Consider the following 72089-nt stretch of genomic DNA (forward strand, 5'->3'; position numbering starts at 1 on the left):
TTGGTTGGGGCAGATCCACAGGGGGGCCTGGTGGCATCTGGGCCAGAAGACGGCATGGAGAACGACTGGCGTATAGTGTGCACAGAGGAGGAGAGGGCCACAATACTGGCCGACATATGGAGGAAACCCCCGACCATGGTCCCTCCCAACTGGGCCATGTTGCCACACAGCTCTTCGTGATGACGTGCGTGGTCCGCCAGGAAGCACGCACGACATCACAAATGTCACGTGTGCGCAACGTGACACCAATCAGGATGGACTCAATCCGGTCATGGGTCCCCTTGTCCGCAGGTAGAGGAGTACCAGATGACGTGGACCTCCCCCCTACCTGCGGACGGGCCTGGGACGGGGCATCCCTGCCAGTGCATGGTGATGCAGTCACAGTGTCAGGGACAGAGACATGCACAGGCATCTCCGCGGCGACCTGTACTGCCTCCTGCCCCTGGACTGCACCACTTGCACCAGTGGTACCACCCCCACCAGGCCCAATGTGCAGCTCTGTAGGGGCCTCCTCCTCCTCTATACACACCAGCAACCTGGATGGCTCTGCACCCTCTTCTGCTGTTGCAAGCCCCTCTGGGGGCTCATCCACCCCTTCCCCTGCAGCCGTAGTGGCAGACACGGCACCATTCCCTTTGCTCCCGGATGATGGATTTTCATGGGAGGGGGACTGGGCCTTGCGTCGCCGGCCGGTGGAGGTATCCCTGCCGCTTTCTCCATAGCGCAATCTCTGCCCTCTTCTTCACTCGCTGCTGTGTAAAGGGAAACATTGAACACAAGCATCAGGGTACTGACCTATAGTCCCCTAGACACAAAGAAATAGCACATGAGTGGCACTGTCAAACGTCACTTCCATTATGTCCCTCCACAACACATGGGTCAGAGCAGGCAACACACATGCAGGAACAGGCATGGCACATGCAACATACATTGGCATCCATGTCCAAGGCACCATAGTTGCATCCAATGGTGGGCTGATACTCACATGCATCATGGGACATGCTGGTCACATGCACACACATCACCGGAGGGCCATGCATTTGGCCTGGTATACCCCCAGCCACAGTGGATACCGGGATGACTAGGCTGTATCAGTAACACATCGTCACAGACATGTGTCATGCATCCATGGTGCACACGCTACTCAGACACACGCACATGTACATCATGCATGTGCATGACAGCAGTACACATCTCTCACACCCCAAACATGTCAAAGTACAGACACAGGCATGCATACATGTGTGTGTTCCACATGCTGCTCTGCATGATGCATAGTAACACAACACCATCCATGTGGGTCATGCCTGAGTGGACATGTCCCTCAACACACACATCCAAACATGACCCACGTCACACATGCAGCCAAGTAGGTAACTACCAGCACACTGCAACATGCCCTTTTTTAAACGTGAATGCATGGCCACTTACCGCTCGACTCCAATCAGGCCTGCATCCTGAGGATCTGGTGGTGAAGCACTGGGCGAATGCACTCCAGGACCCTCATCTGCTGGGTGGTAAGTTGGACCCGGCGCCCCACTGCATCCGCTGCTTCCAAGAGGCGCCAGGCCTTCTTGAGGATCCAGGACTTGTAGTCCTCCCAGCGCTTCTGGATGTGTTTGATGTCACGGGGTGCCACCCCCTCCGTGTTGATGGGACCCACTATGTCCTTCCAGATCCTCTTCCGTCCTTCCTTGTCGGCGTGCGATGGTGTGAAGAGGGCATCATAATTCCCCAGGACTTGCTCCACCAGGATACAACTTCATTTTCACTGAAGCTGGTAGCCCTCTGCCTCTATGCTGGGGGTTTCCTACGGTTGCCGGAAGGTTTTGTGTCAGACATGGCAACCCCCGCGGTAGGTGTGGGTGGGAAACTGGGTCCTGGGGCTGCGCTGTGGAGTGATGGAACTTCAGTCGGGAGTCTTCTGTTCCAGCAGGGGTGGACACAGCAACTGAAGCCCTGGAGAGGGCAGATGTGCAGGCACCAAATGGCAGGGCATGGTGGCAGCAGGCAGGCAGGCTGCAGCAGATGGCTCGTGGGAGGCTGCTCGGGGCTCTGGGGGGGCAGTAATTCGGCCTTATGGGAGGAGCGTGGTCTTCCGTGTGTTGTCTTGTGGCCAGCTTGATACAGAGTGATGTGCCACGTGAAAAACAGCACGTTTGCGTAAATTCCAAGGAAAGGCCCTTAGCGCGTAGGTGACGTAACGTGCGCATGGCCGTTTCCCTCGCCATGTGTTGAAGGTCCCAAGTGGGTTTCCATCGCTCTGTACGTGTTCTTCGTGGGATGCGGTACATGTATTCTGGGGGTGTGCGTGGACTTTTACATGCGTTTTCACTAGCGCGAGTGCGTGCGTGTATTCCGGGGTGCACGTGGACTTTTACATGCGTTTTCACTAGCACGAGCAGGATACATGTATTCCAAAGGTGCGCGTGGACTTTTATACGCGTTTTCGCTTGCGTGAGTGGGGTACCTATATTCCAAGGGGTGTGCATGGACTTTTACATGCATTTTCGCTAACATGAATGGGGTACGCGTATTCTGAGGGGTGCACGGGGTGTTTTCCATGCATTTTTGTGGTTGGGAGGCTGTATGCTGGTCCACTGGCCTTTGCGCCATGTAGGGGATTTATGCGATGTTTTTGGCACAGGGGGCGGCGTTGGGGGCATAACTGGCGCTGTGGAGGGTTGCTGCGCCCCTCTGCGCCACGGCTGCTTATGGATGTTGAATCCACAAATACGTTGTGCGCTGAAATGGGTTTTGCCGCATGCGGCTGGCGCAGACTGCCGCAAGCACACTCTGTGCACCAGCCGCGTGAGCCACTTGTGTGCCTAATTCTATTAATTACCCTCATAATATTGGCAATGTTCAACTGCAGGTTTAGATATACATATATTTACATTAATAAGACCATGATTTGTTTTCCAATGATTTGCATTTCCACGCCTGTAAGTTCGATGTGCTGCCAAGCATGAAAATACAATGTTGGTCATTGGAACAAGTCCTGATGACATGAACATGTAATTTTCTATTTCAAAACATAATTTAAAACATAATTAAATCCTCTTTGGTATCCCAAATACTTTCCTTCAGCATGAATCAAGATTACGTCTTGGATTTTGCCACTGTCATGAAGCATATCAAGATTTTCCATTTTGTCTTCAATTTTCCAACAAGATAGCTCTGCCATTCCTATTCCACATTGAAATTTGCAAACAGAGAACACAATGATCCAGCCAGAGAACCCAGGAGACTTCAATTATTAAGACCCTTTCTCATAGATTTAAAGGAAAAATAAAGCGCTCTCAAACACCATACACATGTGGAAAAATACATAGATAAATGCATGCTTAATTACAAATATGTAAAGCAAGCAAAACGTAAAGTACAAAAAGAATACACATACAAGTGCATCCATGATGAGAAAATGTGCATACAAGTATACACACAACCATGCAAAACATAAACTACAATAATTTGCACAACATGCAAAACACTATACGTGCACACATGCTGAATTTACAATACGCCTAATTTTAAATAAAAACATCTTGCGCATGTACACTGTAATAAGGCTGCACCTATATTTATATGCACGTGACTGGAAAAACGCTGCAGCACTACAATTAAGCAGGCATATGTAATGCTAAACAAACTAATATTGTGTATCTATAACATTATTGTCTGACATAACTTTAACACCAAATGTATGTTAAATTATTGAAAAGTACACATAAAACATAGACACATCTTTTCCATATACATTTACCTGGTGTTCCATCTTTAAATACACTGCAACATAAACTTCTTTGCAAACAAATCAAAATGTTTTAATTGACAAGCACAAGGTGCAAATAATTACCAGCTGTGCATGTGTAATGTGCACTAACCAATCCCCATCAGAAACACAAAGCATCACTTATTCTACAACAAATGCACATGCCGATTGTGCTTTACACCAACACTCAAATGTGGACATTTTCCAACCACACGTATTAAGAATATTAAACACTTCTATTGAAGGCAGCAAGTACCCTTTACAAACATATATAATAGTTTAATAAATAATGTTAAATGTGTAATTTTCAAAGTTCATACCTTAAAATAAATCATGTATTACAATTTTATTGCAGCACATTTCAAAATGTCAACCACTATTACATGTGAACATTGTAAACAATAAAACCTATCCTTTTAATTACTCATTTAATAATGTAATAGAACAATTAATGCAACTTTAAACAGTAGAATACTGTTTATTTTGTTTTAATAATTCATACACTTCTTATGCTGCATAGCTTCAATAAGTGTGTACACTAAATTCAGTTATGTTTGTAATGCTAGATACAAATCAATACAAATGAAGGCACTTGTGTACTATTCATAGCACTAAATACAAAAAGTCCATACATATGTATGCAGTATCATCAAATGTTCTTACAATTAAAATGCACAGGTGGTGTACAGTAAACATTACAACATATTTTATTTAACACGCGTTCTTATATGTTATATGCATCCTTACAATTATAATATACTAGTGTGTACACTAACAGTAAGAATAAAATAATACATAATGTACAGTTCGTAAACTATTCGCTTGACATAATCATATTTTTTTTAATCAATTATGGATGTAGAGGTGTGCATGGTAAATAGTACCACATCTCATATTTCACAAGTGTCCTCACAACTAAAATGTACAAGTGTGTACGCTAAAAGAAAGAATAAAATAATACACATTGTACAGGTCATGAACTATAATCTTCACTTCACAAGCAAATTCATGTATGCATAATGTTACATCAAATAATATATCTTAAATAATGATAAATGTTATACTTGTATGATGTCTAATTTCTTTCAAACTCTTGTTAAACTTGTACAATTTCTAGTAACAGATCCAACATGTGTTTATGTTAAACAGTAAACATAACAGCATCAACATGCAAGTAAAAGCATGCCTCCATTAAATTATAATGTTTTGTTTTAAATAATCATAAATCACACCACAAAAACATTATTTTACAAAACTCTTAAGAAACATATGTATGCATTTGACATACTTACTTGCATGAATGCATAATTAAAATGATCCTCCATTAGACAATCAAGAAATACATATATTAAAATATATTGAATATATTAATAACATATAACTATAAAATATACTCAAATTTGTTCTGTACATGCCTGTGTTTACTAAATGTAAAACATTCAATTATAGTAAACAAATAATACGACCAAAACAAAATGATATATTGTAATAAAAATGTAATTCAAATTTGTGTACTTTTAAATATAATTACCTACAATACATATGGACAATATGTTTCATGTACAATTTAAATGTAGTTTGTAATTTATACACAATTTTAAACATTAGTAAAAATACAACAAACAAAAGTACACTTCATGCCAGTTTAAATAAACAACATAAATATTTAAAATGCATACACCATAAAGTATAACTTTACGTTTTTATTCATCCTGTATAAAACATAGAAAAACTGAATCCTGTTTTTACTAATTATACATATTTAAAAATACCAACATCAATAAATCAAAATAAAATTTGGAATTAGATATTATTTTAATATTAATTGCATGTGGGGCTGATTTACTAAGCTAAATAAGTAGCTTAAGTAAGATGAAACGTACTGAGCGAAAAAATTAAAAGGTAGTGTAAGTATAACTTAGGCCTATTTTTGGTACAGGTGTAAATTACACTAAATCAGTCACCTTTAAGTCCACAATTTCTGTTGATTTTCGTAATGAGTGCCAGCAAAATTGAAAGTGTACATAAAATAATTTATATTATAACTTAGAGAACCCTTTTATTGGTATTTTTCAAAAAACTATTGCACATATATAAAATCTAATTGGAATTTTTCAAATTTGAAATGTTGTCTTTTTTATTTCACTGCTTTTCAAGGGTTCTTATTAATGTTGGAGGTAAGTGACAGCTTTACAGGGTGACATGGAGGCTGCAACAAACATTATAGTTACATTTTCACAAATATTAATGACGTAATTTTACACAAGTGCATAAAAACAAGTAATTAGAACAAATATTCATATACTTCAATTAAATACATACAAAAATTATAATTAATAAAATTAAATATCACTTAAAACATTTTATAATTACAAAACATTAATAAACTATAGGAAATTTCTTTTAAATATTATTTTACAATAGAGTTAAGATTAAACTAACAAACACTTAAAGCATAGAAACAGAAGACATCTTATCGTTAAAGATAACAACACAGGAATATTTTATCAAAAAAGTTTAAAATAATTACATTTAAATCGCATATCATAGTAACCTTAACTTACTGCGACAGGGCCAGCAATGCGGCCCGGTCAAGGGGTGGTTGGAGCCCGAACCCCAAAACCCTTACTTGGTGCCAGAGTGAGGGCAGATACCATTCCACACCCCCTTACCTTAAGTACGTTAGCGGTGGGGCCTGGGAGAATCCAGCCACCACTGGAGCAACATTGCAGCATGAGTTTAAGCAGCCACAGGGAATACGCCATAGACACATTGCAGCAGTCGACGCTATGATATGAGGTGTGACAAGCGTCACAACACCGTCCCGTGAAAGGACCCAACCCAGGAAAAAAAACTCAAGCTGTCTGGCAGCCTCAACAACAGCAGCTGCCGCAGCACAGTGCAGCACAGTGACCACTAGCAAACAGGGAGGCTATTTTCAATTAAATACAAGGCCCTCAGAATGGCCTTTATCATCCTCTAAAACATTATGTACCTGTATTAGTAAATGGCCCCAGGGAGGCCTACACACATACCTGACTATCTTTAATTTCTTTTTTCAAATGATTTTAAACTTTTTTCCAGGTATCTGATTGTTTTGTAGTGGTATGGTGTGAGTGTTTATACTTATAGTTGTGTAAATGTACATACTCTACGTGTCTTGCAAATGTCATATAGAAACTGTGCATTTATATTTTGCATGCGTAATGCACATACTCTGCATGTCCATGTACATTTTGCATAGAAGTGGTACATTTATTCTTAGTGTGTGTAATGCACATATTCCACATGTGTGTGTACTATTTATTTAGAAGCTGCACCTTCATTCTGAGTTTGTGTAATGTGCACACTCTACATGCCCATGAACATATTGTATAGAATGGGTATATTCATTCTGAGCATTTGTAATGTGAATATTCTATGTGTCCATGTACATTTTGTACAATGTGCATTTCCAATAGAAGCTGTACATTCATTCTGAGCATGCATAATGTGCATAATATGCTGAGTTTGCGTAATTTACATGCACTACATGTACATGTCCATTTTGTATAGAAGCATGATATTCATTCTTGATATGTGCAATATACAAACTCTACATGTCTGTGTCAATTGTGTAGATAAACTGTATATTTACGCAGAGTGTGCTTAATTTACATAATCTACATATCTGTGTACATTTTGGATAGAAGCACTACATTCATTCTGAGTGTGTGTAATGTACATACTCTATCTTTCATGTCCATTTTGTATAGAAACTGTGCATTATTTTTAGCATGTGTGGCGTACATACACTATCTGCTCATGTACATTTTGTATAGAAGTTGTACATTCATTCTTAATGTGCTTAATGTACATACTCTGTGCTTAATGTGCATACTCACATGTTGATGTACATTTTGTATAGACGATGTACATGTATTCTGTACCAGAGTAATGCACATACTCTACATGCCTGTGTACATTTTGTGTAGAAACAGTATATTCATTTTGAGTTTGCATAATGTATAAACTGCACATATCTGTGAACCTTTTGGATAGAAACAGTATATTCCTTCAAAGCATAAGTAATGTGCATACTCTACATGTCCATTTATGTTTTGGATAGAAGCTGTACATTTATTCAGAGTATGAATAATGTGCATACTCTACCTGTCCATGTACATTTTGTATAGAAGTTGTGCATCCATTTTGAATGTGTTTAATGTACATACACTACATGTCCATCTTTATTTTGTATATAATAGGTACACCTACTCTAGATGGAAAATGACATCAAAGTCAACCCTGACTTTCACATGAGTTTTCAGGAGATGTAATAGCATAATATATGAACTGTGAATGTTGTGTGCCTCGTCCCCTAGGTGCTTGTGCGATAGGAACACCTGCCATAGGAGCACGCATAGTAACAGTGTCTGTGTTTTAGAAGGGTGTGTTGTAACAATGCGAGCCATAAAAGTTTGTTGTAGGTTCACATGTTGTAGGTGCATGTGTCATAGGTGTGTGTTTTTAAGACCATGTGTTGTAGGATTATGTGTAGGATTATGTGCCATAGGAGCATGTGTAATAGAGGTTGTGTCTCATAAATTAATGTGTCATAGGGGAGTGTGTCATAGGAGAATGTGTTGTAGTAGAGCTTGTCATAGGGGAGGATGAGATAGGAGCGCCTTCATAGGAGAGCACATCTTAGTAGAGCGTGTCATAGGTGAACATGTCATAGGAGAGTGTGTCATGGGAAAGTGAGTCATAGGAGAGCATATTAAAGGAGAGTGCGTCATTGGAGAGTGACATAGGAGAGCGTGTCAGAGGAGTGAATTACGTTAAAGTGGGTGTTGTAAAGAGAGTGTGCCAAAGGAGAGCATGTTGAAGGGATGTGTGTTGGAAGAGTGTACGTCCTATGAGCTTGGGTCATAAGCACTTCTGTCATAACAGTGTATGCCATAGTAGAGCATATCGGAGTGTGTCGTATGAGGGTCTATTGCCATAGGAGCACTTGTTATAGTAGCACATGTCGTATGAGAGCATCTCGTAGGAGAACAGTTCATAAGAGAATGTATGGTAGGTGTTTATGTCATAGGTGCATATGTCATGGGAGCATGTTTTGTCAGAGCATGTATTGTAGGAGCACATACCATAGGAGTGTGCGCTGTTTTTGTATGCCTCCTATCTGTGTAAAAGCTTACATTAAAGTTAAATCTAACTTTGATGTGTGTTTTCAATATGTAAAGTATGACTATAACAGTTTGCACTTATCTATAATGTACATCTCCTGAAAACGGACATGAAAGTTATCCCTGACTTTCATGTGAGTTTTCCAGGGGTTTCAATTCTGTAATGTTTGATATGTAAAACTCATAGCCTCTTTGTACAGATCATGCACATACATTACATCTAAAAACGAACATAAAGTTCAACCTTGAAATGCATGTGAGATATGTTGTGTGTCATAGATGCACATGTCATGGGTACCGTGTTGTAGGTGCCCATGTCATAGGGGCCCATGTTGTAGGTGAATGTGTTTTCAGCCCATATGTTGTGGGGGTGCATGCATAGGAGCCTGTGTCAAAGGAGGGAATGTTGCATGAGAGTGTGTCATTGCAGAGAATGTTGTAAGGGCTGGTGTCTGTAGGAGTGCTTGTCAAATGAAAATGTGTCATAGGAGAGTGCTTCATAGTAGAACGCGTCATAGGAGAGCATGTCATCGGACCATGTGTCGTAGGAGCATATGTTCTAGGAGCTTTTCTCGTAAGAGCTTCTGTCTTAAGAGTGTATTTCATAGGAGAGCATCTCAGAGTGTGGATGTAGGAGCCTATGGAAAAGGAGCACATGTAGCAGTAGCATGTGTTGTAAGTGGACATGTTGTAGGAGAATGTATGAGAGGTGCACAAGTCCTAGGAGCTTGCGTCATATAAGCATGTGTAGTAGGATCATTTTTCATAGGAGCCTGTGTTCCATGTGCACGCCTTTTAGCTGCACATGTCGTAGGAGCATGTTTTTAGGTGAATGCATTGTAGGAGCATGTATCGTAGGAGTGTGTATTGTGGGTGCCCATGCTGTAGATGTGCATGTCAAAGGATCATCTGCCATAGGAGCACATATAGGAGTATTGCATGTCTAGGTGCATGTGTCATAGGAGCTCGTATTATAGGTGTGCATGCCATAGGAACATCGATGTGGGGCCATGTATCATAGGACCATGTGTCGTAGCACCATGTGTATTAGGTGCAGGTGTTGTAGGTGCACAAGTTGTAGGACCATGTGTCGTAGGCACGTGTGTCATAGGAGCAGGTATTGTGGGTGGGCATATTGTGGGTGCACATGCCGTAGGGGCACATGTCATAGGAGCATATATCATAGAAGTGTGTAGTGTAGGACTGTGAGTCATAGGAGTGTGTGTTTCAGGAGTTTGCACAATATTTGTATGTCTTTTATCCACAAGAAAGCATACATTAAATCTAAATTTGATGTGTGTTTTCAATATGTACAATATGACTTTTATAGTTTGTACGTATGTGCAATGTACAAATCCTGAAAACTGACATGAAAGTTGGCCCTGAGTTTCTTGTGAGTTTGCTGGAGGTTTAAATTGTGTAATGTACACTATGTAAAACTCATACTCCTCTTAGTACAGGTTGTGCATATTGAATACACCTGAAACCAACATCAAGTCAGCCTTGAGATTCATGTGAGTTTTCAGGAGATTCAATGACATAATGTCTGAACTGAGAAACTAATATGCCTGTTTGTACATTTTGTATAAAAAATGTCCATTTGTAACATGTATTGAAAACTGACATCAAAGTGAGCTATGGCTTTGATCGGAGTATTCTAATGTAAAGTGTGCAATGTATTTGCTTATGTCCCTAGACATAGTTCAGAGGCAATGTGTATATCCTGAAAAATAACATCAGTCAGCCCTTACTTTCATGTGAATTTTCAGGAGGTTTTAATTTTGTAATGTACAATTTGTAAACTCATACGCCTCTTTGTACAGATTTATGCACATTAATTACATCTGAAAACTGTAATGTCCATAGGACACCTTACATTAAAGTTAAATTTAACTTTGATGTGCAATTTCAATATGTACAATAAGATTTCTACAGTTTGTATATATGTGCAATGTAAAACCAACTATACAGCTATGTGTTGTATCTTTTGAAGTAGTTAACTAGCTGACATGTTTGTGTGTATGCAACTCCAGAGCAGAGTTTCTAGTTCACTTTCAAACAAAATATGGAAAATGTATTCAATGTTTTGATCCCGAAAGCTAAACCTCCCAGTGGAGTGGCTGAGTCTAGGGCAAAAAACACCACAGAAAAGCCAGAGTGTGTGATAGAATTAACGGGCCACCTTTACATCTTCCACCAGAATCAGAGCATTCGACCTTCACTCAAACAGCAATAAATGTTACAAAACCTACACAGGTGACTGAACTGAGGATTGACATATGGAAGTAAGCTGTTGCGCCATCTCTCAAAATTTAGACACAGCTGACTAAAGATGGTACTGGACCAGACTCACCATTCCCTATATTCCATCAAAGAAAGAAAAGGAAATTGGGAGCTCTGGCTCAGAGGACCTTGTAACGACAAAAAAATGAAGAACATAGTCAATTTGAAACACGGGAAGTCGAATGATGCTAAAAGCTTTTTTTGCAATTTATCCACCCAGACGTTTTCTGATAAAACAACTGAGCATAGGTCATCTTAAGGCCATTTGCCATCTCACCATCTGAAGAAAACTCGGCAACCTGTAGGGGGTATTTTGATGGACAAGATTCAGCCCAGACTTCTTAGTGAGATTTCTGACCTCATGAACCTCCCAATTTACTCGCTCGTTCAAGACGAGCAGGAGGATTTGGGGAGCTCTAACAAGCAGACTATCTCTCCTTTGACATCTTCTATAAAAGACTATCAAAACAGTGACATTATCTCAGAGCTTAAAACCAACTATGATTGCACTGAAAGACCTTTGTGGCCCCATGGAATGGGCATCTAAGGTGTTGAAAGTCGATATGGGAAAACAGCATCTTTTTAACAATGTTTTGGAGGTGGAGGATAACCACCGAAATGAAGCACCATTGAATCTGCCCTTCCGTTTCAAACTTTAGCTGAAAAGGTACTGATGGCAAATTTAAAATTTCACTCAGACAATCAGTGGGTCCAGAAGCAATGTGCAACCACCTTACCCGATGTGTGTGTTAGCTCTTCTGTTCGCGAAGTGACCATGGCAGGTATACTGCCCCTCACTGGGAGGGGGTTGGACAGAATATTCTGCATGGCCCACAGTTGCTGTTGGAATGGATCTCATCATCAGATGATGGTACGATCTTGAATCGGGCGAATGTCTTAAGACTGCTCTATCACATTCCTTCTCTGAGACTCATCAACACAGATGATATTAAAATCATTGAATTTCCAAATGAAAGAAAACTGGATGAGATCATTATGCACTTGACTTCAACTACAATTAAGTCTGCATTGCTTGATGCCACCCACCTTCTTCCTTCACTTGGCTTCAAATTAACAGATCTTCAAACCACACTAAGTCGAAATAGGTGTCTTGGCAGTAAGCAGATAAGTTAAGTACCCCAGTCAAGGAGACTAACTCTGAGAAACCACTTTATAAGATGAATTTGAGAGACCCTGCTAGCCGGAAGACCCAGACAGAGCATCTGACAAGGGCCCAAGATACTATCAGTAGCAAGCAAATTGGTGATTAAAAGTGAATTTTGTTTGAAACCATGATTCCTCTAAAAGGTACATTGAAGACTTAACCAATACAACAACAAAAAAATGAAATTTTGCTCTGGAACCCTCTCTGCCGTTGCGTGTCCCAGCTCAGACCAATAGCATTTAACAGCCAATTCAATCAGAAGATGAGAAATGGATCTTTGGTTCCTGGAACACTCGGGGATGCAAACATTTGCATGGCAAATATTATCTGTGCAGTGAAAAATGTGATGTTCTGTGCCTCCACAAAACTTGGATACAATCTGCCCCGCTGGCTGACGGTTTTAGATACATTTTAAACCACACCTACAGGAGTCTCAGAGGTAGGCCAGCTTCAGGCATTCTGGCACTTGTGAGAAATAGGGCTGGGCTGATAGTCATGGCAGATGAAGCTCTGAACCCCTTTGTGCAGTCACCTCTATTTCAAAGGGTTGCTACGCCATTAAGTCCTAAGCAGTTGTTTCTCATTATAAATGTCTACAGGAACACAGCAGCCATTTCTACAGACTGTTTTATTGACTCAGTACTGGAAATTATTGATGTAGGCCATACTCAACATGATGACCTTCTCATAGTGTAAGATAAGTATAGTGTTTTCAGACCATTTCAAGTGGATTAGTCTCAAAGAATCACACTCTGTACAGAATATTGATTACTGCCTGTTCTGCACCTTTTTGCTCACAGATGGGCCCTTTTTCAAGTGATACAGTTGCGTGAACATTTTAGAGAATTATATGAGTAGATTTGTTCTAGCATAGAATGATCAAGTGGGGACAGAACAATGTTCTTAATTTGTCTTTTTTACTCTATAGATGATACACCAACACAAAAAGGCATATAAGTGGGGCACAACAAAACACCCATTTAGTCCTGAGGAAGGACAGCTGAGGGCCAGAGCATCAAGGCACATACCGGTCGAAACACGTGTCAAAAACACTTGTTGTTTTAACAAAAAATACACATCTGTGGGGTGTATGTACATTGGTGAATTGTTGTTGTTAAGCCTTGGATTAATATAGGCCATTAGAGAAAAATTGCATTGAGTGAATAGTATGAATGAGGTTATTAATGAATAATTAATTAAACAGGTTGAAAGTTGGGATAAAATCTTTACATCAGGTGGTAAGTATGAAGATACATGTTTTATTGTTGATATTACCATGTCATTTTTTAATTCTGTATGAAAATAAAATATTTATTTAGTAATTTATTAGGCTATAATTATCTATAATGTGTTCTCTCCACCATTTTGGGTCTTGGTCGCTTGTTTTGTTTACATTTATGGGCCCACTAGCCAGGGCCTTCCGCTGCTGCCAGTGAGCTTACCTTTGGCTGTTTCCACTTTCCACCTACCCGCCTCCTCAATGCAGCTGCAAAAACATTTTTTTGGTATTAATCTACATTTTCTTTTAACTCTCTTTTTTGCGTATTTTTTTCCCATAACCCACAGTTATCTTGGTAATACACTCCAAATACCTGCGATAATCTGTAGGCCCCTTCAACCCATTAATAACCACAAATATTAATAAAAGCACAAAGAAGAAATTCTTCCCTGCACTCACCTCCCTTTGCATGCTCCATTGACCCCATCAACTCCTTTTCCCTACCTAGCCCTCTCCTATTCTCCCCCAACACTTGTGGTTTCATGTGATGCTCTAAAATTCCCGATCCGGTTTTCTTTCATTATCTGTTTTTTTTTTCTTGTGCTCCCACCCATTTGCAGAGAAGCATTTTCTATCGCAGTATCCCTTTCACACCAGCATTCAGAAGCCAAAGTTCCAAAACATGACATGACTAATTGGCCTTCTAGGAGCACAATGCTGAGGATGTGTCCAACAGTCTGAATAATTTTCTAGATGCAATTGTCCAGCGGGTGACTATATGGGTTTCCTGTCCCAGGTTTGGGCTTGTGTGGGCATGGTGGGCAGCAGGCTTAGTGAAGATTGACACGTAGTTGACTATGTCTAAAACATAGCAGCCTTCAGTAGGCTTGCACATTTTATGACTGACACTACTGTTGGGAAGGAGGCAGGCCTGTCCCACCCCCCTAAGTGCTTTACAGTGAGGCGAGATGTATTCAAAGTGTTATGATGGGCCAGGGGGGAAAGTGAAAGGACCACCTCCCAATTTAAAGGACCTCACTTCAATTTAATAAAATATAATTAAACCACATAGTATAGTGCAGTGCGTCAGCAACATTGCTATTTTGCTTAGATATTAGTAATCATAGGTAGAAGGTAAGGCTTGCTCAGTGAATGCAGCATTGCAAGCACTGGCCGCAAATTGCGAGACAAGGTAAAAACACCAGCCATGACCAAACTCCCAATTGGATAGCCTACATCCCCAACCACCACAATGCTTATTCATTGTTCTAATAGTGTTGCAAGATGTGTTTCTTCCTCAAGAGGAATTTGCCCTACAAGGCTGTGATCACAGACCGGCGTCTGGTGTGCATGTTATCTCACATAGGTCAAAGAATGACCCAGCCCCTCAACCCACAAGCAATAATTCCTGAAATGTTCAAAGAGGACAGACAGGGCACATTGTTGAGTGACAATCGTATGATTTGTATTGCGAGGTGCTGGGAGGGATATATTATAGTTCAAAATGACTGTGGAGACCTTGAAGCGAGATGGCGCGGAAGGGACTGAGTGAAATGTGTGTGTGAAAGTTAGAGTTCCCCAGAAACTCCTTTGTGCCTATCTAAAGGCCTGTCAGGTGCACAATATAGTGATAGAGTAGCATGAGGTTAGGACTGTAATTAATGTGTTCTTTGACCTTCGACGCGAGAACAAAATGATCACTGCAGCACCAACGTAATGGAAGATGGACAGAATAGGCTGGAACTAATGACCTGGCATCTCTTATGAAGCAGGCGGAGTATGTATAGGTGCACACCAACCAGCTGTGCAGGTTTTTACTGTATCGCTTCATCTATGATGATGTTTTCGTTTATAAGATTCTGCTTGTACTACTTTTTGGCAGAACGTTCTTAGCGGCAGAGTTATTTGCTGTTGTTCTCATATGTGTGCGAGATTAAAACTTAGTATCCTTACAAGATTAACTTGGGCCTTTCTCCCCTGGAAGGTTGTATTCTCTCTGCTGTGAGTGTTCAGGGACCTGCCTTCACTACCCATTCCTTCATGCCTCTCTGAGGTTTCATTAAGATCCACTAGCCATCGTCTTGGGCACAGAGATCCATTACCCTTTGCCTAAGAGATGTGATCACAGCAGTTGTAAAATTATTTATTTTTGTTCACTCTCTCCCCATTTCCCAGATATTCTTCCGATAATTCTTGAAGATCCACCTGGCCCTCCCCTGGACATTACCCCCTATCACTGTTTGGTTAGTGTGATGCATTTTTGATCTCCAAGGTGGATCTTATTGAAATGCAAGTGCTGAATTACCTTAACTCTCTCTTAACAAATGTTTTTTAAAACTTTATTTCAAGGGTTTTGCTATACCTTAGTTTCTGGGGGCCCACTAGCCATGGCCTTTGGCCGTGGCCACTACACATGTTCTACCAATAGTTTTGTTTTGGGCCCACTAACCATGGCCTTCAGCTGGGCCAGTGAACATGGGCAAACATGTTGCATAGTTTCTTGTGGTCTCACTTGCTATGGTCTTCGGCGTGGTGTGTGGTGCACGAATATCTTTCATTTGTGCCCACTAGCCATGGGCAGGGGCCATGTCAAACCATTACTTTGTTACCAAACAGCATTGCCCCTGTCCAGTACACCGTTTATTCTAACTCCTTATTCCCGCAATAATTTCACAGTAATAATTTCCAATAACAGATACCTGCAGTAGAGTAGCTGTTCACTGATTCCCGTAATAACGAGAAAAATAGCTCAGAATTAAAAAGTATTCTATACTTTCAGAAGCACTCAACTTGTGCCCCCCTTCTTTTTTCCAGCTCTCCTCACTCCGCTCAATTCATTTTTCCATCCCTAACCCCCTCCCGTTATTCTCTATCACGCATTGCTTTGTGTGATGCATATTTCTTTCTGAGTGTGTCTTGCAGAGCTTTTGCTGTAATCTCGTGAGATCCCGTGGGCTTCCCCATTTAAATAAAAAATGTTCTACTAATAACTGGCTCCCCAACCCACCAAAAATCCTATATTTCACTGTCTTCTTTCCCACTCCCAACCTCTAACCTGATGTGATTGCTAAGTGCTGTGGTTCAAAGCTATCAGTGTTCCAATGGAAGTGACAACAGAAACAGAAGTGTTTTGAGTCTCTTTCTGAAGTCGAGAACATTACTAGACTCTGTAAGGTCTTAGGGGAGTTCATTCCAAAGTTTGATGGCATCATTCTTCCTCTTCCAAATAGTATTTTCACTTCTTTAATTTGTGGCTTTTCCCGGTAATATTGCAGGGAATTACTTGTATCGAACAAAAAAAAGGTTGCTTTTAATTTCTTAAAAGCCTCCAAGCCTCACTGCTGCAAAGCACCAAAGGCGATATAAATAAAGGACTCAAGGAACAGGGGGGCACCCCCATGTCTCTGTTGAATATTTTAAAAACTACTGGATGGATTTACCCCGAAGGTAAGTAAACCCTTTCTGCCAAAATAGTTTCTTACTGGTCTAAATCTCACAAGTGGGAAAACAGTGGGAAAACCAATAGGAGTAGTCTGAAAACAGCGTCTTCTTAATAACCTTTTCATTTTTTTTGATGAATTGTTCCCAACATGCCCAGTTTTGGGGAGCCCTTGACAAACCCTTGGATTTGAAAATGTCCTCCAAATCCATCCAGCAAGTCAAAAGTTATTAGCCTCTCCCAACCACTCTGCTGCAAAGCACCAAGACCAATATAAAGGTTTTAATGCACAAGGGGGCACCTTCTTGTCTCTGTCAAATATTTTAAAAGCTACTGGATCGATTCACTCCAAACCAGTCAAGAAAATAAGGTCAAGGCTTTGTACCCAAATTGTTTCTTATTTGGTCCAAATCTGCTAAGCGGTCTGTGCATTGCGGCTGTTCAAAAACTGCATTTAATAAAGAGAATATTTGTTTAAACTACACCTTTACCAATTGAGTGCCCGACTGTCCTGCTTTGTTCATGTAAGTATTGAATTGCTTATGAGATAGGGACCCAAATGTTTCTGTTAGTATTTACATTACAGGGCCTACGGCAGCAGGTCTTTAGTTATGGTTAAGTTGCTCAACCCATAAGAAGAACAGTTTTTGGTGGCTTATTACTTTGACACTGTTTGATGAATCTCACCAATCATTGCAAAACAAGTACATGCCCACCTCTGAATGATTTTGCGATGTGGTTTCGTCAAGGGGGGCAACTTATATGGTGGGTCCCAAAACTTTTGAAATTCTCATAGACATAACGGAAACAAAAATGTGCTCATGCCTTCAGCCCAAACCAGTGGATGGATTTGTATGAGGAGCAGCTTCTTGGACCCGAAACCGTGGGTTTGCAAATTTTGTGTAAACCCGTGTAGTAGATATTTTTAAAAATGACCAAAAAGTAGGCCAAAAAAGATTTGTGATATCTGCATCCGGTCCATGGACTCACTTCCTGATTTGGTGTCCGTGGATGCCTCTGGGCCAATCACAGCGTTGTGTAACATTAGCAGAAAACACACGCACACACTGATTGGACAATTAAAAACATGAAGTGCATCAATTCTTTTGAAACAAACGTCATGTTGGATTCTCGAATTGCACCCAAAGTCTGTGAACATTGCGGTAAAAACATTTTAAAAAGAGAACACAGTTTTCAAACTAATCAATCAATCTCTGGGTAGATGAAGGGTGATGAGGATGGCATGGGATATGGCAATAAAAAGCGAAAAATGAAGGAGTTTTCTTCTCCGAAGTCCACAAACATCTCAGATGTTCAGGGGCATTGCTGGGATGGGAAAAATGTTTGACGACATCTATGCATTTTTCTGCATTATAGGGAAGCATTCCCTGAAAAGCAATTTTTGGATGGCTTATAACTTTGGCACCATTCAATGAAACTATATGAACATTTTCAATATCATTGTAGACACAGATTTGAATGCTTCTGCAAAGGATTGTGCTGTTTTACCAAGAGGGATCAAAATTAAAATGGGGTTTTCAAAATGTTTTAATGGCTTATACATTTGGTGATTTTTGATGAATCTGCGTACAAGTTTGCAAAATGATTTTAGACCCAGCTCTGAATATTTTTCCAATGTTTGGTGGGATTCTGTGAAGAGGGGGCAAAATTAGAGGGTCATCTCAACATTTTTAGATGGCGTATAACTTTTGGTTACGTATGACGAAACTGCACACAAGTTTGCAAAAGGTTATGAACCCAACAGTGAATGTCTGTGCAAATGGATTCTGTCATGTTATATGACTATTTGTTGTATGTACATTATGACACTTTAAAAAAAATAAAACATGAATGGATTTGCAGAAAACTTGTGCGAGTTGCATTGGCAAGGACAGAAAGCATGGTTTTGCAAATGTGTCAGTGTATCATGTTTTGAAAAGTGTCATAATGTAGTTACAAAAAATAGTGATATATTGTTGGTGACTGAGGTATAGCCTTTGGCCATGGTCAGTGGCCATATTGTCTGGGCCATGGACAAAGACCATGACATGGACAATCTGGAAATGGGTCATGGCCATGAGGGACCGGCAATGAGGTTAAAGTGGACATAGGCACCAGGGACTGGCTATGTGGTAACGTTTTTCGACATCGGGATAGGTTTGAATGGGAAAAATAATTCTGCTTGTGGCTGAAGCCCAAAGTGGTGGGTGGGATTGCAGCAAACTTGGACGACGAGCATTAACAAGGACTTCAAAGCTCGGTTTTGCAAATCTGTCCTCTGTTTAATGTTTTCCAAAGTACCAAAATATAAGTAACAAAAATAGTGATATAACATTGGTGAATGGCAGTGGGCAGGGACAAATGTGTATTATGATTTCCATATTGGGGCATGCAGCATGGCCGAAGCCCTAGGTTTGAATGGGAAAACAAATTCTGCTTGTGGCTACAGTCTGAATTGCTGGACAGGATTGCAGCAAACCTGCGCAAGGAGCCTCAGCAAGAACCCGAACACATGCTTTTGCAAATGTGTCCTGTGTTTTATTTTTCTCAAAGTGTCAAAATGTAAGTACATCAAATAGTGATATAACTTTGGTGCATGGACAGTGGGCCTGGCCCTCAGCAAGGACAAATGTCTACTCTGATTTGCTGATTGGGGCGTGCAGCATGGCTGAATTCCTAGGTCTGAATTGGAAAAGAAATTCTACTTGCGGCTGCAGGCCAAACTGCTGGATGGGACTGCACCAAATATCTGCAAGGAGCGTCAGCAAGTACCTGAAAGCATGCTTTCTTAAATCTGTACTGTCTTTTATTTTTTATGAAAGTGTCAAAATGTAAGTACAAAAAATAATGAAATAGATGTTTGGTGTGTGGCCAGTGGGCCTGGTCCTCAGCAAGGACACATGTCTACTTTGATTTGTTTATTGGGGCATGCAATATGGCTGAAGCCCCTGCCTCTTGGATTGGGGAGACTGGCCATGGCTGTAAGACATCTGAACTGGCCATTGGTCACATTATGAGGGTCTAGTGGACACTGAACTAGAATGCGGGGTAGGTGCATTGGATTACTGGGGTGGTTTGGTGGGGTTGGGTTCATGGACGAGCCTCATGCCCTAGACAATTCAATCATGACTTGTATTCCCAGCATGCACTGTTGATAACGACACACATCAGTAGGCTTTGTAAAAAATATGTTTGTTAAAAGCGGTTTATATTTCTTTCATATATGTTAAAAGAGGAATTATTAATAATTATTTACGGTGATTCACAGAAAAAAAACATTGTTAAAAGGATGTTATGGTTAAATTGCACTAATAAAAACCTATGAAATTCAATTATAAAAAAGTTGTTAAATGGACATTATGGTTAAGTTGGACTAATAAAAGCCTATGAAATTCAGTGAAAAATATTTTTTAAAGGGCTGTGATGGTTACAAGTAAAACCGAAAACCCCCATAAATTCACCTGTTATGTTAAGCTAAGCAACCCTAACTCCCGCCATCACTGTTCACTGCTAAGACTAACACCCAGGACATCAAAGATGACATCACACATGTCATTAATAAGATCACTGATGACATCACATATGAAGGCCACTTGTTTTTGTTTACTGACCTATCTAGGTCAGGTGGTTTTGTTCACTGACAGTCATAATATGAAAATGTAAAAGGTGCTATATATTTAGATGTTACCCTTGTTATATGTTCTTAACATACTTACATTACGGTTTGTTATCAGCTCATGGTTCACATATATGGGGCAATAGTCAGGCCTCAAACACACAACTAACTTGTATACATGAAAATGAACTTTAATGATACCAACATTTTCTGGTGCTCTTGTTTCTTGCTTCCTTACTTTAGTTTCCCTGTGTGTGCCTCTGATGTATATGCATTGTGGGTCTTCATATGTATTGTCTGTACTAACACAAGTGTGTAGTAAATCTTGAATTATTAGCTATTTATTCATGTTTAATATTACTCAAAACTCTGATAAGGTAGCATGCATTAGTTTACTGACCAAAATTACCAGATTAAAAATACTGTACTTCTATGATGCATGAAACAGCCATTGCCTATGTGTGTGTATGATTATGTTTTGTATTAACAACAATACTCCAATATAATATTTTGTTTGGTGAGTACATTCTTTAATACATCAAGTACTTCCTGATAAGTCTCATGATCACACCTGACATCTTGTTACTGACATTGTAAACACAACCCCTTGTAGGGACTTCTCATCAGAATTCATTTGTGATGTTATGTCATCATTGATGTCATCAATGACATCTTGGATGTCATCTTTGATGTCTGGGCATTAGTCTTAGCAGTGCACACTGGTGTTGTGAATTATGGTTGCTTAGCCTACCAAACTGGCACATTTCTGCTACGTTTTTGCACTGAATTTCATAGGTTTTTATTAGTGCAACTTAACCATAATGTCCGTTTAAAAATGTTTTTTCACTTAATTTCTTTGGTTGGTAATAGTGCAACTTAACCACAACGTGTCATGAGTTATCATTGCGTAGCTTACAAAAACGGGCACATTTCTGTTTTTATTTTGGTTTTACTTGTAACCATAACGTCCCTTTGAAAAACATTTTTCACTGAATTTCATGGGTTTTTACCAGTGCACCCTAATTTTCTACAACTTCCTAATATAATACGTACTCCCAATATAGATGCATTTTCAGCAATGTTCGACATTTTAACTTAAAACTGTAGAATTCCCCACCTCCAGGCAACATTTTTAACACTCTTTTACAGTGTGTGCAACCTTTTACACTGTTTTTGTGTTAGCTGATATTCACGAACGTCTGACATCACTGCAGGCTTTCTGGAGAGTGTCACATGACAATATGTGTATGCCATGCTGACGTGTTTGCGAGTGCGTCCACAATTCGTGAACAGGTTCGTGCTTCGCGAACAGTTTGAATCTGCATTTCCATCTGATCTAGGAAGTTTTCAACTGAAAATGTACCGTGGCACAGCTCCTACACCTATCTTTACTGATTATGCATTTGCAATATTGGACACAGCACATGCTTGCAAGAATATGAGCAGGACTGCAATTTATATTAAAAAATGGCATCGGCTATTGCCATCCCTCCTCCCCAGGAGCCAACACCACCACCAGCTAGAAGGACTAGCACAAAAATTCAGAAAACAATCAAGAGAACCAGGAAGATGAGGCAGTGGAAATGCCTACTTCTACCACTCAGAGAGAATCATGGGTGTGGCAGTTCTTTACCACTGTTGGGGGTGTACCAAAGGCTAATACTACCAAGGAAAAATGACCTGAGCGCAATTGCACTCAGTCACGGACAACCTGGACAGTACTGCTTCAGGGCCACACCCATGTCCTGCCACACCCTGTTCACCTGCCCCTCCATAGCTGTGCTTGCTGCCCCTTCGCTTAATTCCATCCCCACCATACTTCCTGGCCTCTCCTGCAAAAAAAAAAAAAAAACAGAAAAAAGGTTCCTTTAGGAACCACCTTTCACAGTTAAAAAATAGAAGTAAAGAAATATAAGCTTATAGACTCCATCTACTTTACATTTGTTTATAAAGCATTTAGACTCATTAAGATTCTCCAACATTCACATTAACATTTTTTTACTATTCTAATGAAAATAATGGACAATTGCATACTAGAGAAATGTCTGTCCCTAACACTTTTCTCTAGCATAGAATAAGTACCATAATCCATGGCCCTTTACGACTAGCCACGGTCTCTGCAGTCCTCTTTCTAGACCAAGTTTTATTAAAAAAGCCAGAATGCACAGGCACACCATCACACAAAACAGCTCTTCTACCCAATTGTACTGTTATGTTTATTGCACTCCCTCATTGCCTGCTTTGAAACACTCACCCATATATCCACCAATTTGTTTTATAAAACTCTACAGATAACCCTATCGACATATTAAACTTCCACACATCCAACTGCAATTTACCAATGTTGTGCAAATCTTTTCCACAGACATTTCCTTTGCTTATTGAAGAAAATTGTACACACTGCTGTTATAAATACACATATGCATTGTGCAGTAAAAGAAGTGCATGAATGGAAAGAGGAGTAGGGATTACCAAGTGCTCATAGATGGCCATAAGGAAAGTACCAAGACATGCCAAAATGGTAGGAAACTAACAACCTGCTTGGGTAAACGACTACCAAAGATGTGGGATACAGTCGCCAGGCGGTACACCCGCAACAGCAGTGATGAAGGGTGGAGGGGTGTACTGGTGTCAACTACCTGTGAGGTTTATGATGGACCAAGCCACCAGTGTCAGTGGCCGTATTATGAGTTATCAGGGAAGGGATTAAGTAAAACAGGAACACAAAAACACAGTTTTCAGAAGTGTTTGGAATTTAAGGAAGTCCAGATGAAGTATAAAAGGAGCGGGAAGGCTGTTGAAAAGAGAGGCACCGGCCAAAGACAGGGACATGCCTCCCGCTCTCTATTTCAAAAAGCAGCAAGGTCGACAAATGATAGTACTTGCAATTAGCAGATGGGCTTCAGGTCAAACATAAGCCTTGCAGCCGTATTCTAGATTAACCGAAGGGTGTATAGACAACAGATGGGGAGGTTAAGTAAGAGGATGTTGCAGTAGTCTAGCCTACACAGTACCAGGGCTCTAATGACATTGACCATCTGGGGGAAGGTAAGGAACTGTGCAATGCCTGTAAGGAGGTGAAGCTCAAACCATGGGCTTTATTTACAAGCTCCAAAATGAAAAGAATGAAAGAGAGAAAACACTTAAAGATAACCCCAATGTTGTTGGCCCCAGATAATGGTAAGAGTAGACCTCCCAAATACAGAAGCCACAGGGTAGGAGAAAAACAAGATGCAAGTGTCATAATAAGAAAGATCTCGGTCTTGCTGCATTGAGACAGAGATTGTTAGCCACACACAATGCCTCAATGGTGGTCAATCACTGGTAAAGAATGAGGAGAACAAATGAGTTCACGGAAGTTTAAAGAAAGCTGTGTGTCATTTACAACACTTTGGAAATATGAAAAGAAGAAAGACTGAGAACAGGTGAGCCAGAAGGAGAGAATACATATGTATTTGCCACAATTATAGGATGAAATCCTAGAGCACTCTGCAGGTACACAGTGATGTGGTGGAGTACAAACAGTCCAGTTGTAGCTAGGAAGGGCAGTTAGTGAGGAAAACAGATGCGCCAGTCCACTGCCCAGTCCATGATGCTAAAGGTATCATGTAACGATTTGATAAGGACACAATGGTTCACCGTATGATAGGCGGTACGGATAAATCAAAACACCGACCCCCATGACATGTGCACCTACTACCTAGACTGAGGAAAGTAGTGAGAGAGTTGAGGGCAAGAATTCCCATACCCCTTGTAGGCGGCACACCACCGCCAACTAGGCACGGTTTTGCTACACTATGGGGGTATGAGTTATGCACATACAGGGCAAAAAGTTAGCATTAGGACTTAGACCTAGGTATAAATATCCTTTTAATAAAACAGCTACTGTCTATTTTGTGGTAAAATTCACTGTGAAGTATAACATCCCTTTAACAAAGTGTTTTTACTGAATGTACATACATATATATCTGGCAGGCATGAAAACAAATAGACTAAACATGTGATGTCGTCAGTGATGTCATCAGTGACATTTCAGAGGACAGCTTTCGTGTTCTGGGTGTTAGTGTTAGCAGTGCACAGTGGTGATGGCAAGTAAGGGGGCTCAGCATGCCATAACTGGCGAATTTCAGGGATTTTTCGTTTTTAATTTGAACCACAATGGGGGGGGGGAAATGTTTTTTAGTGAAGTGCACAGATTTTTCGTAGGGCAATCTAACTATAATGTCCCTTCAACAAAGTTTTTTTTGTAATATATATATATATATATATATTTGTGAAAGAGTTGAAGAAAAAAATGTTTTTAAATATAAGCATACCTGTACTATGTCTTGTTAAATGCACATCTTGTTGAATCTGGAAATAGAAATATTGGACCATTTCATAGTAGTTTATGATGCAGATGCCTTTGATTAACAGTAGATAGGTATTCTGGGAGTTGATGTGCACATCTGAAGAGTTGAACTGAGATGACAGGGTTAGGTGTAGAGTTGTTGGGTGTGATTGGTGGATGGATGTGTTAGAAATCAGCCAATGAGGGAGTGTTAGAAACAACAAAAAATAAAGGGTAGAAGGGCTTGCCCTGTACTATGAGGTCTGCGGACACCGGGGTAGTGCACAGATGTCACGTGCCACATCTGGGTCTTTTGAGGATGGCTGCCATGGAAAGGGGACTATAGGGATCAGCCAATTTGGTTTGCTAGTGTGGTGTACAGGAAGAGAGAGAATAGCAGGAGTTTTGTTTGCAGGAGTTGTGAGAACATGGCTATGGCTATGTGTTTGAGAAGGCAAAGAGTGTGGATTGTGGGAGACTCTTCAATTCAATCATTGAAGGTGTCTTCTCAAAATCATGGCATCTATGAAAGTATTGGATTGGCAGAAGTGAACGTTTGTTTTCATTCAGTGAGAGTATGGCTCACTTTAAATGTCCAGACATGGTACTTGTGCATTGTGGAGGAACAGTTTGCGGTATGTGAGTCCAGTGTATTTGCAGGTTGCCTTGAATGATTTATTTAAAAGCCTAATGGAACTGTTTCCTGCTGCCAAGATTATTTCTGAAATAAACCAGAGGCAAACATGGAGATCTCAGCAAACCTTGTCAGCCACAAATGGAAGAATCAAGGAAGCTTCTCAATACAAGCTGTATCTGCTTTTTTATATGCTGCAGGAATGTCATCTATTAAGAATGATAATATAAGGTCTGATGGTGTGAATTGTTTTGTGAAGATGCAGTTGATTTCACAGATGTTGGAAATGCAATTTTTCCTTAAAATGTTAGGAAGGATTGAAAACGTTCCTATACGAAAATTGTAAGAGAAGATGTAGAGTGTACAATACTACTGTAAATAAATTCCAAACAAAGGAAAAAAGGTGTTTATTAACAAATCACCCCAAGAAAGATTTTTTTCAGAGCCACCACTAAAGAATAAATAACTTAAATTGAGTTTACACTCCCAACCACCCCTTTAATTGCCCGCACGTCCATGGTCACTGTGGTAGTCCGTAGACAGCATGTGCTACATCCAGGTCTTTTAAGAATGCCTGGTATGGAAAGGGGACTGAGGAAACCGTGGACAGTCATGGTGTCCGCAGACATCGGGGATCAGCCAATCATGTTTTCCTGGGTTTCCTGGGTGTGATGTACAGGAAGATAGGGTAGCAGGAGTCTTTTTTAGCAGGAGTTGTGAGAGCACTGATAATGGCTATGGCGATGTCTTTGAGAAGGCATTTTGGGGGACTATTTGGTCCATTGGTTGAAGGTCTTTGCTGAGCATTGTGGATTGGTGGGACATCTTGCATTCAATGAATGTGAAGTGGCATGGTATGGAGTGTGAAGGATGAAGTGGGTGGACATGCTACAATTGTCTGCAAATATGGTTCAATTGAAACATCCAGACACTATTATTCTTCATTGTGGAGGGAACAGTTTGGGTTATGTGACTGGAATTTTATTTGGAAAGTTGAAGGAAATGTTCCCAAATTCAAAAATATTTTTTTCTCGCATTGCTCCGAGACAGATATGGATGAGTTTGGGTTTATTTGACCCGCAAATGGAGAAAGCGAGGCACAAAGTCAATAAAGCTGTGCACGCTTTTCTGTGAGATGTTGGCATGACATCTTTTCACAATGTGAACATTACATTTGATATTGCTAACATTTTTCAGTGAGCTGCAGTCCATCTAACTGATGTGGGTAATCAGATTTTTCTGAAAAATATTCAAAATGCTTTGAAGCAGTTTTTGTGAAAGTCAAAAGAAATAATTAGGTTTAGTAAAATGTTTCTTAGTTTAGTTTATAAAACCACACATTTAACAAAAAAACTATAAAGGCCCAAAACACAAAAAACAGTTGTGTTTTATGAGCTGCCATTTGTTAATGCAAACAATTTAAATGATTTTCATGCCACCACCCCACGCCTGGAAATTTTCTGATGTCCATTGACTAACGTGATGTCTGCTGACTATGAATGACATTTTTCTCATTTCTATTTTTTAGCCATGAAAAGTGGCTCATAAAAGAATTGTTTTTTTGTGTCTTTTTGGTTTTGTATTTTTTGTGGCATTTTTTTGTTTTTTTACATGAGAGGGTGGGTAAGGTGGGGAAGGGAAGGAAAGGGAAGGAAAGGAGGGAAGGGGCACCAACCACAGAGACGGAGGGGGAGGTGGACAGGGGAAGATGTTGGGCATGCCTTAAATTTAAGGTTGGGGCAGTGTTTCTCATGTTCCATGACAACTGCTTTAGAAGTACATTGAAACTTATCCCCAGTGTTTTTCAGTACTTGTAGAACACTGTGAGCCTCGGAGGTTAAGGATCTAGAGCATCCTGTATGGACTGCAATAAGGCCGGTGGGATCCTCTGCCCCAAAGGAGTACCCTGTGCGCTGGCACGAATGGTTTTGGAAGATGTAGCAGAGGAAATAGCAAGCTACTCCCTGAGAAAGGAACAGCCTTTCTCAGTGCAACCGGGTGGTTAGAACGGACATTGTGGTGCATTGATGTGGTCCCGAATGAGTTGTGCCCCCATTATCTGCAGCTGAGTTTCACCCCACACTCAATGAATTCAACACAGGCAGCCTTCACCATTAAGACCCCTCCCAAAGTCTTATAGAACTGCCGCACTCAGCATTCACTTCCTCTACCTCATCTTCGTCTTCCTCTTGATCCTCCTCTACATCATTGCTCATGTTCCCCTGTCCAGGCCCTCCAGGTGGTGATGGTGCTGGTGGTGGTTGGGGAGGAGGAATGGTCATAGCAGATATCATGATTGTCTCCACCGATTTGCAAAGCAGCAATACAGCAAAGCAGGTTCTCTCTCCTGGATAGCCAGATTGAGAATGAGGAAAAGTAATGAGTGGGTCCCTTCAGAGGGGCCGTCCGTGGACCATGCAACTTTCCATGGACAACTGAGTCGGAAAAAGGCCTTGAAAAGTTGTAAAAAGCTGCCAGATCAACCAAAAATGGGTGTGGGAGCTGTGCAAGGGTAAAGTTCCAGCATGAAACACACTAGATTACAAACAAATGCAGTTTTTAACTGTATGCGGTGATGGACACTGTTCACGGACAGTCCATGACACTGAAAAGGTGAGATCATGTGATGACATCCGAGGACGTTGGCGGCCATGATGGATGTCCGCAGACACCCATCAGATGGGAGGTGCAGGGCGCACGAACGTGGGTGTCTGTAGAATGGGTGTGGTGTCCGCAGACTTGTTAAAAGTGCCTCACATGTAAACTGACATGTCGAGACATCATGCCTGACAGGGGGCATCTCCATTTTATGTGCGGACACCCCGGACAATCGTAGTGTAGGTGGACTCAAAATTGGGGTTTAAAAAAAAAAAGGGAGACAGAGCAGCATATACAAATATTTCCAATATAAACATACATTTATTTAAGAAAGAGATGGGGTATCGGAATTGGGAACATAAGTTGGAGAATTAGGAATTTCTGTCCAATAATCATGAGGTGAGGATGGTTTGTAGACATGTTCATGACGCTTGTGAAGTCATCTCCGATGTTGAGGGTGTTAGTCTTAGCAGAGAACGGAGGTGGCCTGAGTTATCGTTGCTTAGTTTACCATAACTGGCAAATTGTAATGGTCTTTCCGTTTTACTTGTAACAAGAACGTCTCTCTAGCAATGTTTTTTCAGTGAATTTCATGGGTTTTTGCAATGTGCAATTTAAACATAACGTCCCTTTAACAGATTATAATATTAATATATATATATATATATATGTTCCAGGGCCTGCGGTAGTGTCTATGTAGTTATGGTTCAGTTGCTCAACCCATAGGAAGAGTACTTTTTGGGCAGCTTATAACTTTGCCCCGTCTGGGTGGATCCTCACAAAACTTTACAAAAAATGTATATGGCTCTGTCAGATTGATACTGAAAAGTTTAATGAGGTTTCATTAAGGGGGGACAAAGTTATAGGGGGTCCTGAAAATGTTTGGTTCTTCCCATAGATGCAATGGAAAAAATGTTTTGCCCACGCCTATAGCCCAAACCGCTAGATGGATTTTGACCAAACATGCAGCTGGATTGGCGGCTTGGTCCCACAAGCGTGCTTTTGTACATTTGGTGTAAATCTGTCTAATAGTTTATTTTAAAATGTACAAAAAGTATATTAAAATATAGTTATATCTGGTTTTGGTCTGTGGACTACCTTCCCTGTTCGGTCAGCGGACGGGCTGTTGTCCGCAGACATTGGATGCACCTGCTGATTGGATGGTGAAAAGCTTGAAGTGAGTCCTATTTGTGGGAAACGCCCACCATGTTGCATTTGTGGACAGCCACCTTTGTCTGCAAAGTTCGCTGTGAAGGCATGTTAAAAACAAAAACATTGCACTTGTCAAACCAATGAAACTATGTCTCGGTATGTGAAGGGGTGATAAGGATGGGATGGGATATGGCCTTATTCTTCCCTGATGGCCGCAAACAGTCCGGGGCAATCCTGTGATGTCTGCAAACATCTCAGATGTTCCGGGGCATCTATGCTTATTTGTGCATTACAGGGTTGGTGAAAAGCAGTTTTTGGATGGCTAATAACTTTGACGCCACTCAATGATACTGCATGCAGTTTTGGAATTTCATTCTAGCCCTGAAACTGAATGGTCTTGAAAAGTGTGGTGCTGTTTTGTCAAGAGGCAGCAGCATTAGAGGGTGGTTCCCAAAATATTGCAATGGTTTATAAATATGGTGCCATTTGCCGAATCAGATCTAGAAATACATGTTTTTGCAAAGTTTGGTGTGATTTAGACAAGAGGGTGTAAAATTAGAGGGGAGTATCACCATTTTTAGATGGTTTATAACTTTGTTGACCCATTTGACAAATGCAGATAAACGTTATCTGAAAGCTTATAGACCCAACCTTAAATGTTTGAGGAAAGTCTGAATGAATTTTGTGAAGTGGGGGCTAATTGATTTGACTATTGTATGTATGTCCTTATTGGCATCTTTCAAAAAATGAAACATGGCCAGATTTCAAACAAACTTGTGGAAGGAGGATTGGCAAGGACCTGAAAGCATGGTTTGTCAAGTCAAGAGGACTGGCCATTGGTTACATTATTGTGGTATAGTGGACACTGAACTAGGATGCAGGGCAGTTGTAGTGAATAATAGGGGTAGTTTGGTTTGGCTGGGGTCATAGTCGAACCTTATGAAATAGGCAATTGAACAACGATTTCTATCCCCAGTTTGCACTGAAGATAACAACAGACATAAGTATGTGTTGCAAAAAATATGTTTCTTAAAGGAGATTTATAGTTCTTTCATATGTGTGAAAAGAGGTATTATTAACTCATATACAGTGATGTAACACCATGAAACATTTTCACTTATAAAAACTATTAAATTGACAGAAACAACTTTGTTAAAGGGATGTTATGGTTAAGATGCATCCCACCCTTGGGACTCCTCTGCTCCCGTAGTTACCCGTGGCGTCCCACCTCGGAATACCTTGGTATTTCCCTTCTGGGTTCTAATGACCACTTGCCCATCCGTACTGCCCCTTCTGTTAATTCACTCCTCTCACTGCATACTGCATATGTGTATTTCCCTCCTAGGTTCTCATGACCACTTGCCCATCCATCTGCTCCTTGTTGCAAATCATATGTTTCTTAAAGGAGCTTCATAGTTCTTTCATACATGTGAAAATAGGAGTTATTAAAAACGTATTTAAAGTGATGTAACAACATGAAACATATTCATTTGTAAAAATCTATTAATTTGAGATAAAAAAAAGTTTGTTAAAGGGATGTTATGGTTAAGATAAACCCCACCCTTGGGATTCCACTTCTCCAACAGTTACCCAGTGGCATCCCACCTTGGCATTTCCCTTGTGGGTTCTAATGAGCACTTGCCCATCCGTATTGCCCCTTCTGTTTATTCACTCCTAATGCATATGTGCATTTATAGGAGTATTGTGTAAAAATGTGTTGGGATAAGTAAGGGAAATGTAGATGGAAAAGATTTGTAAAAGCTTGTTAAGTGGCAGTTGGTGTGTGGAAGTTTAATATGGTCATAGGATTCTCTCTATGCCTTCTGCAGGCTGCCATTGAAAGGGAAGAGGGGCTCTCTACGGAGCCCGCCTTCCCCTTTCCATGGGGACCATCTTGGAAAATAATTGTTCTTCTTACAGTGGGATGCTGTGTGCATACCGCTGTAGGAACGAACATCCTTTTTTTTTAGCTCCCCAGTATACTGATTTGGCAACCTGGGGTACTAATGGCCTTCATCCCCTGTTGCAGGGGCTGTAACAGGGGAAAACAGTGCGGAGCCCTCGGTATCGACCCTTCCTTTGCTTTTGATGATAACTTGGGCTTCCGGGCCAGTCCCTGGAATGGGGGAAGAACGCCACATTATTCCCATTAACATAACACAAAATGCTAATGGTAATGTTGGACAATCTTATTGAGTCTATGTACTTTACTGAGACATGTAAAGTAGATGGATTCAATAAGATTATTTCTTTCAGTTCTATTTTTTAACTGTGAAAGGTTGTTCCAAAAGGAACCTTTTTTTTTCTTGCAGGAGTGTTTAGAAAGTAAGGTGGGGAGGGTAATGTGGGAAGAGGCACCACACACTAATATGGAGGGATAGGTGGACAGGGGAAGATGTTGTGTGTGTGTTACATCTAAAGTAGGGGTCACTGTTTCTCATGCTCCTTGATTACAGCTTCAAAAGCACTTCAAAATTGCTCACCCCTGCAGAGTGGTCTGTTGCAGCATATAAAGAGGACTGTTGTCTGAAAGATATTGATCAACAGGCTTTTTTATTGCTTGCAAGGTAGCTGGTGGGATTTTGTGTTCCACAGAAGTAGGCTGTGTGGTAACAGTATTGGTTGTGGAAGATGAGGTGAAGGAAGATTGCCTACTACTTGCTGAGAAAGGAACAACCTTTCTGAGAGCATTGCAGTGGTTGGATTGTGTGTGGCAGTGCATAGAAGTGGTCCCATAGGAGTACTGTCCAGGTAGTCTGTGACTGAGTACAATGTTGCAATGGGTGCATTTCACTTTGGCAGCTTTAGACTTTGTTACATTCCCAACAGTGGAATAGAACTGCCACACACATTATTCTCTCTGGGTGGTAGAGGTATTATAAGGAACTCATGGTTGCAACTCTAAAGACAGACACAAGTGATTACAGTAAAAGGGTGTGTATTAAACTGTATATGCGGGTTGCAAACACACCTAATCTAAGCTTAAATCTATGATGGAAGCAAGCTATGACCATCAAATAATAATAAGGCAGTCCTAACTGCATCTTGTCAGATACAAGGTCCTATACTTAGAAAAACCTATTGCCAATCCTTACGCTAAATACAAACAAAGAGAGTGGGAAAGGATTCACAAGAAAGAAAGAAGTGTTCACAAACAAAAAGTCAGGATGCGGTAGTCAGATCCCCTTCTCCTCTTTAAGCATGGCACAAGGTAGGACTCTGGGCCACAGTACATGCTTGTGCTTTCCCAACACGAGCTAACAGTTCCACTTTGAACTTATCAGGGCCTTCGATGGTTAAATCTCTTTACTTCAAAAAGTCTCTTGCCTCCGAGACCTGATGTCTTCAACAAAATAATAATCAAAATGTCCTTTCTGTTTGCACTTTGGGTGATGACTTTTGACCCCTGGATCTCCCTCTTTCAGGCTTAGACCCTTCTTGATTGCTTTGCCCCCCCTTTGCCAGGTTCACTATGGCTTTCAACACAATCTTGTTTGTGACATATATTTGATTCACAAATCTTAATGTCTTTTTGAAAAGTTCATTATGGACATGTCTCTGCCGGATTCACTCTTGTCAACAGACTATTCTTTGGGATTTCAGACGTGGCCTCCTTTTTATTCTTGAATGTTCGCTTCCCTCTGTCGGGTTCACTAAGGCTTTTAATACAATTTTATCTGTGACATTCACAAATCTTAATGTCTTTTTAAACCATTTGCTGTTGACATCCCTCTGCCGAGTTCACTCTTGTCAACACACTTTTAATCGGGACCTTTAACTTCACCCCTTCTTTATCTGCATGCATCCATCGGGTTCACTCTTGCCAACTTTACGATGCAGGATTCGCTTCCCTTAGCTTCACAATCATCTGTCGGTCAAAGGTTTCGACTGTACAGAGGATTTGATTAAACCCCTATATGACTACTTTGACCCCACTTCTCGCCTTTCTCCCAAGGCCTTCTGGGTACGGTAGTTCAACAACAAGGTAATCGGACAGAGTTTCCCGAGTGAACACTGACGTGGTGTTTGACACTTCTATGCTGACTTTCCCCTGTGTATCAACAATTCTTTGTGCTTTCTTTAATCAGCCGCTTTTAACTTTAGTTCCACACAGTTCGGTTTATCGGCTCTCCCCTCGGCTCACTGGCTGTGATGAACTGCTTGCCTTCTCTGATCTCTGGAGTCAAGGCCAGTACCAGGCTGACAAGCATTTCTCCCCAGCTTGTTTGTCAGCAGAAAAGGACCTTGTGTACCATTGGCATCTGCTGCAACACATGCTGGCTATTCACAGTCTTACCATTTCTTCTGCAGAGGTTTCACAAGCCTTGGTTGAAAGGGGCAAGGTCACTTCTCTCCTTGGCACCCTCTTGATTCGGGCCATCTTTCTCCTCCTCTTGAGCTGCTGTGCTGAGTTAGCTCTCTCGTTGTGCAGTCTGCCTTGCTTGTATTGTGTTCTCGTGCTCCACCTTTTATCCCAGTGGGGGAAGGGAAATGGCCGTTAGGTGAGTGTGATTCTAGTCAATTGCCTATCTTTGCCTGACCCTTGTTGTGGGACATGTTAGGTAGATGGCTCTGATGTTTGTCTGTTGTCTTTTGTGGTGTGCAAAAGTGTTTGTGTCAGAAAAGGGGGGTGCTAGAGTGTTAGAGTATCCTACAGGATAGGATAGGGAAAAGATGTTATAAGAAGGGGGCTTCTGCATCTCACCCAGTGGTGCCCAATTCCACTCACTGAGGACCCCCATCCAGGTGATCCTCCCTCACTGGTCCACCCCAGGAACTGGATCCAATAGTGATGGCCATGTCCTGGCCCCTGGATGACAGATCCTCAGGGACTCATCGGGGAGACTCCTTGGGGTTACTCACAGTAGGTACTTCCTCTACCTCATCTTCTTGGACCTCTTCATTGTCTTTGGAAGTATTTTGCTTTTCTTGTTGTGTGGTGGCTCTTGAGAAAGAGGGATGGCAATTTCGCAATGCCATTTTTAAATTAAATGGCAATGTTGCTAATATTCCTTCAAGTATGTGCTCTGTACCAGCTTGTTAATGGATAATGAGTAGGAATAGATGTAGGAGCTGTGCAAGGGTAAATTTAGAGCTTCAAAGTTCATAGATCAGTAGAAAGTGCAGTGCCGTAGTGTCCGCAAAGCACGGCCCTGATCGCGAAGTGCAGCCGTGTTCTCGAACACGTCATTAACTGCACACATCGACGGATGCAAAAACAGTGGAAAAAGTTGCAACAAATGTATTGAAGTGTTAAAAATGATGCTAGAAGGTGGGAAATGGCAGAGCTTTAAGGTGAAACTTTGTAAAATGGACAAAAATGTTGCTATATTGGGGTAGGTATGATATTCATAGGTTTTAGGAAATTAGCATGCACTGGCACAAATCCATGAAATTCGCTGAAGTTATAAGCCGCCCAAAAAGTGCTCTTCCCATGGGTTGAACAACTTTAGTATAACGTCATGGCTGCTACTGTAGGCCATGTAATATATGTCAATCAGTGTATTTCTTCCTAGCATCTTTCAAGTATGTCCTTGTTATATTTCAGAGTCGTACAGATTGGACTTGTTGTAAACAGATCGCTAGCAGTTCTGTTGTACATTGTTCACAGCCCAGTTAGTAAGGCATAATTAAATGCTAGGGGAGTTTAACCAGGCAACAGAGGCTAATAGCTCACAAATGAATAGTAATGTGACAACCATTATTTCCTCTTGCATGTACCTTGAAAATGGTCCATTCTTTAAATCAAAATTCTGTCAATACGAATTTATGTATATAAAAGTCCAAATGTGTTTGCTCATTTTTGATGGGATTTATAGTGAAGCGTTGTTCCTTATACAATTCCACACTGCTTCACCAATATGCACCAAATATTGCATAGTTGCCTGTTAGCACCCTCTGAACATTACTGGCTAACTGACATTTGTACACCTCACCCAGTCCCTGGATTTCAGCAAAAGTCAAAATGTGTTTTTGTCAAAGCATTGTTCCTTATAAAATTCCACAACGTTTAACCAATCGACACCAAATTTCTGACAGTTACCTGTTTTGACCCTGCAGACATGACTGGCTACATGACATTGGGACACCCCACCCCGTTCCCCAGAATTCAGGGCAAGTCAAAATTTGTTTGTGGGTTTGTGGCTTAGCAAAGCGTTGTTCTTTTTACAATTCCACACTGTTTCACCAATCTGCACCACATTTTTCATAGTTACCTGTTAGGCCCTCTGGACATTACTTGCTATGTGATATTTGAACACCCCACCCCATTCCCCGGATTTCAGCACAAGTCAAAATTGCTTTGTGAGTTTGTGGGTTTGTGGCTTGGAGAAGCATTTTGTACCTTATACAATTCCACACTGTTTCAAGTTCCACAACGTTTAACCAATTTGCACCACATTTTGGATAGTTACCTGTTCAGACCCTCCAGACATTACTGGCTACATGACATGTGAACACCCCACCCCTGACCCTGGATTTCAGCAAAAGTCAACATTTGTTTGTGGGTTTGTGGCTTGGCAAAGCGTTGCTCCTTATACACTTCAACACCGCTTCACCAATCTGCATCAATTTTGCATAGTTACATGTTTGGACCCTCTGGAGTTTACTGGCTAAATGACATTTGGATACCCCACCCCATTCACTGGATTTCAGCACACATCAAAATGTGTTTGTGGGTTTGTGGCAATACATTGTTCCTTTTACAATTCCACACTGTTTCACCAATCTGTACCACATTCTTCATATTTACCTGTTAGGAACCTCTAGACATTACTTGCTACATGACATTTGGACTCCCAACCCTGTTCCCTGGATTTCAGCACCTTCACACATGAGATGGTTGCCTGAAATTGGCAAAACATCAAAGTGGTTGTAGAAGTACCAGCCTCGACACGAGGAGCAAAACTCAAGGTCAAAGCCCTAGGATGCACGGTTTCCAAGATATATGCACTGCAATGCAACGCAATGAACTGCACCATGCCAAGGTGAGACAATTGGTGGGGTGAGAGCACAGAGGGACCTAGTATGTAGCAGCACACCAACTCTGACCTCTCTCCAGGGTTTGGTCCAGGGTATGTCAGTCAGCCACACGTGCCCATTCTCATTCAAGTTTACTTCAGGGTGCAAAGCACATCAAGCGATAAGCGGATTGGAACAGCAACCTTAGTGTTATCATGTCTGTCTACGGAACCCGTTCAGAGAACAGGTACTCCTGCAAGTGTATCATTAAACGTAAATAAATACAGCAATGAACAACTGCAAGAGCCACACGTGTGGCTGTCACAGGGTATTTTCTTAGTTGCCCATAATTTAATGTTCAATTATTTGCCTTTTCTGAATGCTCTGTATTGCTGATGAAGTCACACAGATAATGACTTGCATAGCCCGTTCTATGATCAGTTGTGTGTGTCATATCTGAGTATCTTTGTGATATTTCTTGTTGCTTTAATGTTTGATTAGGGTTTTGCATTCCTCTCTATGAAAAAGGTTTACAAGCAGGCTGCGGTGAGACCAGTTTAGTTATTGTGATTGGAGTTTACTCGACATGTGAGGCCTACCACATACCACTGGGCACCTCATTTCCCTCCCCTTCACATGGCACGCGAGCGTCAGACCATCAAGTTCTGCTGGAGCCTATACACTGCAATGTGCCCTTACATGACCCCAACTGCCCTTCCACTTCCCGAATCACTACACTTTTAAGAAGTAACTTCTTGCTGGTGGGTCTGTTTTGTATTGAATGCAATTACATATTTTCAATTTCATTTTAATTGTACATTTTCCTCGAATAATTGCGTACAGCTTAAATCTTTACACATATTCGAAGTGCTTATATCATGATGCCTTCTATCCAATCCTCTAATTATTCTGCAAATATAAGAAAATAAATTATGTTTTTTATCCATCACCAACAGGCACATTGGGCCTCATTACGACCCAGGCGGTAAGTTACCGCCTGGGCCGTGACTTTACCACCATGGCGCAAACTACGTTTACGCCATGGTGGTTGGCGGACTTACCGCCCCATTCCGACCTTGGCGGGGCGGTAAGTCCCCAATCCCCATTTACCCTTCCCCATTCCCATTTTTGCCCCATAGGGCATAATGGGAGTGGGGAAGGCGTTAATTACGCCACCCTAAATTACGGTGGCGTAATTAACTCCATGGTCCCTTAGCGCCATGGATTTTAACACCTGCTAAAAGCAGGTGTTAAGTCCGCCATGGCGCTAAGGGAACTCGTACTCAGGCGGTAAGGGTCGGCGCTGTTTACGCCGCCGTAAAACCCTTACCGCCTGAGTCGTAATGAGGCCCATTGTATTGAAAACCAAAAGACTGTGCCTGTAAGTCTATACCTCAATGTATATCTTAGAAATCACCCAAAAGACATTTCATTCAGACATCTCACACCACAGCTTGCGAGAGCCACCACACTGGTGCTAACTATTCCATTGCAGCCTGATTTTGAAACGTGTTTTATGTATTTGTTTAGCTCGTGTGAACTAGGGAAGGGCCCTTAATATTCCCATAGAGGTGGGTATCTGTAGAAACATTCCCAACGCTTGTGGAAGAAGCACTTAATTCCCCACCCAAAGTGCAGAGTGTGCATATACACATTCTAGTAGCATAGCCCTGAATTTGGAAAAGCAACTGGACTCTCTCCTTCCATGAGTTTGTTTGCATTGGCAATCTATCAAGGGGAGGCCTCAGAGTGTCAGTGGAACCCACAGTCCCACTCCATAGCCTTTAGTGGAAGCACTTACCGTCTTCCACCATAGAGGTGGCAGACATTTTGGTATCTCCGAAGAGACTCTTCGTAGGTTAGTGCAATTCCGCCTGAGGAATACCCCAATGCAAATGAACCAAGCATTGGCAATATCAACAGTTTGGGCTTTTGCCTTTTGCCTTTTGTGTAGATATGGGAAAGGTATTTGTTAGACATTTCCATAATGGTGATAACTTGCATTAATGGTAGCAAGTTGAACAAGTGCAGTACTGGGCAAGTTGAACATGTGCAGTGCCGAGCATATGACAGCAGTGCCGGGCAAATTACTATCTTAAACTATACAAACACAATTGTTGACTTTACTAATGATTATTTTTAACAGGACTTCAGTGAAGGACATGCATACTGCTTATAAATCAATTAGCTAAAGGCAAACCTGGTTAAGACATTTTCATTACACCAGTAGTTTGTTTACAGCACCAATTCAACCGTTCGATCTCAGAAGACTGCTATGAAAAAACCCTGACAAGCACTTTGAGTGTAACATTTGATTTTCAGTCTTGATAACGTTAGTTCAAAGAAATCCCAGGAGTGTGGGTTTTGATAAGGATTAGGATGGAAATGGGCAGTAAATGGGTGGGTTAGTAATCAAACACCACCTAAAAGCATTGTGTCCCACCTCAAATGCCATCTATCCCTAGCTGTACTCCAATGCATTCACTTCCATGTATAGGTGGCGCTAAAGAGCCAAAACTAAACACATGCCCTTTGAGTATGCACTCAGTGCTAATTTCACACCGTTACCATGTATACAGTCCTATCCAGAGACATACAATCACACAAGGGTACTTCTGTATGATTCAAGCTGTGTTGGTAGTGAAAACAGGTGGGCTTTCTTGCACTGCTCACCACAATTCTAAAACAATGGGCCTCATTACGACCGAGGCGGTAGAGGGTTAACAGTGCCGGTAGAGTTGCCGGCACCATCAACCCCCTACTGCCTCATTACGAGGTCTGCTCGCGGGTCCTGCTAAGGACATCTGGTAAAACCAGGCATCCTTAGCGGGACCCGCTAGTAAACCAGGATGCTAACAACGGGCCCATCATTAACAGGCCCGTTGTTAACATCCTCCCCATTCCCATTGAGCCCTAACTAGGCGTCCTTAGCGGGACCCACTAGCAGACCAGGATGCTAACAACGGGCCCGTCATTAACGGGCCCGTTGTTAACATTCTCCCCATTACCATTGAGCCCTATGGGGGCTCAAATGGGAATGGGGATGTACCGGGCCCGTTGTTAACATCCTCCCCATTCCCATTGAGCCCAATGGGGGCTCAAATGGGAATGGGGATGTACCGAGTCCATGTCCCGAGAAAGGGAATTACCGGGCCCTCCAAGGTCGGAATGACCCAGAAGTTCCCCATTCCAGGAACCCGGACCAGGTACCCGGTACCCGGTATGGGGGTAGCCATGCCGCTGAAAGCGACATGGCTAACGCCATACTCGTAATGAGGCCCAATGTCCTAAATCTATTCTATTATAAGTTGCTAGATTGTTCACCCGAATAGAATACACAGGTCTCTCCAGGTCAGAATTACCTGCTTGGTCAGCAGAATATCCCACCATGCCATACTTTCTGTACCATTCAGGGGTTCGGCTGTGTCAGCCTCAGTTAATCATCTGTAGGCCCCAAGGCAGGCAGGAGCCAAAAATCAAGCTAGTCCCCCGCTATACATCTTTGAGGAAATTCTTATTATTTGGAGATTAATGCTGTATACAGAATAGAGATTCCTCCTCCCCACATTCCTTCCAAAACATGGGCATCCTAGTATAAAAGCTTATGAACCATACCCAAATGCTGTTCAATTATGAAGGATTGGCTAACACCACACCAAATTTCCTCCCAATCCTTATTTTTTATGTTTCTGTCAATACCCCTCTCTCACCCTTGTCTGCAGTTCCAAACTGTAACTAGCTTTGCATTCGGTTAAAAAGAGTGCAACATTGCCTTCATGATTGTTTATAGATACCCAAAGTGTAGAGGCCAAGAGCTTACTATTTATAGTACTGAGCTGTCATATGGGATGAAGCTGAATCATCCAGAGAGACAGATTGGGAAGGGCTAGAAAAAAGCCATAGATTCCATATTATGTTAGCCAAGTAGATATATAAATATGTTTTTTGGTAGAAATAGTGAGAACAGTGAGAGTCTTGCTGGTGTTGCAACAACCCGCTGTGTCCGGCTTGCAAACCCGAGTCTGCTTACTGATTTTACTTTGGAGGAGGTGCCTATTCCTTCAAGAACCTTGCCAAGAGTGGAGCGAGCGGAGTAAGAAGAGTGTTGCTGGTGTTGGCGTTGTAGCAGGAAGCAGATTTGTAGGTACTGTACCTATCATTATCGAAATTTTTTTCAGCCCCTCTCCCCTGCATCCACTGCTTCGTCATACTCTTCGCTCATGGCTCCTTCTTGGCAGCAACTTGTTTGCCCCCCCTTACATGGATGCCTGGCAAAACCATCAGCAAAGCAGCCAGAAAGCATGCTGCTCTTTCACACAACATGCCTACAACCCGCTCATGGGCCATTGACAATAATCCTCCCAAAAAAGGAGGTGCGTGATTAACATTGGCAGAGGAGGGGCCGGACAGTAATCCAAACAGCAGCACAATTTGTGCTTTCTTCCACCGTGAAGCGGGTTCTAGTACTCGGGGTCAACCTTGAGTGGAGTCAAGGCAAGAAGATGCCTCTGCTATCACCCTTAAAGAGCAAACTCGCTCATAGACTTGATGTATCGATAACAATTCCTTGCTTGATCTCTGCTATTCCCTGCATGCATCCCTGCAGCCAGGCTTTTTGCTGTCCCAACCAGCACTTGAGATAGCCCAGTCACTTGTACCATTACTATCCCAACCTACACTTTCTGAAAAAGAGTCTTCTAGCAATGACCCAGTTGTCCCGTCAGTACTGTCTGTAACTACGGTGCTGTCTCTGAGAATAATGGTATTCGCCGTCCAAGGGATCGGACTTCTGTGAGACAACGCGAATTGCAAACCCCAAACTAGGTGGCCATAACACCAAAGGGAACACTGAATGCAGTGGCCCACTCCCATTTGCTGTAAAGATTCTTCTCAAAATATGTGGCACAATTCTACAAGAACTGAATTGGCCGATTCCACAAAGGTGGGGTCTATTGGGGAGGCAAAACATGCTCTGGTATCTTCGCCAGCTCAATCGCATCTAAATAGAGCCCCAATCATGGGGAAAGACGTTGCGAGGCCATTAGAGGTGTCTAAGAACAACTGTGTTAGTGAACAGCAAACTGGGATAGGGGAACATTACCGGGCTGAAGGCTTCATGATCTTTCAAACTAGGAAATAACTCAGACTGGCGAAACGTCAAATATAAATGCAAAATCCTGAGCTCAGAAGAACTCCACCATTGCTTCTGAGCCTTAACCACAGACGCTGAAAGCAATGCGCACAAAAGGATGTTGGAATCTTAACTAGTTGATTATTTAAGGACAATGAAGTGGTGCATTCAGAAGAGATTTCTCTGGATGACACAGAGATGACATGTGGGCTAGTGCACGATGCTGAGAGTAAGCCTTCTGGTACCGGATCAGTTGGGGCACCCTTTCCTGGGGATGTGCTGCATAACCGAAACCTTGATAAACTCCTGGCCAACCTGACGGGGGCCTGGTGAGTGCACCCTCCTTGGATCCCGTAAAGTTAACCATTGCCTTGAGCAGCCCAACTAAACCATTGAAATGGCTAAATCGTGGTGATCGTATTCGCATACTACATCGGATCTCAAACTTGAGTGTGCTGAACTCTTCTGATTTCGATTTCATAGAGCCCTTAAAGAAAGTAGGCACCACAATATCAAGGATCCACTGCACGCTACCTGAAATTGTTGAATTAATATGAGAACAGATGTCCACGCTCGAAAGCTTGACAAGAACTACACTGAAGCAAGTTTGGAGGAGTGTTGTCTGAAATGTGGCAAGTGCTCTCAAGTTGCAATTCATGGAAAAGCCACTCCAACTCTGGATGTTACATTTGCCAGGCTTGAAAATGAAAAGGGGCTGGCTTGGCTGAAGGGGGATCCTTCGCACCCAGGGCCTGGGGTCCAAGTGAAATATGAGTGTTGTCTGCAGGAATACAAGAGGCAATTAACATCTGTTGGGCTAAGTGGGATCAATGAAGATGCAAACTAAAAATGATGTGATAATGCTTCATGGTAGTTGACCGAAATTGTGATACTGATAGATGCTTTTCATGTGTATGAAGTTTTAGCAAAATAAGGACCATATGGACGGCCCTTTGGATGCCTCTTAATTGGGTTATCAAATATTTTTAAATCAAGGCTTGTAACCACCACATCTTTATCCCAAAAGGTCTTGGCAGTAGAAATCCAAACAGGAAAGGGCAAAGTGAGGGAAAATGTGGTGATTATTAATGTATACGTTCCCCTAAGGGCCGCAAATACAGATGAGATTTACAAAACTGTTGAGGCCATTTTAACCCAGTGGGATGGTGATGGGAAACAGGGTGTAATTTTACTGGGTGGTGATTTAAATGCTTGATGTGTTGACAAACATAGGGGCCCAAAGTATACGAATGTAACTGGTCATAGTGAAATGGTGCAAGCGAAAGGAAAACGAAAAAGGAAGGATCTGGATGGCCTTTCTGAAAGAGTGGAACATGTCCTTGGTTAATGTTAGGACTAGTGGTGATATCCAGGGCCATTTTACCTGGGTTGATGGTCGGTTCCGTGCTACACTAGATTATTTTTGGTAGTAACGTGGCCCTGGAGTGGATCCGTGAACTAAAGGTGATTCACCAAGAGCACAGTGATGATGCCGTCCTGTTTCACAGTTTGGATATATTAGTGTACGAAATCGGTTACAAAATCAATGGGGGTTTATTTAGAAACCACACAGGAAATCATATTTTCTGGTCCACGGAAAATCTCTGCAAAGTGGCACAAGGTGTCAGGGGGTACTCCAGTGTGACTTGCATGGCTTGGCAGAATTATCACCTGACCAATTTGAAAAACGGATGAAAGAACTGGCTTTGTACAAACGAGCTATGGGGGGAAATTGTGTGGCAGCCCTGGTGAGTGGCTATGCTAAAACCTTTGACATAGTCATCCATCACGCCAAGCGCATACTAAGAAAGACTACCATAACCATTAAACGCCTTAAGATTGATATGTCGGAATCACTGAGGCTGATATGGCGTGACAAAACGGGATACGGATACTGGCTTAGGCGCTGGGGCCTGACTGTCAAGAATGCCCAATGCCAGCAAATGCTGGGCGCCCTGAAATCTCAGAACTCCCGCAGTATCTGGCAAATACTCTCTTAAGTAAAAGGAAAAAAATCATGAAAACATAATAAACACCATAAGAGGAACATCTAAGGTCAAGAAACATCATATCAAACAATCCTGTTCCCCTGGACCCAGATCTGGGTTGTGAGTGGCCGTTGGAAATCTCCCAGGATTCATTAAGATCAACTTGGTGCTGAAGTCTGCTCCTGACACTTGGGCTATGCTCCGTTTGGTTTTGTTTAGGAAAATTGGGTAACACATGAGATACCATCCTTGCGGCAGCAGTCAGTTCTGCTGCCCATCAATAAAAAGGGGGGCAGGAGCTTACCCGACAGCTACATACTGCTGTCTATGCCAAACGTGACTGGTAAGATATACTGTTCGCTGCTATTGGGTGAACTCCAGAGATGCGTTGAGGCCTCTGGGGTTCTCTATCAATATCAAACAGGTTTTCTACTTGTCTCCTCGACAGAACATAACATCATGCTTTTAAACATTCTGCTAAAAAGGTCAGCTGTTAAAGACAGCCCCTCTCTGTATGTCACATGTGTAGACTTTAAGGCAGCATTTGATCGAGTAAATAGAGAGATTATGGCAAAGTTGCAGACTCTTGGCTGTCCTACATGGCTAATATATGCCATCAAACTCTTCCATCATAACAACTATGCAAGAGTCTGCTTAAATAACGAGGAAAGCACATCTGGGCTGACAGATATACATATACGAGTTAAGCAATGGTGCTTACTGCCCCCCCCCCCCTATTATATAACCTGTACATTGCAGACTTGTCCGACCGCCTGCTAGAGAGCTCAAATTGCCCCACTTCTGTAGGTGGAGAAAATATTGGTTGCATGTTTTATGCCTATGATTTGGTACCATTCGAACATACATTGAGTGGGATGAAGGTCATGATGAACGAATTATACAATTATGTGCAGGAAAATTCCTTGATAGTAAATCTCTCAAAGACCAATTGTATGTTAATTACTAAGAATAAGGTGCACAAAACAGCTCTAAATACAAAATTGTGGACAGTGTATTATGTGCGAAGTTACGTATACCTTGGTCTTGAAATGAATAATATAAATAATTATGATGAAATCATAGCTGCAAAGACAAGGATAGCGTGTCAGATCACGTCTATGCTATGAAAGTTTGTCAATAATACTGTGGGGTTCATGATTCAGGACATTTTGACTTTCTACAAACAATGTTACTGTCCTATAAACCTGTATAGTTTGGAGGCCATCGCAACGAAGGCAGTTAGTTGGTTAGACCGCCTGGATGGCAGGTTCTGGCGCAGGGCTCTTCATTTGCCATCCTTGTGCTCTATGGAATACCTGTGGCTTGAAATTGGTATTGTGTCACTAGGCATTCAACTGCTTAAAAGGAGAGGGGCCCTATTTATCAAATTCAAAATGTCACCAATCTGTCCCTTACTGAATAAACTGGACATGACAGGAGACGCTGCAACTTGACTGCTATGGATTACACAGTGGTACAGAAGTGTGGGGCAACAACGTGCACAACCTGGTCCACTGCTTGCCTTGCCTAGCCAGTCCCACATTAACCATGCCTGTAGTAACACACCTGCTCTGGTGCCCCACTACCAGCACATAGGAGCCCCTCAAGCCCCCATGCCACATGTCTGTCACACAGGAAGACACACACCACAGACAACAATGCATGCACTAAGTTGGGTCCATGGAGCTTTGCTGCAGACAAATATAGGATCCAGCTGGGCCTGCTGTGACTCAGGGAATCTGGTGGTCCAAGACTGGCCACATGGGCAGTCAGGCCATGCTGAAGGAACTGGCCAAAGGAACAGATGGACGTGGGGCCATAAGGCAGGATCACCTATAAGGACACCATCCAGGGTCCTGCCTTGAGCCACCAACACTGTGCCAGTGTTGGATAGTGGCATAACACTGTGGAGACCACTCCATCAAAATGGCTAGTGCCCCTTAGTGTTGCTGGGATGTTGGTCATGTTATGCCACATTCCCAGTGTTTGCTGTTTGATGTAAAACAATCACTGTGGACATCCCGTATCACTCGGAGTGACTAAGAGACTCTTGGACATGTAACGATGATCCACTCAAGTAACTTGCCTTAACATAGCAGTCAGCCATGTCTTACATGAGTATGTATCCAGGTGACTGGAGCCCATCACCAGTCTTGGAATCAGCATCATACCCTCTGGCCTGTCTGTGTGACCTTAGTGTCAGTGGATGGCCAATACTGCAGGTTGGGGTGCCCTGTTGGTCGCTCATGTGCCAAGGGCCCAGCTGTATAGGTGGGGAGGTAGAGCCTGGGCCCAGGCAACAATCTTGCAATAAGGGAGTGGCTGTTTCACATGCCCACCCCACCGGTGTGTGGAAAGGTGTTCTGCCACCACGTGGAACTATCATCACCCTAGATTGCAGTTGAAAAATGAGTTTGTTTGAGAAAAATAAGGGCATGGCCCTCATGGGCCCACAGAAACTAAGTGTCTGTTGGGCAGGCCCTGTGCTCACACTACCATCCTTGCACTCCCACATGAACACAGGGGTACTGCTACACTACCCTCTCTCTGCACTGCTTGGAGGGGAGAGATCCCCATGTAAAGGGGCGCTCCCAGAGGGGGCATGCTCTTGAGTCAACACTGTCCGAACACATTTGGCATGTTAATGCTGCCTCAACGGCTATGGCTGGACAAGGAGTCCAACTCAAGTTGAACCAAGTGTGCAAAATGAACTTGTGGATTGCAGGGAACCAGACGGACAGGCTGCCCTGCCGTTGTGGTGCAAGTCATCTGAGTTTCTTTTGTCAGCCTAGCACCCTGCTGGGCTGCAAATGAACTTTGCCACAAAGAAGAGTGTCTCAAGAAGGCAAAGCTTTGTTGGCACTCTGCATGCGGTACGGCCTTGTCCATCTTGGGGATCTGCGTAGCCTGGGTGTGTCTGCAAGTACCAAGTGGAGGGCAGACAGGACACTTACATACGGTCACCAGTAAGCCAGAGGAAGGCAACTATGCTCACGTATAAACTATGCATTCTGGGTGACAGAGGCAGTGTTTTGGCCAAATGTTTCATGACTCCACATAGACACAACAACATTACATTCCAGAAAGGAGGCTGTCCAGACCTCTGGAGCTGGTCAACCATCTGAACCTAACATGCAATCCCCATGTCCACCATCAGATGACCGGCATGGAGAATAGACAACCAGCAATTCAAAGACCACACTGGGAACAGGTGGCCCATGGCCCTGGCCTCTTGACAAAAACCACTCACTGTATCTCTGCAGCATGGCCCTAGGAGGCAAAGCACATGTTTAGAGGGGTAGGCAGTGGGTCCCTTGGTGGGGGGAACACTAAATGCATGGGAGCATAGCAGGTATCCAACTACATGTAGCAACATGCACCCATGTCAGTTTGAGCAGAAATCATGAACCAGGCACAGGCACGCATTGCCAAGGCACAAGCACCTAAGGAGTTGCCCCCAGCCCAGACAAATTACGTGATTACATGTCATCTCCAGTTCCTCATGCAGTGGGCTGACAGATCGCACTGCCATCCAGAAGAGGTTGATGCTCCAACATGTCATTTCCAGACATCTATACACATGTCAGTCTCAACTGCTGAGTGAGGATGATTCAATCTAAAATAGCAAATGTGTCACCCATAGATGTCTTGTGCATGTATGCCCCTCACATGCCCTCAACGGTTCTATGTGATTTTACCGAAAACGTTTTATTAAAGGCATTTTTTACAGAAACAAATTTACTGAAAATATACCCATTTTGTTTTTGGGGGGGTCACCCCCGAACTCCCCATTTCCCCATCAGCCCCATAAATGTGGTACACATGGGCCTGATGGACAGTTGGAGTGGGTGCAGCAGATGCTGTGTGTGACCATCCTAAATGGCAAGGTCATGCAGGAGATGGCCAGCGCCATCCATCACCTGGCTGAGAATATATTCTCACCAGTTGCATGGGATGTACAGCATCTGGCATCCTGGGACCATCAGCAGTGGTTGATGGACAGCCTGACGAGGACATATCATGATGAGATGCAGTCCACTAATCTCTTCCACAAACTGGACATGGAGGAAAACATCAAAAGCCAGAAGGCTGATCTGGCGTCTCTGCAGGATTCCCTGCATTGAAATGCGGTGGCAGAGAGAAAAGACCTGCAGCTACTGAAGTTTTGCATCTCGAACCTCCCATTGCCATGAGATGGAGAGCATGAGGGCTTCACTGTCTCTGTCATGAATGGCCCTAGCCAATGAAGACCAGGCTTTGGCACGGCGTGGACAGGATGCACCACCAACACCACCCCCACCAACCCCTGCAGATCCATCACAGGATGGCAGTCCCAGACCATCCATGCCACCACTATCACCTTTGGCCTGATGGCCATGATCCCATAAACGGGGTACGATTTTTATGTTTTTCTCTTGATTATTTTTCACTTATGAGGACATCCCTTCCTCCAAGGGGGGGCATTTTTCCACCGCCCGTCCAATATGGATACTTTTGCTTTTTGTCACCTAGAGTAATGTGCCATTGCCCTGTAGAGGACTTCCTGAGTGGAGGATTGGACATGCAGTCAAGCACAGTGGAGTTAACTGCCATTGTTCAGTCGACTGCAACAACCTCACACATGCAGGTAAAGATTGCTATCGACATTGATTCACACATGTGCAGTCTGCATGAATGTTTCCTTTAGCTGGTCCAGTACAATGTCATATGTCGTTACCAGTATCTTGCCTCATCGAGTACTGGAACGCCCTGAGAGGTCCACCCAGAAACCCTTTCTTCACCCTAGTCCCCATACCCTCTGCTGGACAATGGCACTCCATGCTCCAATGCAGATGCACAGTGTTAGGTGGAGGTTGAGAGGGAATCACAGCAGAAGCAGATCTGCCAGCAGGTAAGGTTGTGCACTATCAATCATGTTCATGGCTGGTGAAGTTTTAACCCCAATAGTGGCATGCAGTGGCACATGTGGGGTTTGCATGGATCATGTGATTTGCTGATGGTGACTGCCACTGAAATGTGAGTTGGGTCACATATCTGTGTGTGTGCATGTCTCCTTGATCATCCATGCATGTGCTTTGTGTTTCTGGTTGCACTTACACAGAGGACAGAAGACTCAGAAGGCTGTGCTGCACTTATTCTCCTTGGCCCATCAGCAGCCTCTGACACTATCAATGAAAGCATCCTCATTGACAGACTCAACTTTCTAGGAATCATGGACTCTGCATTAAGATGGTTCACCTCTTACCTCGTGGACATTCATAAATCTTCTTCCTGTCACCCTTCTCCTACACCCGCACCCTGTCTCCAATGGGGTCATGCAGGGAATTCCCTTAGCACCGTAGTATTCAACCTGTGCCTGAGACCCACCCCACCCTTATCTGCTCACATGATCTGTCCTGCTAAAACTACACTGATGACATACAGATCCTTCCAAGACCCCCAAGACCCTGACTAATACACAGCCAAACCTTACCTAGGGATGCACAGATTTCAAACCACTTCCTGACAGCTAACCATCTCCTCCTAAATCCAGGTAAATGTGGAATCCTGATGTGTGGTAATGCACCACTCTTCCATCAACCCTCACCATGGCTGTGCTTCCTAAATGCCACTCCCACAGCACCCAGCTCAGTGTAGAAACTGGGATGCACCATGGACTCTGACAGAACACTCTACCGACATTTACGCTGCTTATATATCATGTCATCTATGCCTCCACATCCTTAAATGACCCTTCGCTTGCCTAACCTCACTGCCAAATACGCTGTCATGACCCCTCCCACTTTCTGTTTTCCCTGAGGCCAGTCTCTTTTCTTCCACCACCACCCCAAGTGCAGGCTTGCCTTCCAGTGCACATGTGGTCGACCTGTCCACCCCTCAAGTGTTGGGGATTTGAATGCTCTCTTGCTTCAGTCCCAGAGAAGTCCATACGGCGTGCTGATCAGCTGGAGGCAGGTGCAAGGCATCCCCATTGCTACGCTCAGTCAGGTGCAGCTACTGTGGGAATCCAGCCAGTGGTATATGCTTGTCTCAATGAGTGAGCCATACAAGTGTTATTACACATTACTAGTACGCTAAGAGTGCAAACGGCTCATTGAATTAGTGATATCCCCTTTGTTGGTTGGCTAAATTATGTTGATTTCCGTGTTGGATGTAGAGCTAAGGCATACCAGCAGATGCTGACCTACTGGGATGCATGCATTAATCAGACCTATAACTATATGGCATATCATGGCTGCTTTGGTGACTCTAGCTACACTTGGTCAGTTTACACCTTCTCGTGATGGCAGACAAACATAGTGATATCTGGCCAGTCAACTTCCTGTGCCTAATATGGTGCTCACAGGTAAGGGTGAATCATGTTTCAGTTCATGTGAGTGAGCCTGACAAACAACCAGCACATCCAGGGAAGGCAGAAGGCATGCTAATTTGCCAGTTTCGGGAGGTAGTGACTTGAATCGATGTCATAGGATTCTTTGAATTTCCTGTGAATGTAATGTGTTCCATTCACATCCTTTAACAGGGAATACTTGGGGGACAATTCTGGTGGCAGCAGTCATGCTGAGTCCACGTCCACATGCATATGTAAAAGTTGCTGCACTTGTATTTGGCCCTAGTTGGATCTTGTGATGGAACTGGTGGTCTTGCACCAGGCACCCAAATGACTGTCACAGCCCTGGCCTCTGCAACCATGTGAAGGGCCATCATGCTGCCACAGAGGCAAGCAAGCAGACTTACAAAGCAGTGCACCGGGAACACATTTGTTGTATTCCATAATGGTCTGGTTGGACTCCCAAATGTGGATGCTGAAAAGGGCACAGGTCTGTCTCAACATGCAGGCAGGACCGCTGGCTCTGCGTCCCTGAAAACGGTCCTGCACCAGCAGGTTCTGGATGACATCTGGATGGATGAACGTTGTCTGTGACTGCTGCTGATGGATCACTCAGCTCATGCATCAATGAAAAATGCAGGTAACTGCAATTTGTATGTGTGATCTGTAGAACACATTGGGCCTCATTACGACCCAGGCGCTAATGGGTTAACAGAGCCGTAAAAGGCTGCGGCGTCATTAACCTATTAGCGCCTAATTACAAGGTCCCTTTGTGGGACCCGACCTTAACGGCTGGTTTTACCAGCCGTTAAAGTAGGGACCCGCAAAGGGACCTTGGTGCTAAGTACGGTGCCGCAATTTGCGGCAACGTACTTAGCGCCTTCCCCATTCCCATTGAGCCCTATGGGGCAAAAATGGGAATGGGGAAAGGCCATGGCAGCATGGGGAATTACCACCCCGCCAACCTTGGAATGGGGTGGTAATTCCCCATTCCGCCATGGCGGACACCGGCATGGACCATGGTGCTAATAGCACCATGGTCCTCCTGTCAGTCTAGAAATACGGATACCTCTACTTTGAGACCGCAAACGCAAATTGGTGGCCGTGGGCTAACCGTCTCCTGCACGATATGACAGAATATAGGTTTTCGAGTTTGCCAATGAGCGGCCATTTTGATGTAACAAGAATCGCCATTTTGTTTTCTAACCATTGCTCATTGCTTTCTGTTCCTATTGCTTCGCAGTATATTTTCCGTTTACACTGCTCGACTGTGAAACATTGTTGTCTGTATGTGAAAAGGACAAGGCCGCAGGACCGTGAGGATAACAAGAGTTCGCTGAAACACAAACGTAGGCAGCGCCAGGTAGAATGCCCGGCTCCCTCCCGAATGTAGCCTTGAAGCAGAGCTGCAGGGCATTTAATCATTTCACAGCTGCCAGCCAGTCTCGTTATATGGTAGAATATGTTAGAATAATACCGCTAAAGGTGAAAGGGGCCCCTAGGGGACCCTCACGATATGGAAACAAGGCAATAACCATACACGAAAGGATTCGCCAGACACGAGGTTCAAATTCCCAATGCTAGGGTTTAATGTAAGTAAAATAGTCCCAATTGGTCAACTGTGGTTTCACGTCCCACGACGTGTATTTTCTAGACCTCGAGGGATGCAAGAGAGCGAATTAGGTACATCAGTTACATATATACAAAATGCATATCATACAATCAGCTATGACATGTTTAACACCCTCCTTTTATTAAGTTTCTTTGAACTCGGGATGATGATGGACATTTCCGAGTATGACAATTATGACACTTTCGATGTCTATTCTAGTAACAATGTGCAATTTAGAAAGTGCAGAGGCATCTTCTAGTTGTTGAACAGAAGACGGTGCTTCTGTTCTTGGAAGCAAGCTGCACACGGGGGAAGAGTCACATTCCAAGCTTTGCTATCTATGAGGTGCTATTCGTGTCCTGGGAGCCGACACGCTCTAAAGGGTTTTGTGAAGGGGGGCCATAAGAAGAGCATAATTCAAGCCTTTTAGCTGCTTTATTCTAACATATTCTACCACAGTACGAGACTGGCTGGCAGCTGTGAAATGATTAAATGCCCTGTAGCTCTCCCTCAAGGCTACAGAGAGGGAGCGTGGGCATTCCTTTCTGGGCTACTCATGAGGAGTTTCAACGAACTCCTCAGTCCCGTGACCTTGCCCTTTCATATTCAGACAACAATGTTAACAGTTGAGCAGAGTAAGCAGAATTCGCAAGAATTCCAAGCTGCAAAGCAGTTTAGACAGAAAGCAATGAGCAATGGTTAACAAGCAAAATGGCGATTCTTGCAACGTTTAAAATGGCCGCTTGTTGGTCAAGCATAGCAGTCTGTATTTCTATAATTCTGTGCATAAGACGGTTGGCCTTCGGCCATCAAGATACGTCTATCATTAAAATGAAGGGTATTCACTTTTCCAGATTGACAAAGGCTTGAATTATGCTTTTCTTACGGCCCCCCCCCTTTGCTGAGCCCGCTAGAGCATGTCGGCTCCCAGGACGCGAATAACACCTGATAGATAGCAAGGTCCGGAATGCAACTCCCCCCCGCATGTATTTCGCTTCCAAGAACAGAAGCGCCGTGTTTTATTCAATAACTGAAAGATGCCTTCGCACTCACAAATTGCAAATTGTTACTAGAATAGATGTTTGAAGGTGTCATAGTGGTCGGAGATGTCCATCATCACACCAAGTTCAAAGAAACCCAATAAAGGGGGGTGTTAAACATGTCATAGCTGATTGTTTGATATGCATTTTGTATATATGTAACTGATGTACGTAATTCACTCTCTTGCGTCCCTCGAGGTCTAGAGATACACGTCGCGGGGCGTGAGACCGAGTTGGCCAACTGAGACTTTTGCTTTGCAATAAAACCCTAGCTTTGGAAATACAACCTTGTGTCTGGCATCTCTATCGTGTGTGGTGTCCCGCCTTGTTTCCATAGACGTCAGGGTCCCCTAGCAGGCCCCTTTCAAGATGGCACCCGAATAGGGACCCTCCCCCACTTGTTCCTTCGCGTAACGTTGTAATTGAGAAAGGCAGAGAACGGCGAGGACGGGACGATCGAGACGGGATCAAGAGGTGTTCGGGGCGCCCTGTAAAAGTGATGAGAGACTCCTTTGCAGATCTGCACACATCTGATCCCTGATCGACGTGCCTGGCTAGAGAACAAGGAGGCGAGGGTCCTGAAACGAGGCAGAAGCCAAGAAACGCAGACACAACGTCCTTTGGTGCGTCAGTATACAGACGACTTGATTTATCAGGTGAGTCATTCCCCGATTCAAAGCATCCTGATATTGGTTGACAGTTGACTTTGCAAAATCAAACGCCCTAGGTAAGGTTGATTAAACAGGGGAAAGGTTGAAACATGCCTGGGGTATTGTCCACCCTAGCAGGGTTTTTCCGCTGTGGTAGACAATCTTTGGAAGATGGCCAAATTGTACCACCTGGGGGAACGCCGGAGTATGAGATGTATGTGAAGTATGGAGTGGGTGCGATAATATTCTGTGAGACTTGGCATAGGCAAACCAGAAAGCAACAAGACCATCAGTGGCCAATTAATGGTAGTTTTGAGATGGCGAGGATAGATAACTTGGAAAGGGTGTTGATAAGTAAGAAAGCGCGTCCTGCAGCATTTGAGACTATTAAAGACTGGAGAAAGGAAGCAATGCTCCGATTTAAAAGCAGAGCAAAGCATGCGCGCAGGCATAAATCAAAAGGTGAGGTAGCGGAAGAAAAAGAAGAGGAGGAGTGGACTGAGAGTCTAAGAAGGGCAGGCAGGCGTGACCAGTTGAATATAGAAAAGATATACCCACAACGAGAATTACACATAGCAGATGAATTGATAGAAAATATATTGACCCATACAAAACAAGGCCCAAGATCAGAAGTAAGACCAGACACGTCAGTAGCTATTGCCTAGACCCCTCCCATAGCCCAAGCTCCCCCTCCGGTAGCTCAAGCCCTCCCACAGCCACAGACCGTGCACGTAACACTTCCTATTAGCCAACCAGGCCCACAACAGACACTCCCTGTTCCCATTGTCCCATCCGCACCTCCCGCCATAGACCCAGACTCGGTACCGTCCGTTCCTCCCGGGGTTGAAGTTGAAACCGCGGGGGCAAGAGGCGGGACTGACCAAAGGGGGTGCACGAGGGTAACCCGCAGCGCAATCAGCAAAGAAAGGAAGGTGGAATTGCAGCAACAGGCAGAGATGCATATAGACGGGAATGATGGGAGGCAACATTGGCTTCGATATATTACTTCCGTAGAAGCCACGAAAGACAGGTAGTGTTGGAATGCATGGGTGAATATTTGGTGGAGAAATGGATACAGCTAATTGGGAAATTACCACCGCAGCGATTGTTAGATTTGAATGCATTAGCACACTGTAGGGAGAGGGATGAAGAAGTGAGAGAACATGTGTATAGACTTTTTGAGCTTAGAGATGAATTAGATAATGATTATGTCGAAACATTTACTGCACCTGTCAAAGTGTTTACTACACCTGCGTACAGGAGTAGGGAAGTCGGGAGACCTGGGAAGGGGGAAAAGGGGTCGCATAATAAACAGCAACAGTTACCATCGCCGGGGCAGAAGGAGATGGTGAACGAATTATCGTTGCTAAAACAGGTGGGGGCAGACTTGAAGGAATGTCTAATTAGAACACAGGTACTATTGCAGCAGGTAACAGGACATAATATAGGGCGAGGGAACGCACAAGGAAGGAGTAGTTTGAATATGCATGGGGGAACAGTGGGGCCGAATCAGTGTGCATATTGTAAGGAGGAAGGACATTGGTGAGCGCAATGCCCGCATCTACAGAATAGAAATGGGTCTGGTCAGAGGAGACAGCATAGAGGACACCCAGGAGCGAATGGACCAAATAGGAATAGTATGCAGCAGCATCATAATAACGGAGGTAATCAAAACCAAGGCCAAAATCAAAATGCCCCAAACCAGAGTCAGGGACAGCAAAATCAACAATATGGAAATCAGAGTGGGGCAAATAGAGGGAAGAGTGGAAATGTTTTCGATACACAGCCAAACACGTATTACAGTAATAGTAATGATTACACATCGGACGATGTGTTATTTCCCCAATAGGACAGTCAAGGACAGGGGTCGGAACCAGTGTCTATTCTCGTGAATCAGAGAGGACCCTACGTAGAAATGAGAGTTGGGAATGAGGAGCACCGCTTTCTTGTAGATACAGGAGCACAGAAGTGTTCAATAGACCATCACTTGGTTCTGAATATACCACTGTCAGGGCAAAAGAATATTTCTGTAGGGTTCGCAGGTACACCAGTCATAAACCCAGTGTCCAAACCAGTCACAGTTACCATAGGACCATTTACCGAACATTGTCCTTTCCTTCTAACAGAAAATTGTGGAGAAAATTTGTTGGGATTAAATTTGTTGCAAAAACTAGGATCTGTTATACAGTGCATGGCAGACGGAGTGTTTCTAACGATATGGCCACACGATGCCCCTGTGTCAGAATTCATGTCTGAAGCGTTACCAGGGGAACTAAGTAAAGTACCAACCTGCATATGGGCAATGCATGACAACGATGTGGGATGTTTAACGATAGAGCCAGTAAAGATTATTTTGAAAGAAGGTGTTACCCTCCCGCGAATACCCCAATACAAAATTTCGGTTGAAGGTGAGAAAGGATTGAAGAGTATTGTTACCGGTTTGGTGAAATTAGGGGTAATAGAGGAAATCACAGGCAGTACATGCAACAGCCCGATTCTTCCGGTTTATAAAAAAGGAGGTAATGAGGTACCATAACGTTTCATAATTGATCTACGCGCATTGAATAAGGTAGTAGATCCGCAATTTCCTCTAGTGCCAGACGTCACTACAAAATTGACAATGATACCTGTTTCAGCGGAATATTTTAGTGTAATAGATTTGAAAAACGCATTCTTTAGTATTCCAGTGGACAAGGAAAGTAGATATTTGTTCACGTTCACATTAGGAGGACGATCATTTACATTTACGCGGATTCTGCAAGGTAATACGGAAAGTCCAAGTATTTACAGTAGAGCATTAAAAGAACAGCTAGACATGCTGGAATTACCCATGGGTTGTGTACTTTTGCAATACATAGACGATTTATTGCTAGCTGCAGACACAGAGGAGATTTGTAAAGAAAGCACTGTATTACTACTGTCACACCTAGCGGCACATGGCCATAAAGCTAGTTTGAAGAAATGTCAGTATAATCGAAAGGAGGTGACTTATTTGGGCTACCTACTTTCAAAAGGAGGGAGAAGACTAACGCCAGAACGCATAGAAAGTATTTCCTGTATGCCTATTCCAAAGACACAAAAAGGAGTCAGAGCCAAAATAGACATGGCTTCATATTGCCGACAATGGATTGGTAATTTTGCTTTAATTTTTAAACCATTAGTGGATTTAACTAGAAAAGATGCGGTTATGCCTTTGCAGTCGGATGAGGAATGTCAGAGAGCATTTGATGGATTGAAAACTGCATTATGCTCGGCTCCAGTTTTGGGTACGCCGAACTATGAGAACATTTTTAGACTGTTTGTGTGTGAAAGTGAAGGATGTGCATTGGTAGTTTTGACACAGGAACAAGGTGGAAGAAATAGGCCGTGCGGCTATTTTTATTCTGCGCTGGACCCTGTAGCGCACGCACTACCACTATGTTTGCGATCTGTCACGGCGGCTGCTGCGTCAGTGAAAGAAACGGAAGGGATGGTATTGGGGCACACTTTAATTCTGATGGTGCCACAGGTTATAGACGTTCTATTAAATAGGACAAAGACGCAACACCTCACCTCTGCTAGATTGACAAGATATGAGATTATCTTGTTTGCACCCCATATCCAAATTATGAGGTGTAGCGCTTTGAATCCTGCAGAATGAATGCCACTGACATTTAGAGAAATTGGGAAGAATGAATCACCCCCCCACGATTGCTTAATGGTCACTGAGGAAGAAACCAAGGGAAGAGTTGATTTAAGTGATATTCTACAGAAAGAGCTGGATGGAGAGTTATTTTGTGACGGCTCATGTTTTAAATTACCAGATGGCACGACAACTGCCGCATACGCTATCACTACCCTAGAGAGTGTTGTAGAAAGTAAAAGAATCCCCTATAATTCAGCACAAGCCGCAGAAATAATAGCATTGACCAGAGCCTGCGAGATTTCTGAAAATTTGAATGTGAATATATATACTGATAGTCAATATGCTTTTGGAGTGGTTCATAACTTTGGTCGACTCTGGGCGGAGAGAGGGTTTCTGACATCACAAGGTGCCAGAATTCAACATGGCCGTTTGATTGTACGATTGCTGTCTGCACTCACGTTTCCAAAGCGCCTAGCAATAGTGAAATGCGAGGCACATAAAAAAGTAACATGCAAAATAGGAGAGGGAAACGCGTTTGCAGACAGAATTGCGAAACAAACTGCCACTGATTTGAATACCAAGATGATGACGGTTCAGACAGAGGAAGTTCCCTGTATGATAGAAGATGGAGTTGTGACTGTCAAAGAAATGCAGGCCGAGGCTACAGCCGATGAAATACAGGGATGGGCAGAGGGATCTGCTGAGTTGTATTTGGAGGGTTGTTGGGTGGACAAGGGAACTAGAAACTGGATGTTGCCAAATTCGTATGTGACTGCAATGGTCACAATGGCCCACAGCGCTATGCACATATGTGCCAAGAAAATGATACAGCACCTTTCTACAGTATGGCAGAATGTAAACATAAAAAAGAATGCAGAGAGGTTGGTACAGAACTGTATCATGTGTTTACAACACACTGTAGGAAAGGGAACAGTGACTCCAACAGGCAGTTTTGGCCCGCCCTCCATGCCATTTGAGCTAGTTCATTTTGATTTCATAGAGATGGAGAGGTACCAAAACTTAAAGTATGTCTTGGTGGTGATCTGTGCATTCAGTAAGTGGGTGGAGGCATATCCTTTGAAAGATTGCACTGCAATGAGTACGGCAAAAGTAATGTTGAAGGAGTATTTTTCCTGATTTGGCTTGCCCCGGGTCCTATGGTCTGATAATGGACCGCATTTTGTGGGTGCAGTGGTATTACAGATATGTGCTGGTCTCCAGATTGATCAAAGATTCCATAGTTCAAGGCATCCAAGTTCTGCCGGTCTTGTGGAGAGGCACAATGGGATTCTTAAATCAAAGATTAGCAAGTTTTGTGCGGGAAGCAAGTTGAGTTGAGTGGATGCATTACCAATATCACTATTATGCATGCGTATGTCTGTACAGGCTAAAACTGGCTCTCCCCGTGCTAAATCGTAATGGGGAGGCCGGCAAATGTTTGGTGTGCACCTCAGCCAAAACGACTCAGTGAGATAGAACATCCTGTGCTTAGTACTTATTGTGGCCTTTTAATGCAGAAATTGTGTTTGATTCATCAGCAGGTGCAGGAGGCATTACCAGTGAGATACACCGGTCCGGGGCACGCGCTGGAGCCAGGAGACTGGGTGCTGCTAAAAAACTTTGTAAGAAAGTCATCATTAGCACCCAGGTGGCGCGGGCCCCATCAAGTACTTTTGGCGACGCAGACGGCAATACGGGTGGATGGAAGGAAGTCGTGATGACCGGAAAGAGACAGCGGTCCCAGAAACGAAAGAAACTGTTGCCAGTGAGCCGCCACCTAATCTGCCAAAACGAGAAGTGAAACTCGAAACAAAGCCTGAGACGATTGGCAAAGAGGAGGAAGGGCAAAGAGTGCCCCAACGTTGCCCAGCAGAATCAACATCACTGCTGATCGACGTGAAATCTGCCTTGCAGATACCAGCAAAACCAAATTGTGTACCCCTTTGGCGCCCACCAGCACTTGCCTGCACGCCAAAAAAGGGATCTGCATCATTGGTGCGGCGCACACCAGCACCTGCAGTAGCGCCACAGGCTGACTTCAAGCCTGAATCTGAAAGTTCACCGGCACTGTTCACGGATCATACGATACCAGGAGCAAGGCGATACAACCTGCGGCCTCGGAAGACAAAGTGATCCGCAGTCTTTTTTGGTGTTTATGTCAACCTCGGGTTCAGCTCATGGACGGAGAAGGAACCAGAGGTGTAGAGGAGAGAAGCGTGAGAATTGTGCAAATCGGACAATTCAAGACTCGCAGCTCCTCGGTGTGATCATAAAAAGTACATGTGTCCGGAACCAGAGCGGACAAGCTGGGCGCACATGGTACTATGGCAAGTGAGATAACTGATTAAGAGTACATGTGTCCGGAACCAGAGCGGACAAGCTTGGCGCACATGATACTAAGGCGATAAGATAACTGATCAAAGGTCCTCTGAGCAGTATAAGAAGGGACAAGTGATCTAGCCTAAAAACGAATAATCGAATCAGGGCTAAAAAGGACAGGCAAAACTGAACTTTGACAATTTCATTGAACTTATTAAAATCAGAGCAAGCGCAACGAAGAAAGGTATCCACAACGAGCTGTGATAAAAAAGAAGGACGACAATGAGAAACATGCCGGGACCGGTTCCAGCCTTCTCCTGCACCACCACCGCTGAGAATGAGTCAGTTATAAAGACTATCAGGGTAATTCATAGAATTTCGCAGAAAAGTGTCGCAAGCGGCTGGCGCAGAGTGTCCGCGTGCGATTGTCTGCGCCAGGCACGTGCGCTAAAACCGATTTCCGCGCACAGCGTATTCATGGATTTTAGGCTCCCAAACCAGCCGTGGCGCAGAGTATCGCAGCGACCCTGCAGCAGCGCCAGTAACGCCCCCAAGAACGCCCTCGCGCAAGGAAAAGCCATCAAAATCGCTAAATCATCGCAAAGGGCTGCGCTAACCCTGGACCAGTTTACAGGGCTGCCAAACAAGGAACGCAAAGCGGGTAACGTGCATATCAGGGGTACGCGTGAAGTAATACACGCGATTAGGCAGGGTACGTGTATTACAGGGGTACGCGGGAAGTTTAACACGCGATTGGCCAGGGTACGTGTATTACAGGGGTAGGCGTGAAGTTTTACACGCGATTAGCCAGGGCACGTGTATCACAGGGGTACGCGGGAATGATCACACGGGATTTGGCTGGGTACGTGTATTACAGGGGTACACGGGAAGTTTTACACGCGATTTGGCTGTGTACGTGTATTACAGGGGTGCGTGGGAATCATCACACGCGATTTGGCTGTGTACGTGTATTACAGGGGTGCGTGGGAATCATCACACGCGATTTGGCTGGGTACGTGTATTACAGGGGTGCGTGGGAATTATCACACGCGATTTGGCTGGGTACGTGTATTACAGGGGTGCGCAGGAATTATCACACGCGATTTGGCTGGGTACGTGTATTACCGGGGTGCGTGGGAATAATCACACGCGATTTGGCTGGGTACGTGTATTACAGGGGTGCGTGGGAAGTCACACACGCGATTAGGCTGGGTGGGTCCTCACAGGTGTTCCCTGTACACCCTCCATGGCCCCTGCAGGCAGCCTACAAAACAGGGGACTACCCTGCACACTTGCTCATGTCCCCCTGCACCCCACCCCCCAGCAGTGCAGGGGCAGCCTCCACCAGGCCCCCACTCATGTCCCCAATCACCCCCACCCCCCAGCAGTGCAGGGGCAGCCTCCACCAGGCCCCCACTCATGTCCCCTATCACCCCCACCCCCAGCAGTGCAGGGGCAGCCTCCACCAGGCCCCCACTCATGTCCCCAATCACCCACACCCCCCAGCAGTGCAGGGGCAGCCTCCACCAGGCCCCCACTCATGTCCCCTATCACCCCCACCCCCCAGCAGTGCAGGGGCACCCTCCACCAGGCCCCCACCCATGTCTCCCACCACCCCCACCCCCCCGCCACCAGGGGCAGCCTCCACCAGGCCCCCACCCATGTCTCCCACCACCCCCACCCTCCCGCCACCAGGGGCAGCCTCCACCAGGCCCCCACTCATGTCCCCAATCACCCCCACCCCCCAGCAGTGCAGGGGCAGCCTCCACCAGGCCCCCACTCATGTCCCAAATCACCCCCACCCCCCAGCAGTGCAGGGGCACCCTCCACCAGGCCCCCACCCATGTCAACCCACCACCCCCACCCTCCCGCCACCAGGGGCAGCCTCCACCAGGCCCCCACTCATGTCCCCAATCACCCCCACCCCCCAGCAGTGCAGGGGCAGCCTCCACCAGGCCCCCACTCATGTCCCCAATCACCCCCACCCCCCAGCAGTGCAGGGGCAGCCTCCACCAGGCCCCCACTCATGTCCCCAATCACCCCCACCCCCCAGCAGTGCAGGGGCACCCTCCACCAGGCCCCCACCCATGTCTCCCACCACCCCCACCCTCCAGCCACCAGGGGCAGCCTCCACCAGGCCCCCACTCATGTCCCCAATCACCCCCACCCCCCAGCAGTGCAGGGGCAGCCTCCACCAGGCCCCCACTCATGTCCCCAATCACCCCCACCCCCCAGCAGTGCAGGGGCAGCCTCCACCAGGCCCCCACTCATGTCCCCAATCACCCCCACCCCCCAGCAGTGCAGGGGCACCCTCCACCAGGCCCCGACCCATGTCTCCCACCACCCCCACCCTCCCGCCACCAGGGGCAGCCTCCACCAGGCCCCCACTCATGTCCCCAATCACCCCCACCCCCCAGCAGTGCAGGGGCAGCCTCCACCAGGCCCCCACTCATGTCCCCAATCACCCCCACCCCCCAGCAGTGCAGGGGCAGCCTCCACCAGGCCCCCACCCATGTCTCCCACCACCCCCACCCCCCAGCAGTGCAGGGGCACCCACTACCAGGCCCCCACCCATGTCTCCCACCACCCCCACCCTCCCACCACCAGGGGCAGCCTCCACCAGGCCCCCACTCATGTCCCCAATCACCCCCACCCCCAGCAGTGCAGGGGCAGCCTCCACCAGGCCCCCACTCATGTCCCCAATCACCCCCACCCCCCAGCAGTGCAGGGGCAGCCTCCACCAGGCCCCCACCCATGTCTCCCACCACCCCCAACCCCCAGCACTGTGGGGAACCTGCCAGCAGGCCCCCACCCATGTCCAACCCATGTCTCCCACCACCCCCACCCCCCAGCAGTGCAGGGGCAGCCTCCACCAGGCCCCCACTCATGTCCCCAATCACCCCCACCCCCCAGCAGTGCAGGGGCACCCACTACCAGGCCCACACCCATGTCTCCCACCACCCCCACCCCCCAGCAGTGCAGGGGCACCCTCCACCAGGCCCCCACCCATGTCTCCCACCACCCCCACCCACCAGCACTGTGGGGCACGTGGCCAGCAGGCAGTCAGGCAGCCGCAGATGGCAGGTGGGAGCGTGCTCAGGGCTCTGGGGGGCAGTAATTTGGCCTCCTGTCCAGGAGCGTGGTCTTTCGTGTGTGAACGCGTGGACAGCCTGATAGGGAGTGATTCTGCACGTGAAAATCCCACACGTCAGCGTGTGAATCGAGGAAAGGCCCTTAGCGCGTAAACCCGTCACCAGCATATGCGCGCCTACAGTCACCTGCACGTGCAGGAAAATGTTGCGTGACACGTCCCAGTGTCAAAGCGTGTGATTGGTGAAAATGGATCTACACGCAGAAGTGACAAAGCGTGTGATTGGAGAAAATGGATCTACACGCAGAAGTGACAAAGCGTGTGATTGGAGAAAATGGATCTACACGCAGAAGTGACAAAGCGTGTGATTGGTGAAAATGGATCTACACGCAGGAGTGACAAAGCGTGTGATTGGTGAACGTACACGCCGCGTAAGTGACGCTGTACGTGTGGGCCTGTATATAAGGTACGTGTAGAACACCATTTCCTTGTACGTGCTTTTCGTGGAGAGCGAGTGGGTGAATTCTGTACTTCTTGTCGTTTCACACGCGATTTACTTCACGGCGTTTCCAGTTCGTACTCCCTGTTACCTCTGACAGCTTTTTCTCTTTTTTCTCTTGTACTGGTTTACCTGGGCCTGTTCCCTCAAACAGTGTCCCCTTCTACTGTTGTCCTGTCTTCTCAGACAGCGTACACATCTTCTTTTGGCGGGGGTATTGCCAACCAAACGCGCTCATTTTTCACGCTCTTTTACCTGGCAGACGGTGAGTCACGCACGTATCTAACTTCTGTGCTTGCCCCGTGTGTAGCCTACCCCTTCAGAGGTCATTCTAGGCTGCGTGTGACACGCATACGTTCATTCTTGTGTTACTGGGTGCCACAGCGTAGTGCAGGTTTTTATTTCTGCACACGTGGTCTAGGAGGGGTTGCGTGCACGTCATCTCCCTTTTTTGGGCCTCCTGTGCGTTGCGTGACCGGTCATCTTTCCCCAGGGGTTACAATCAGCCGTGCTAGAGCACTAGGGTACAATTACCATCTGGTACCCAACCCCTTTGACCCCCAATTGCCCAGGACAATTGTCTACAGCCACTCCCATACGCACATTAATATCAGTGCCATGGCTGGGAGGCGAGGATTCCGTAAGGGTGGCAAAGGTGGAAGAGCCACAAGTGGTGGCCATGGTGGATCCGGTAGGGGACTTGGTCGTAACTTGCAGGGTTTGCCTGTCCCCCCATGTGTGGAGGACCAGTCAAGGGCACCCATCATCCCCCCTCCCCCCCCTCCCCCCCACCCGTTGAGGCTGAAGTGGCTGACACCATCCATGCTCAGCCCTTGTTGGACCAGCCCATTGTGGCACCAGACCTGGCTGACTCCATGGCTGACTTCCAGGTCAGCAGGGCTACGACACGTGCGCTGGTGCACGTAGATGCTATCATGCCACGTGGATCTGGGGCAGCAAGGTCATCTGCTGCCCCAAGTAGGCAGGGCGGAGAGGCTGCAGGGGCAGCTGCGGCTCCATCCACCCCAGCTCTCACACACCCAGCCAGGACAGTGTCCGTCCTAGTCCATTCTGCTGACATTCCCCATGACACCATTACACTTGAGCCAATGCCTGCACCAACTCCCATGCTGAGTGTGCAATCCCACACACCTGATACAGAGCCCACCAGGGCTCCTGCCCCTAGTGTCCAGAGCGGCGCAGGACACTCAGGATCACCACCACCTTCCAAGCGGAAGAGGAAGAGTGCTCGTCCGGCACAGGCTGATGCCCCAGACACGGCTACACAGTCCGGTCCGTCGAGGAAGCCCAGCTTCATGGATGACGAACTGAATGCACTTGTCCAGTATGTGTCCGGACATGATAACGAGATGGTCATTGTTGCAGGATCCAAGACCACACCTGCACAACGCTAAGCACACTGGCAGACCGTTGCGGACATCGTAAGTGCCCTTGGAATCGTGAGGCGCACAGCCAATGATTGCTACAAGCGCTGGAATGACCTAAAGCGCAGGGCAAAGAAGAAGCTGGCCTCAAGTCATGCCGCAACTCTAGTGACTGGAGGTGGGTCTCCAGTAGAAGACATGGAACTCACTCCACATGAGTCAGTCGCTGGGACCTACGTCACGGAGGAACAGATCCAAGGCATGGGAGATCTGCCTGATTACGAGGCATTGTCCGGTGAGTGCACATGCATGTGTGTGTCATCCATGTGCATGGTGTGTGTGTGAGGGCATCTGTTTGTGTGCCAGGTGAGAGTGTGTGCGCCTGAGTCGAATGGGTCAGCCATGTGCTTCATGCAATACATCCTGCGCAGCTGCATTTTGCCATTGCAGTATCCCTTCTGCCAACAGTAGACATCTAGGCCAACAGCACCCAAGTTGGCCTTGAAGTGTCACCTTGCCACAACATTGTTGCTTATTTTCCTATGTTCAATCAGACAGATTGTATGCATTCCACCACTTATACTAGGCATTCCTCAGTCCTCTAGTCACATGTATGGCATGGCCATGGTAAAGTGGAGTTACTTTGTTACCTGGATATCATATGTTCACACATGTCCCTGTGCAATTGGACCATATTGGACTGCCAGCTCCAGGTGATAAAGCAGACCTGTTTGAATTAGAAAAGCTATTGCATGTGGGAACTGGATAGAATGAATAAGTGCTGCCCTCCTCTCCATCTACACTCAATAGCAATGGCACATGCCATCTGTGTGATGGCATGTGTGTGTCACCTGGCAATCACAGGGCAATGTGTGATGCCACTGCCAGGCAGCATGCATGAAATGTGTTCAACTTCCATCTTGTGTAATGAGTGTGTGCCATTTGCCTGCCCTTCATACGCAGTGAGGGTGCATGCATGGGAGGGTCTTAGTCATGTGGGACATGTGTCAATCAAGTACTGGTTCTCTTGCTTCTCAGCCCTCATTGTGTGCCATGGTGCTAATGCGGGTTTCCATTTCTTTGTCATTATGTCATTGCAGGGGAAGACGCACCTGATACTGCTGGGGTTGTGGAGATGGTGCAGAGCCAGGAGGGTTCCGAGGGCCGACCAACCACCAGTGAGGGACGTGGTGTGCTGGTGGGTGAAAACCCACAAGTGCTGCAGGTCGTGCTCTCAAGGGGTGTCTCTGGCTGCACCTCCCCCGAGCTGTACTCAGCTGTTGACTCGGATGATGAGACCTACGTGCCGTCGCAGGTGAGTGTTCCAGGGAGGGAATCTGTTCTGTCCCACCCACCTGCACCAGGGTCAGAACCCTCAATGGGGATGTCAGTGTTGGCAGCTAGGCCTTTGGTGGTTACGGATGCAGGGTCACACTCCGCGACATCTGATCCTGTTCCTGGGCCAGCAGATCAGAGGGGGAATGCAGTCCTGCAGCCTCAGGCAGTGCCGGCACAGCAAGGCGCAGTCCGCCTTGCCCCAGACAGGTGTGGTGCCCGCCGACGTGGTGGCCGTACGCCACCTGGCAATACCGCATGGGAGCAATCCATTTACGGTATGGCTACCCAACAGGCAGCATCATCCGAGATGATGGCTCAGGCCATGGATAGGGTGGCCACTTCCATTGTCCCCCCTGAAAGGCTGATGGAGCGACTAGAGCAGGCAACCGACTCCATCTGCCAGTCACACAGGGAAGACATGTTGGCGTCCAACAGGGACAGGCGGGCGGCACTGGCGACTCTGCAGGAGGCCATCTCCATAGAGTCCCAGGGCCACAGGGAAGCCCTGAGGCAGGAGCTACATCAACTCAGGACGACTCTTGTTGAGCTAGAGGCTTCAACACACCAAAGGACAGAACAGCAGCTGGAGCGTCTCACCCGTACGCTCTCAGCTGAGATGCAAGCAACGAGGGCGGAGGTCCGGGCATCCCGTGAGTTGTTGCATGAGGACCTCCGCACACTCATCCTCCAGAACGAGACCTACCACACCCGCATGCTTGCAGCCATGGAGGAACAGAGTAGGGTCTTGCGTGGGTTGCCTCCCATAGTGCAACCACCTCCGGATGCAGCTGCACAGGGTGATAATAGCGACAGCAGTGATAGTCCCACAATAGGGTAGCCGTGTGGGCCATGAGTCCATGGAGGTGTTTTTTTTCCCCAGGATCCACACAGGTGGTTTCTGGTGTGCACCCTGACCTCGGACCTCCTGGGTGGCCTCCCCAACCCCCCCGGGCCCTTTAATGGCCATTTTTTTGATTTTTTTTTATTTTTATTTTTATTTTTATTTTTATATTTTTCCCAAATTTTTTTGGGACAATTTGTTGGCTTCCGTGGTTCCTGTGGGCATACGCTGCATTGTGGCTGGGCACATGCAGGCTTGTCATGTATTAGGTTCAGATGCCTGGGTTTGAGTCACACACACCCCTCCTGCTTCCCGTTTCCATGGGCTTGCAAAGGGTGTGCCCAAGTGACATTGAAGTACATGGTGACATTGGACTCCCACTACATGTGTGGGTAGTCTAGTCAATACTGTGTATACATTCCTAGTGCATATTGCTGTTGTGTTGTACACTGCATGTTGCATTGATGTGTAACTCATCATCTGTGTCTGCCTCCCAATTTGCAGGTCCCTTCCTCATGTCTACACAAGGCCCTCTAGTCTGGAGATGGGGTCCTTGTTGGCAGCAGTGCACCTACAACTCTACATGGCACCAACACTGTTCAGTTGGAAGTGGTGGGAGTGCAGGCATATCCAGGTGGTGAGACAACTGATCTATTACATTACTGAAGTCATGTTAATGGTAGTACGTGCTCAAGTTTGTTGTTTGTCCTGCATTACAGTGAGCATTTCAGGTGTAGGAAGTTTCAATTGGGGACACTGTACATCGCAACACTTGTCATGTTGTGGAGATTACTTTGTTTACCTGCACATAGCATGACATGGCACGGTGTGTTGTGTGGCGGTGCTGGGGATGGGTTGGGTGACATGGCACTGTCCTCTTGTTGCATTTAGCCAGTGGGTATTCATTTTGGCTGCTTGAATGTGTTTCTTCACAAAACTGCATTGGTGTTGTGTGTGGGTAGGGATGCACACATTGTAACACTTCCAGGTGAACAATCTCAGGCTGATATGCTTTTCACGGTTGAATCTCCAGACATCCAGGATCAGTGTCAGGTTGAGTCATCATTGATTGTCAGATGGAATGTGCCAGGCCAGTGTGCACTCCACAGGGGAGTGTATACTATGTGAAGTAATTAGCCACTAGCTGTGTACGGGTTGCCTCCCCTCGTGCCCTTTCCCCTCCCATGCGCAGCGGCTGTGCATGTGGTTGGGGATGTGGGGCCACCACCATGTCCACGGGCAGGCCCCGGTGTGTTGCAACGTTGTGCAGGACACATGCTGCCACTATGATCCTGCACACTACTGGGCGAGCGTATAACAGCTGCCCGCCAGAACGGTCAAGGGAGCGAAAGCGTGACTTTAGCACTCCGAATGTGCGCTCCACTATGCCCCGGGTTGTAATGTGGGCTGTGTTATATCTTACCTCGGGTGGCGTGGTGGGGTTCCGAATTGGCGTCATCATGTGGGGGCTGAGAGGGTAGGCACTGTCCCCTGTGGAGGTGGTGATTGGTATCATTGGTGGGGTTGTGACCTTGCTCAGTATCCAACATGCATGCATGTGCAGTGGCATACATACTCACCAAGAAGCCATGTATCGCCATGCCGCCCAGCATCTATGTCCCGGCATAGGGTGGACATTCGGTAAATGAAGCTGTCGTGGGTGGACCCGGGATAGTTGGCATATACTGAGGTGATGATTCCCTTGGCATTACATACTACCTGCACGTTGATGGAATGCCAGTGCTTGCGGTTCCTATAGATGTGCTCAGATGCCCTGGGGGGACGTGGAGCCACATGGGTGCAGTCGATGGCACCTAGCACTTTGGGGAATCGTGCCACACCGTAAAAATCCAGGGCGGCAGCATGCCTTTCAGCAGGTGTTCTGGGCAGGTATATGTGCCTGCGGACTGATGGGCGTGCAGTGATGGTGTCCAAGACCTGGTGTAGGCAGCGTGACTGGGTGGCCTGTGACACCCCACCCACTATGGCACTTGTCCGCTGAAATGATCCAGTGGCTAAGAAGTGCAGTACATTGAGGACCTTCTCCAGGGGGCTGAGTGTTTGGGAGCACAGGGTGGGTGATGTGAGGTCATCCTCCCACTCACTCACCAGGTCCAGTATTATGTGTGGTGGAAACCTGTACCTTCCATACACCTGGTCATCAGGCATCCCGAAAAGGCTGGTTCAGGGTGTGAATATTCTGGCCCTGACTCTCCTCCTCCTCCTCCTTTGGTAGCCCACTGCCACTGCTGCTAGGAACGGTATGTTCATCCTGGCATCTGGCTTGTTATTTGAAAAGTGCGCAAATTAATGCTTTGCGCGTGTTCTAGGCGAGCGTGTGACCCGCGCACCCCTGGAATCTAGTTCCCAGTCCAATAGCGTGTGGAAATTCCCACGCAGCACGGGATCAAGTGCGCTGACGTACTTGCGTGTGTAAGTGCCCGCGCACCCCTGAAATACACGTACATAGGCCAATCGCGTGTACGCGCACTTTTGTCCAATTACACGCGATGACGCACCCCTGAAATACACGTACATAGGCCAATCGCGTGTACGCGCACTTTTGTCCAATTACACGCGATGACGCACCCCTGAAATACACGTACATAGGCCAATCGCGTGTACGCGCACTTTTGTCCAATTACACGCGATGACACTCTGACGTGCAGTATTTCCACGTGTGCTCCGTCATCAGGTGCTGAGTGGGGAACACCCGTGCGGGTCACGTCAGACGCGCTTACGCGCTGAGGGACTCTGGTCCAATAGAATCATGTATGCGTGCTGACGCGCTTACGCGCTAAGGGCCTTTCCTCGGATTTCACGCTGACGTGCAGGAATTTCACGTGCCAAATCACTCCGTATCAAGCTGGCCACCCGAAAACACACGGAAGCCCACGCTCCTGCCCAGAAGGCCGAGTTACTGCCCCCCAGTGCCCCGAGCAGCCTCCCACGTGCCATCTGCTGCTGCCTGCCTGCCTGCCTGCTGCCACCGTGCCCTGCCATTTGGTGCCTGCTCATCAGCCATCTGCAGGGGTCCAGTTGCTGTGTCCACCCCTGCTGGAACTGAAGACTCCCGACTGGGATTACATCGCTCCACAGCCCAGCCCCAGGAACCAGTTGCCCACCCACACCTGCCTCTGGGGTTGCCATGTCGGGCACTTCCACATCTGGCACCAGTGGCAACCCCAGGCCAGAGGGGCAGAGGGGCACCAGCTTCACTGCCACCGAAGTTGGTGTCCTGGTGGAGCATGTCCTGGGGCAGTATGATGCCCTCTTTGGATCATCCCGCGCCAGCAAGGAAGGACGGGAGTGGATCTGGGCCGACTGTGTGGTTGCCATCAACGCGGAGGGGGTGGCAACCCGCAACGTCCAGAAGATCAAGAAGCGCTGGGAGGACTTGAGGTCCAGGACCCTTGTGAAGGCCCGGCGCCTCGTGGAGGGGGGCCGGGGCCGCATGAGTTCCATCCAGAAGAGGGTCCTGGAACGCGTACGACCAGCGCTCCACGCCCAGGTCCTTGAGAGGGAGGCCCGTCTGGAGTTGTGCGGTAAGTGTCCAAGCATTACTGTGTGAGACAGGGCATGTTGCGGTATGCTGGTTCTATGATACTTGCCTGTATGTGTGCCATGGGCCATGTATGCATGTATGTGTGCAGGGACATCATGGTAATGCATGTGCGACCAGTGATGTGTGACCCACATGGTTGTTGCATGTGTTGAAATGCGGCATGGGGAGCCCTATGCAGATTTTGGACATGAGAGCATGCCAGTCTCTGTACCTGGACATGGATGGGGGTGAAGGATGGGTGCTGATGCCAGGTACATATATGGTAGCCATGTCTGTGTGCCTGACCTGTGTGTCTGTGACTTGTGCATGCCATGGATGCATGACACATGTGTGTGACAATGCACAGATTCAGTGACGCACCCAACTTACCCCTGTTTCCCCTGTGTTTGGTGTGTTTGGGGCCAGATGGATGTGACTGAGGTGAAGTGTGTGCATGTGATATGCATGAGCCATGATGCATGTGAGTTACATTGAATGTTTCAATAGTCCATTGGACATGCATGGAAATGTCCATGGCATGCACCATGCCTGTTAATGTGTGTGTTTTGCCTGGACTGACCCATGTGTTGTGGAGGGACATGATGGAAGTGTACTTTGACAGTGGTGCTCATCTGCTATTGCTTCCTGTCTAGGGGACCATTGTACAGTAGCCTGATGCTTGTGTCCTTTGTCTCCCTCTACGCAGCGGCTAGTGAAGAAGAGGGCGGAGACGGCGCTGTGGAGCAAGGCGGCGGGGATGCCCCCACGGCTGCAGCGGAAGGGGTGGGTGAGCCCCCACAGGGGCCTGCTACGGCGGGAGACGGTGAGGAGCCATCCAGGTTGGTGGTTTGCACAGAGGAGGAGGAGGCCGACACTGCTGCACACATGGGGCCTGGTGGGAGCATCCCTGCTGGTGCAAGTGTTGCAGTCCAGGGCCAGGGCCAGGAGGCAGCACAGGTCACCGTGGAGGGGCCTGTGCATGTTGCTGTCCCTGACCCTGTGAGTGCACCACCATGCACCAGCAGGGATGCCCCGTCCCAGGCCCGTCCGCAGGTAGAGGGGATGTCCATGTCACCTGACTCCCCTCCACCTGCGGACGTGGGAACCCCTGGCCGCGTGGAGAAGGTCCTAATTGGGGTCGCGATGCGCACGGCTGTGATTCGTGATGACGTGCGTGCTTCCCGGGAGGAGCACGCACGTCATCACGAAGTGCACCGTGCCGACGTGGCCCAATTGGGATCGGCCATGTTCGGGGGTTTCCTGCATGTGTTGGCCAATGTGGCGGCCCTCTCCTCCTCTGTGCAGGCTATCCACCGGTCGTTCTCCTTGCCGTCTTCCGGCCCAGATGCCACCAGGGCCCCCTGTGGACCTGCCCCGACCAATGCAGCCAGCTCGGTGGGGATCCCCTCCCTGCCACAGTTGGGAGTCGGAGGTCCAGCAGGGGTGGACAACACAGCAAGTGGACCCCAGCAGATGGAAGATGTGACGGCATCATCGGGCAGGGCACGTGCACGACGGCGTCGGTGGTTTCCATCAGCCTGGATGCCGTCGTGCTGGCAGAGGCAGTGGCGTCGGAGGCAGCAGCGGGCTCGACGTGGGAGGCATCATGGCTCGGGGCCATCAAGAGCAGAGGGGCAGGCATCGGCCGGAGGGCAGGGCAACCCTGGGATGGTGGTGTCTTCCGTGTGGGAGGAGTTTGGCCAGCGGATAGGTGCGGAGCGGCAGCGGGCGGAAGAGGAGCGGCTCGTCATGGTCAGGGCGGAGTTCTCCATGCGTCGGGCATTGAGGCGGGGTGAGTGCCTCGAGGAAGCTCGCAGGGAGTTTGAGGTGGACATGGGGTTGTCCCTGCGAGACCTCGGGGCCAGGACAGAGTCCCGCCTCCAGGACATCGACATGGAGTTCGATGATGCCCTGGCCAGCAACATCACCAAGGGAGCCGCAGGACTTGCCCGCTGCCTTTGTATATAGTTATTTAGTTAGTTAGTGCTAGGTTTCCTTTATTTTTTTTTATTATTTTGGACCGCTCGGACAATGGCCACTTTTTTGTACATATATTTTTCATTAGTTAGTAGTAGGTTTCATTTATGGTGTTGGGCTCATGGACCCTGGTACATTCCTGTATATAGTTTGTTTTTTTGGGAGATACATTTTTTTAATTTCTTATTGTTTTCACCATGACATAATGGTTTTTCATTAATTTCCTACTACATGATATTGCTTTGGACAAATTTTTTTTTTTTCATTCCTTTGTTTTCTTGTTTATCACTTTTGTTCTCGGACATGGACCATTTCTTTACTTAGCCACATAGTTGTATGTTTGAAAAGTTAACTTATTTTTGTTATTTAATACATT

This window comes from Ambystoma mexicanum, chromosome 4q (assembly GCF_040938575.1).
Source record: "Ambystoma mexicanum isolate Mex_15411 chromosome 4q, UKY_AmexF1_1, whole genome shotgun sequence".
NCBI lineage: Eukaryota > Metazoa > Chordata > Amphibia > Caudata > Ambystomatidae > Ambystoma > Ambystoma mexicanum.